The sequence below is a fragment of the Macrobrachium rosenbergii genome, chromosome 48, assembly GCF_040412425.1.
Source record: "Macrobrachium rosenbergii isolate ZJJX-2024 chromosome 48, ASM4041242v1, whole genome shotgun sequence".
Taxonomy (NCBI): Eukaryota; Metazoa; Arthropoda; class Malacostraca; order Decapoda; family Palaemonidae; genus Macrobrachium; species Macrobrachium rosenbergii.
In genome coordinates, this window is record NC_089788.1 from 71,054,088 (window position 1) to 71,122,719 (window position 68,632).

The 68,632-nt window shown below is 38.6% G+C and overlaps 1 protein-coding gene across 1 annotated transcript; it reads right to left on the minus strand.

The window, feature by feature from the left end:
* Nucleotides 1-42,413: 42,413 nt before the first annotated feature.
* On the minus strand, nt 42,414-57,385 carry LOC136831733 (arylsulfatase I-like). The gene is made up of 11 exons (XM_067092351.1): nt 57,204-57,385; nt 55,650-55,813; nt 54,068-54,171; nt 52,441-52,577; nt 49,925-49,998; nt 47,732-47,897; nt 46,985-47,082; nt 46,305-46,438; nt 45,971-46,162; nt 44,087-44,241; nt 42,414-42,783 (listed from the first exon to the last, which is right to left on the minus strand). Exons 1-11 carry the CDS (start codon nt 57,340-57,342, stop codon nt 42,605-42,607), a joined length of 1,542 nt encoding a protein of 513 aa, XP_066948452.1. The 5' UTR covers nt 57,343-57,385; the 3' UTR covers nt 42,414-42,604.
* Between the last annotated feature and the right edge of the window lie 11,247 nt (nt 57,386-68,632).

The following is a 68,632-nucleotide window of genomic DNA, read 5'->3' on the forward strand; positions in this document are numbered from 1 at the left end:
AAATCTTAGATCTCAGAATGGCAACTGGTTTTACTCTGTCCTGTCCAGACACAAGCTGTTCATCTCTTGGCATGTTCTTATTTTTCTTCTTATCTCTGTCTGTAAATCTTAGATCTGAGAAGGACAACTGGTTTTACTCTGTCCTGTCCAGACACAAGCTGTTCATCTCTTGGCATGTTCTTATTTTTCTTCTTATCTCTGTCTGTAAATCTTAGATCTGAGAAGGACAACTGGTTTTACTCTGTCCTGTCCAGACACAAGCTGTTCATCTCTTGGCATGTTCTTATTTTTCTTCTTATCTCTGTCTGTAAATCTTAGATCTGAGAAGGACAACTGGTTTTACTCTGTCCTGTCCAGACACAAGCTATTCATCTCTTCTCTAAATCTCAGATCTCAGATTGGCACTCTGTCCTGTCCAGACACAAGCTGTTCATCTCTTGGCATGTTCTTATTTTTCTTCTTATCTCTGTCTGTAAATCTTAGATCTCAGAATGGCAACTGGTTTTACTCTGTCCTGTCCAGACACAAGCTATTCATCTCTTCTCTAAATCTCAGATCTCAGATTGGCAACTGGTTTTACTCTGTCCTGTCCAGACACAAGCTATTCATCTCTTGGCATGTTCTTATTTTTCTTCTTATCCCTGTCTCTAAATCTCAGATCTGAGAAGGGCAACTGGTTTTATTCTGTCCTGTCCAGACCAGCTATTTGTCTCTTGGCACGTTCTTATTTTTCTTAGCTGTCTCTAAATCTCGGATCTCAGAATGGCAACTGGTTTTACTGTCCTGTCCAGGCAAAGGCCATTCATTTCTGAATGATCCGTATATGAATAAACGATCTTGTCCCCGTAGGGGGTTAGCGCCGTCAGTGTACGTCATGTGGCGCACTGTTGGCATTACTTCAGGGTCTTTCCAGCGTCTCTTCGGCCCCTAGCTACAACCGCTTTCGTTCCTTTTACTGTACCTCCGTTCATATTCTCTTTCTTCCATCTGACCTACCACCCTCTCCTAACAGTTGATTCATAGTGCAACTGTGAAGTTTATCTCGAGTTACACCTTTCAAACCTTATTGTCAATTTCCCTTTGAGCGCTGAATGACCTCATAGGTCCAGACGCTTGGCCTTTGGCCCAAATTCTATACATTTTCTAAATGACCTTGTGTGTATCTAACCCATACACTGTGTTGATCTTCACACGAAATACATCCCTGAAGCATCATGGATTTCATTGCGCTGACAGCTTCTTGCGGAGGCACCATTAACCTTGTCCGCCTCCTGAGTGTGTATATGTGAACGATCTCCCGAAATGCACTTGATTTATATTTGAGAGTTTTTTTCTTCTTTTTTACCCCCTTCCTTTCGGAAATGCAGCAGCAGGGACGTATGCGCCTTTATCGCATCGCTTTTTATATTGAATCCCGGTTTCCATGATGCTCAGTGTAGTGTGCGACTGATTTATGTAGCCTCCGGCGATCGCGGAGAGATGAAAATATCATAACTCTGGAAGAAGAGGCACGATTTTTCTGTGTCGCTGCCTGTATTCCCGCCAGCTGATTTATCCTCCCTGTGTGTGTGTGTGTGTGTACGTTTTCCTTCCTTCCTTTCACCCTCTCTCTCTCTCTTCTTTTTTTTTTGACGCCATGAAGACACGATCCATCCGTCTTCATTTTCTAAAAAGGGCGGAAGCTGATTGGCGTCAGTCCCTCTTGCAATTTATCCCATTTTTATGCATTATTCCGTGACAAGGCTGATCCCGCCTTTGTCATGACATATTCCCGGAGCATTTAATCAGTCTGCCTTCAGCCACGGCGCTGCTGTAATGATGACAGCATAAATTACGTCGAGTCGTATCAACTTTGACCTAGGACGACAATTCACCTTGCTGTTATCGGTAAATTTACTCACTTTAATAAAAAAAACAATCGTGATGAAATCTTCACAGAACAGTGAGCTCCTCTTACTATTTTTGTTTTCTAGTACAGTTTTGACAGCGATGAAGGGAAGATGTTCTTGTGCTACTTTGGCTTGTTATCTGTGCGTCACCTACTCTGAGGTGCTAGTACTGAACATCATGGCGGAGGCTTCTTGGGCCTCTGTGTTTAGTACTAGCCCCTCGCGGATCGAAGTATTATATGCACCCATTTCTGTATTGTGTGGTCGACATATTATATTTACCATACGGTGTAGAATCTACTGGTCGCTTTTTACCATATACATATGTAATTGTAATAGTACTAGCACCTCGGAGTTGGTGGCGAGTAGATAACAAGCCATAGTCAAGATGTTCTGTAGTGACCAGATTCTTCAGTGCATTTTGTGTAGGTATTGATATGTGTGTGTGTGTTTTTTTTTAATATAATTTTATGCAATTTTCTGTAGGATTGCCATAGTGGCCGTTTTCCTTGATCGCTCAGACGAAGTTAAAAAGTTAAGTATATCTTAGTTTTACCAGACCACTGAGCTGATTAACAGCTCTCCTAGGGCTGGCCCGAAGGATTAGACTTATTTTACGTGGCTAAGAACCAATTGGTTACCTAGCAACGGGGACCTACAGTTTATTGTGGAATCCGAACCACATTATAGCGAGAAATGAATTTCTATCACCAGAAATAAATACCTCTAATTCTTCATTAGCCGACCGGAGACTCGAACTCGGGCCTAGCGAGTGCTAGGCGACAACTCTACCGACTGGCCCAACGAGGAACTCGCTCAGACGAAAACTGACTGTCTATTCTGTCACTGGAAAAATATTACTTTCGTTTTAGCCCATAAAATACTTGAAAGTTAGTTTGGGTGCATAAAAATCTTTGATATATGCATAGATTTTAGCTTCACCAAGGAGTTAGGAGCAGATTTGGGTATTATTTTATAAGGTGGCAATACATGATATGAAATTGTAACTTACACTTTTGAATAGAGCTCTTCATTCTCGTTATTTTGAACCTAATAAACACTATGCGCAAATGACAAATAAAAAATTAATAAAAGTACGACTTACAAGGTAAGACAATAGCGTCCCCCTCCTCCATTGGTACTACGGCAAAATTATAACCAGTTAACATCCGTAGGTTACGTCAGGTTGGTATTTTCAAGTTATTTTAGTGCCCTACCATTTCCTAGCCATTTTTGCATGAAAAAAACCGAAAATGGTTTTTCATTCAAAAATAGCTGGCTGGAGTCTTATTGGCAACTTATAAAATTTTACCCAGATTTGTATAGGTACCCAATTACTTTGTCTTGAAGCTTGCTTTGTTAGCGAGATTGCAAAATGCATTTAGTTGAGTATCCCTAAGAATATGATCGTTTTCTATGACGCTTTAATGGGTACTCTATGCAGAAGCGTTTATGGCAGACTTTTTCATTTTAGCTGAGGCAAGGAGCGTTAATTAAATAGACATAAAAGTAGGAAAAGGAGAATGCTCAGGTAGAATTGCTGTAAATACTGGACAAATTAAGTTAGATAATGTTTGTTTCCGGTCCGAACATCCCTACATGATTTTTTTTATTATATCTTTCGAATCTTCATAAAAAAATGAAAAAGTATTCCATATACATAATTCTTGCAAACTAATATTTATCACAAAAATTAAAATACAGGTAAATTTTTGAGGATTTTTTCTAAGTTTCAGTTTTGCGAATTGCACTTAGGGACATCTGAACGTACATTTGATCGCCCAGGGGCTAGTACTAAACACACCGAAATAATTTTGAACCCCCAGAGGCTAGTACTAAACGGCGAAGCAGTGTAGGTGAACCACTGTTTCGCCGTGTTTAGTACTAGCCCTCATGTGGAATTGGAGTTCGGACCGGAAACGAACTTTTACCGTTAATTTTATTATTAAAAATGCAAATTTGTGGCAGGTAACTCTGATAATGATTTATTTTTTACCAATATTTTATTTTAGTCGATACAAAACTGAGATTTAAGTTTTTGGGCTCAAGTTTATTCTTAATTTTTTTCTCTCTTAACTTAGTTAAAGCTTAATTTCTTTGTTATTATAATTATGACAAATATCCTTGGTACATTCACTTTCACGAGTTGGAGTCACATCAGAATATCGTCAAAGTACTTGCCCCATCGGCGAGAGGACCCGGGTTCGATTCCCTGAGAGGCGGGTGGACTCGGGCACTTTTCGTGAAATCCCGTTATACCTTTACTGAATTAAACGCTTAACTAGCACTGTGTTATTATCAATGTGGTTGCTATTTACACATTGTCAAGACTAAATGAAAGAGGCATTGATCTTCTAAAGTAACTTCAGTGGAATACAGTGCTCATGGGTGAAGAAGATGAAAGAAGTAATTATGGGAAAAGAAATTTGGTCAATGATTATCTCTTTAATCAAATCAGACATGTAATTGAAATAAATAAATAAACACGGACTGAAACCTCCTTAAGGGGGTAGCGCCATCAGTGCACCTCATGCGGTAAACTGTAGGCATTACTTAAGGTTCTTTGCAGCGTGGCTTCGGCCCCTAGCTGCAACCCCTTTCGTTCCTTTTACTGTACCTCCTTTCATATTCTCTCCCATCTTACTTTCCACCCTCTCGTAACAGTTAATTCATAATGCAGCTGCGAGGTTTTCCTCCTGTTACACCTTTCAAACCTTTTACTCTCAATTTCCGTTTCAGCGCTGAATGACCTTACGGGTCCCAGCGCTTGGCCATTGGCCTAAATTCTGTATCCAGTTCAATTCAACTGAAACAAACGCCCCCCTGCAAAGATAAACCCGAAAAATTAAAACAGAGGAAAGGTCCTCTGAAGCAGCATTACGGCCTCTTAAACCCGGGAGCGTCACCATATATAAAACCGGGAGGCTTTTACAGTAATTTTTCCCTGGTTATAAGCAATGGGGTGAAGGTAATTTGGCAGAGAAAGTGAACGGGAGGAGAATCACATAAAAATGGACGATTTTTCGAGGCTTCAGCTTTTCTGTATCGGGTCTCCTCCTCTGGTCCTCTTCGGAAATTTTGTTCTCATCCTTCTCAGTCGTCTGAGATTAGGAATCTGAGGTGGGGAAGGTCGTCTATATTAATTTTCTTTTTCTTTGATGGTCATTTCTCCGGGTATCTGATAGGCATGGTTACAGGAATTCATTTTCCCTTTTATCGTGTGTTCCATTTCTGGATTGTATTATATTGAGGATTTCAACTTTATCTTAATTCATTCCATTTCTGTATACAATTTAATGGCTTCCCGGTTTTTAAAATATTTTCATTTTTCTGCCATGTACTTCTTTTTTGTTTATACACTTCAGGGATTGGTTTTTGGTTCACCGGGATAATTTGCAGACGTCATTATATTCTCAAGTGTTTTCAGTATAGGGTGCAGTGTGAGGCTTCTTTTCTGAACTGTCATTTTTTCGTTTTTTAGTTTTCTGTAAAAGTAAACTATTGTGCCGGCTCTGTCTGTCCGTCCGCACTTTTTCTGTCCGCCCTCAGATCTTAAAAACTACTGAGGGTAGAGGGCTGCAATTTGGTATGTTGATCGTCCACCCTCCAATCATCAACCATACCAAATTGCAGCCCTCCAGCCTCAGTAGTTTTTATTTTCTTTAAGGTTAAAGTTAGTCATGATCGTGCTTCTGGCAACGATATAGGCCAGGCCACCACCGGGCCTCGGCTCATACAGCATAACAGAAAACCCGATTGCCCCGAAAAAACTTCGGCGCATTTTTTACTTGTTTTAGTTTTAGAAACGCTGAAGACTTTTCACTCACAAATATAGCTTTGTTGCATTGTTTTAACATTACCGTCATGGTTTTTTTTTTAGATTGCATGCGGTGTTAAACTTTTTATCTTCTCGATACAGCAAGATTTAAATGCAATTTTCCGCCTGCAAGACATGGAAGCATTTGTACGTAGGTACTTGAAAAAAGTTAAAAAGAAGAAATATCTTATATTTCCGGCGACATCAATCATAGGAGTCATAACTTGAGGTGCAAACAGTTTGGTATACAGTACTGAATTCTGGTTTTCAGTACTGGACCCATCTGCAAAGCCTTCCTCTACTGGATATAGGGTGGGAGTTCCATTATCGTTCTGAGTTTTTGACAGGAGCTAAAAGTGTTTCAACTTCTGTCCAAAACTCAAAAAGTGTTTTTATTCTGGGTAGAGTTAAGTATACCTTAGTTTAACCAGACCACTGAGCTGATTAACAGCTCTCCTAGGGCTGGCCTGAGGGATTAGACTTATTTTACGTGGCTAAGAACCAACTGGTTACCCAGCAACGGGACCTACAGCTTATTGTGGAATCCGAACCACATTACACCGAGAAATGAATTTCTATCACCAGAAATAAATTCCTCTAATTCTCCATTGGCCGGCCGGGGAATCGAATGCATGCCCAGCAAAGTGCTAGCCGAGAACGATATTGACCAGTCCAACGAGGAACTTCTATTCTGGGTAGTTTGAGGTTTCTCAATGAATGATAGTTTATAGACGCTTAAAGGGTATTCATCATCATGATTAACGGTAGGTCTTCGTAAAGGGAATTCTTATCATCACTTAAACTTCGGGCAAACATAAAAGGCATTCGTCATGATAGGAGAGTTTGAATATACATGAAGGGTATTTGTTATCATGATTGATAATTTGGATTTACTTAAAGGGCATTCATCTTCATTATTACCAATTTGGTTATATTTAAATGTTTTCATGTTCAAGCTAGCAGCCTGGATATAGATAAAAAACTAATTTGCCAGTGTCATTCCTCTTTGTTGTTTATATGGTAGAAATTCAATTTAACACTGTTATCGTGCTTTCCAGTTGATAGGATGGTTTTTTTGGACGTTGCATTGTTAAAATCATAATTTCCTTTATAGTTATTATTATTATTATTATTATTATTATTATTATTATTATTATTATTATTATTATTATTTCCCCGTAGGGGGTTAGTGCCGTGAGTGCACCTCACGGGGTGCACTGTAGGTATTACTAAAGGTTCTTTGCGGCGTCCCTTCGGCCCCTAGCTGCAACCTCTTTCATTTCTATTACTGTACCTCCATTCATGTTATCTGTCTTCCATCTTGCTATCCAACCTCTCCTAACAATTGTTTCATAGTGCAACTGCGAGGTTTACCTCCTGTTAAACCTTTCAAACCTACCTACTCTCCATTTCCTTTTCAGCGCTGGATGAACTCTTAGGTCCCAGTGCTTGGCCTTTGGCCTAAACTCTATATGCCATTCCATTATTATTATTATTATTATTATTATTATTATTATTATTATTATTATTCAGAAGACAAACCCTATTCATATGGAACAAGCCCACCTAAGGGGCCACTGACTTGAAATTCAAGCTCCCAGAGAATATTACGATGTTCATTCGCAAGAAGTAGCAGAAGGCAACTGCAAATACTCTGTAAAATTCTGTTTCAGCTCGATCATATTGTTCAGAGTGTTGCAGAGTGCGTAGAACGTGCCAGATTTCACGTAACTCTCGTAGTATTCTTAGGTTTTCTTCTCATTCATTTAGGAATTTTATTTCTAGAGTCTGGAATCGAACCAAGTTTCCCCTCTGAAATATGATTTTGACTGGCTCCCGGGGAAGATTACGGAAATGAACACGGAAAACTGTTCTCTTTTTCCATTCGTCTGATCTTTCACTTCTGAATAATAATAATAATAATAATAATAATAATAATAATAATAATAATAATAATAATAATAATAATAATAATAATAACAATTTTTCTCCTTTTCCATTCGTATAATCTTTCACTTTTGTGTTTTAGCTCAGCCTCCTTTTTGCATCTTCTGAATAATAATAATAATAATAATAATAATAATAATAATAATAATAATAATAATAATAATAATAATAATAATAATAATAATAATTGATCGGCTAGGAAAGTAACAAAATATACATTAATAGATGCTCAAATGTTTTTTTTTTGTATTAGAAAGGTCGTACAAATCGGTTGGATAGAAAAGAATATTACTTATCCTTTAAAAATGCTCAAATGTTTTGTATGAGAGAGAGAGAGAGAGAGAGAGAGAGAGAGAGAGAGAGAGAGAGAGAGAGAGAGAGAGGTTGTAAAAACGGGTTAGGAATGTAAAAATTCTTCACTACACCCCTGCCCTGTAAATGCTCTAATGTTCCATATGAATTAGTAATCGTAAACACTGATAAGTAAACTGAAAATTTCTGCATTTTTTCCTATCTAAATGTTTGTGTATCCTGCATGAGAGAGAGAGAGAGAGAGAGAGAGAGAGAGAGAGAGAGAGAGAGAGAGAGAGAGAGAGAGAGAGAGAAAGTTTACCATGTAATGTGAAGATTTTGTTTCTTTATTTTCTTCCGTTTTAAATTTACTGTAAGAGAGAACTCTGTTGGGCAGGTTCTGGAGAGAGAGAGAGAGAGAGAGAGAGAGAGAGAGAGAGAGAGAGAGAGAGAGAGAGAGAGAGAGAGAGAGCTCGCAAAAAGCTGCTAGTAATGTAAAAATTCTTCGTATGTCTCTGCCCTTTAAATGCCCTTTAAACAGTAATCGTAAAAATTGATAAGTAAATAGAAAATTTCCATATTTTGTCCCTTTTAAATGCTCGCATGCCCTACAAAGAGAGAGAGAGAGAGAGAGAGAGAGAGAGAGAGAGAGAGAGAGAGAGAGAGAGAGAGAGATCCAGGAAAAATTGGAACGATAAAACAATGGAATTGATCCTTCCTTGGGTTTGTGATGAAGAATCTTTTGGGAGAAATGTCACCGCAGGAACATAAGACACGTGAATTACGACGTCGGTGGTCCGTATTATTCTGCGGCGGGCTTCTTCAATAACTGAGGGAGTGAGGATGTCGGAGACACAAGTCTACAGAGGCATAAAGTACCAGTTGATACAACTACAATTACTTATATTTTTTTTTTATGAAAGCCTGTAGCAATTATTCGCTTTTTTTAGCAACTTAATCTACAAATTTCTATCTGCTACTACAAGCGTTGTGTGAAAAACGTCAATAAAATCCACTTGTTCCAATTTCGTAGGGGGTTAGTGTCATCTGTGCACCTCAACTGGTGCACTGTAGGCATGACTTGACGTTCTTTGCAGCGTCCTTTCGGCCCCTTTCATTCCTTTTACTGTACTTCCGTTCATATCATCTTCCTTCCACCTTACGTTCCACCTAACAGTTGTTTCATAGTGCGACTACGAGGTTTTCTTCCTGGTACACCTTTAAAAGCCGTTTTACTCTGGTTCCCTTTGAGCGCTGAATGACCTCTTAGGTCCCAGCGCTTAACCTTTGGCCTAAATTTTACAGAATATTCCAATTCCAGTGAAGTAGCAGTTGATATAACTACAGCTACTTATAATTGTATATTTTCTGAAAGCCTCTTAGAGATTTGTTGCTTTTCGCATCAGATTAATTTAAAGATATCAATATTCTACGACTGTTGTCTGAAAAACCTCTAAAAAAAAAATCCACTTTTTCCATTGAATAAATTTACAAGCTAATAAAAGCTACTACTTGGTATCGTACTGCTATTGCTATGGCTGCTTTTTTTTTTGCAGCAACTTGATTTACAAATGTCAATCTGAAAAACCTCTGTAAAATCAGTGCACCTACTTTTACTTAGGTTTTTTTTAAAGCCTTTAGAAATATTTTGGGTTTTGCATCAGCTTAATTTAAAGATATCAATACTCGGCAATTGTGAAAAAAACCTCCTCAAAATTCACTTTTCCAACGAATAAATTTAGAAACTAATAAAATCTACTATTGAGTACTATTACTGCAATAGCTATCGCTGCTAGCTACAACTACTTATGCATTTTGTGAAATCCCTAGAAACTTCCCGTATTTTTTATAGCAACTTATCTGACATGTCAGTCACCTACGACAACGATTTTCTGAAAAAACTTCTTGAAAATCCACTTTTTCCAAACTAAAAATCTACACCAACATATTATTACTATAATTAATGCTGCTGCTACAATTGTTTTACCTGAAATCCCTGGAAAAAATATTCCATTTTGCGTCAAATGAAATCTCATTAAGGTCACCTCCGGCTCCGTATGAATAAATTATCCGAGTCCAATCCCTTTGCAGAAGGTCATTTTTAAGAGGTAATGAGAAACTGAGGTTTTAATGGCATATATAATATGACACGTTGCGACGTTTTATTCCGTTTAAATATTTAATAGGAATAAATAGTTTTGGTTTAGGCAGGAGCGGGGCAATGTTGACGCTTTTGGCGACGTGCATTTATCAATAGAGGAGCGTTTGTTTTTTCATAAAATCTCTCATTTTAGTGTTCTGTGAAAGAAAACTATTGTGCCGGCTTTGTCTGCCTGTCCGCACTTTTTCTGTCCGCCCTCAGATCTTAAGTACTACTGAGGCTAGAGGGCTGCAAATTGGTATGTTGATCATCCACCCACCAATCATCAAACATACCAAATTGCAGCCCTCTAGCTGCAGTAGTTTTTATTTTATTTAAGGTTAAAGTTAATCGTGCTTCTGGCAACGATATAGGACAGGCCACCACCGCGGGCCGCGGCTCATACAGCATTATACCGAGACCACCGAAAGATAGATCCATTTTCGGTGGCCTTGATTATGCGCTGTACAGAAAACTGGATTGCGCCGTAGAAACTTTCGGCGCATTTTTTACTTGTTTTATTGATAAAATCAGTAATATCACTATTGCTGTTCTTTGAGTTAATGCGTATGATCAGGGGGTTAGCGCCGTCTATGCACCTCATGCGGTGCACTGTAGGCATTGCTTAAGGGCCTTTGCAGCGTGCCATCGGCCCCTAGCTGCAACCCCTTTCGTTCCTTTTACTGTGCCTCCTTTCATATTCTCTTTCTTCCATCTCACTTTCCACCTTTTCCCAGAAATTGATTCATAGTGCAACTGCGAGGTTTTCCTCCTGTTACACCTTTCAAACCTTTTTACTGTCAATTTCCCAGTGCTTGGCCTTTTGTCTAAATTCAGTATTCAACTCAGTGTTAGTTTATAAGGTGTAGGCCACTGTTCTCTCGATTGCTTTCAGTCGAGTGAAAATAAATTACTTTTTCTATCACCTTCTGTTACTTCTTTCAGATGAACACCTTGTTCTTTGGAAGCATGAATTTCAAGTCTGGCCCCTGTGGGCTTGTTCCGTATGAATAGAGATCATCTTCTGAATAATAATAATAATAATAATAATAATAATAATAATAATAATAATAATAATAATTCTGTGACATTATTATTATTATTATTATTATTATTATTATTATTATTATTATTATTATTAGAAGGAAGTAGACCCTCTCCTAAGCATATCCTTTTAATAATAATAATAATATTAATAATAACAATAATAATTCTATGACATTATTATTATTATTATTATTATTATTATTATTATTATTATTATTAGAAGGAAGTAGACCCTCTCCTAAGCATATCCTTTTAATAATAATAATAATAATAATAATAATAATAATAATAATTCTATGACGACATTATTATTATTATTATTATTATTATTATTATTATTATTATTATTATTATTATTATTATCATTATTAGAAGGAACTAGACCCTCTCCCAAGCATGTCCTGTTAATAATAATAATAATAATAATAATAATAATAATAATAATAATTTGCATTTCGTTTATTTTGCCGAAAGTGAAGATACGGGTGAGTGACCTTTTCCAGATACCGTGGAATATTTCTCAAGGTCGTCCAGTTTCATTTTGTCAGGCATGTAAAAATTAAAAATCATGAATCGAATAAATTTTCAAAATCTCGTTCAACAGGATATGCCTGGCCTTTGATACCCGAGGTTCGGCCTCCTGGGGAAATGTATTTCGGCGCTGTATATATCCTGAAGCACTTTTTAGGGTTTTGGTAAACTGTTAGCTAATTGTGCTTTCGCGTCCTGACACAGGGTAAGTGTACGCTCGTTTTTTCACGGTAAAGGCCATTTTCTCTCTTCGTAGCCAAGATCTGCGTCATAGTTAAGAAAATGAAGTGTATTCTCTTCATTCCTCGCCAGGATTTGCAGTATTTTGCACAAATACACGACTGAATATTACGTTGAACTTCGTCACACCCTTAACAGCAAGGCCAAGAGAAAGAGAAGGTCTGCTCACTTCCCCCCAAATCCCCCACGTAGGCGGAGCTTTGCCTACCTCCTTATTGCGTCAGCAGGTGAGTTGCCGTAACGTAGTTACCCCAGGTGGGAGGCGACTCCACCCAATTGGGTAGACCTTGTCTCTCTTGGCCTTGCTTGACAGTACATTAGACAGTTGAGTACGGTACGATATGATTAATTATGGTTTTATGAATTGTCTAAATGATTGGCACATCTTTCGTTCTTATCCAGACCGGTAATCGGATACTTTTTTTTCTTGAACGATTGTCGACATGTATGGGAACAAGGTATAGATTACCGAGAAGTAAATGCATTACGCATCATGACTGCAGAATTGTATGTATACGACACACACACACACACACACACACACACACACATATATATATATATATATATATATATATATATATATATATATATATATATATATATATATATATATATATATATGTGTGTGTGTGTGTGTATTAATGTTAATTTCCAAGCGTAAGTCAAAGTTAGATCCTTTCCAACATTGTCCTTTTTATTATTACAGAGCCCAATAAACGGACATATGGCCGCACTTATACAATAAAATTAGTAGCCCCGTAACTGCGACCCATCGGGCAAAGGGGGCGCGGACCCCTCGTAGCTTGGCTGATTTTTCCCTCTCTCCGTCGACTCTTGAACGGAATGTTATGTACCAGCTGCGAGAGCAAACATTGACACATGTCGCGAGAAGTGGCCATTTTTCTGGCGTTTTCCGGCGATTCTTTCCCGCTTTGGCTAATTCACTTCGTGAATTTCGCTGCTGAAACGTTTTCGTTTGGCTAAACTCTCGGCTGAGTCAACAGGAACTAATTAGCAGGTCTTTCGGAGAGCAAACGCACCGAATAACTTTTTGCTTTCTTTTTTCCCTCCCTCGAAATTAGCTTCGTCGGATGAGATTAAAATTTGGTGTCCGATTCTCCGATTCCGAGGGAAGGAGACAACGGTGGCGGGTTGGTGTACGTGTTTAACCCCGTATGGGGGTAGGGGGGGGCCAGTGCCGTCAGTGCACCTCACGCGGTGCGCTGTAGGCGTTACTTTGAGGTTCCATTTCTTCACCGTACCTCCGTTTATATTCTCTTTCTTCCATCTTACTTTTCACCCTCTCCTAACAATTGTTTCATAGTGCAACTGCTTTGAGGTTTTCCTCCTGCTACACCTTTTAAATCTTTCCCGCTTTCCGTTTCCCTTTCAGCGCTGAATGACCTTAAAGGTCCCAGCGCTAGACCTTTGGCCTAAATTTTATATTCCATATCATTCCTATATTGTTTGATATTGGGGGGCGATTTCCATGAACCAGCCTAATGCAAATGCATTCAAGAATGCAGTGACATTAAACTTATGCTTTTGCAATATGCCTAATGCAGATGCATTCAAGAATGCAGTAACATTAAATATATGCTTTTGCAACATGCCTAATGCAGATACATTCAAGAATGCAGTAACATTAAACATATGCTTTTGCAACACGCATACTGCAAATGCATTCAAGAATGCAGTAACATTAAACATATGCTTTTGCGACATGCCTGCTGCAGATGCATTCAAGAATGCAATAACATTAAACATATGCTTTTGTTCATTAACATTAAACATATGCTTTTGCGACATGCCTATTGCAGATGCATTCAAGAATGCAGTAACATTAAACCTATGCTTTTGCAACACCTAATGCAAATGCATTCAAGAATGCAGTAACATTAAACATATGCTTTTGTGCATTAACATTAAACATATGCTTTTGCGACTTGCCTATTGCAAATGCATTTAAGAATGCATTAACATTAAACCTATGCTTTTGCAACACCTGATGCAAATGCATTCAAGAATGCAGTAACAATAAACATACCCTTTTGTGCATTAACGTTAAATATATGCTTTTGTGAAATGCCTATTGCAAATGCATTCAAGAATGCATTAACATTAAACATATGCTTTTGCAACCTGCCTAATGGAGCTGCATTCAACATTGCAGAAACATTCATACGATTTGTTGATTATTGACCCATGTTGAAGGAAAAATACGAAAGTCTGTATATTTTTCACTGCAGTCCAAAACTCATCCGTCTAATTAACTTACACGAGCCTTGATTTTAAATCTAATCCGGGAATTTTCAGCTAAGTTTATGTTGAGCATTGGAGAATGTTTCAAGTTTATCACTCTATTTTCTTCCCCCCCTTTTTTTCATCGTCATCCTTTTCTGATAAACTTCTCTCGGAGGAAAGTTGGTACCAGGTTTTTGCTTCATCAAGTTCTAAATTTTTTATGGCACCAACTTCGCCCCGTTTTTTTTTTTTTTTTTCGCCGGGGGATCTGATTTATCTTACATCATCGTGTTGCTATTTTTGGAGGCTCCTTCGAGAAAAATGTTAATTGGTGAATGTCTAGAACTGGGATTAGTAAATAAAAGCGTGATTACCGGGTTATTTCCATCGGGGAGGCTCAATTAGTTGACCAAGTTGCGGGAAAAATGGTAAGCATTACAGTGAGGATGACGCAAGGGAAGTTTTTTTGAAACTAACGAATTGGAAAAGTGACAAAAGAATTAGAAATTATAAGCTGACATTCCTCCGTAGGGGTGGGCGTTACTTAAGGTTCTTTGCAGCGTCCCTTCGGCCCCTAGCTGCAACCCCTGTCATTCCTTTTACTGTACCTCCATTCATATTCTCTTTCTTCCATCTTGTTGTCTACCCTCTCAACAATTGTTTCATAGTGCAACTGCGATGTTTTCCTCCTGTTACACCTTTTAAACCTCTCTATTTTCAATTTCCCTTTCAGCGCTGAATGACCTCTTAGGTCCCAGCACTTGGCCTTTGGCCTAAATTAATTTCTCTGTTCTGTATTATCCTTAAAGTAATACCCTTTTCCCAAAATATACTTGTGCAGATTTTCTAAACCCATGGATGAGTGTAATTATGTATGATACGTATAGTAATGAGAACCATAAATATTACTTTCGGAATATCGTATAGCATTCTGTGATAATGATAATTCAAATCACGTTCTTTTCTAATAACTGATCTCTTTTTCTTTATTTAGTACAAGTCTTCTGTAACCTCTGTCAGATGAACACAATATTCTTTGGAACCAATAAATTTCAAGTGAATGGCCCCGGTAGGCTTGTTCCATAAGAATAGAGGGTTTATCTACTTAATAGTAATGATGGTAATAATGCAGTTGTGCTTATAGGGGGAGAGAACAGTTACAGAGAAACTGAATTAGAGAGAGAGAGAGAGAGAGAGAGAGAGAGAGAGAGAATTTGGGAAAAATTCGAGTAACAGAAGACATGGATATACGAATGGAAGAAATTGATATACGTCAGAAGAAATTGAACGAGAGAGAGAGAGAGAGAGAGAGAGAGAGAGAGAGAGAGAGAGAGAGAGAGAGAGAGAGAGAGAGGGAGAGAGAGAGAATTTGGAAAAGATTCGAGTAACAGAAAACATTGATATACGAATGGAAGAAATTGATATACTACGTCAGAAGAAATTGAACGAGAGAGAGAGAGAGAGAGAGAGAGAGAGAGAGAGAGAGAGAGAGAGAGAGAGAGAGAGAGAGAGAGAGAGAGAGAGTTTGGAAAAAATTCGAGCAACAGAAGACATTGATATACGGATGGATAAATATAGGTCAAAAGAAATTGAACGAGAGAGAGAGAGAGAGAGAGAGAGAGAGAGAGAGAGAGAATAGCATTTGGGAAAAATTCAAGTAACAGAAGACATGTATAAATGTATTTCAAAAGAAACTGGACCAGAGAGAGAGAGAGAGAGAGAGAGAGAGAGAGAGAGAGAGAGAGAGCGCCAGCCCATGGGGCGTTCACCTCAAAATTGGCCGATGATTGTATACAGCCAATAAATGCGTGGGTATAAAAGGGCGATAAATTGGTTAGCAGTAGGAGGGCGCCCTAAGCCAATACTACCCCGAACAATAGTTATTGCGTCATGAAATTGAACAGATGATGATATCACATACCGCCGCTACGTCATCAACAGCAGGCCGTGATCTCTCCCATCTAAAGGATGCAACGCGAGTTTTATTTTTCGCCAAATAACGGCTGTAACCGTTAAGGGGATGCGTTCGTTTTGGAAACGGAGCATTCGAGGGAAAACAGAAGCCCAGCTTTTTGTTCTCTCTCTCTCTCTCTCTCTCTTTATTTTTTCAAGAAAACAGCTGCCTTTACTTTGTTTCTATTAACGAATTATTTGTAGAATAATTCATTAATGGAGATTCTTAGCCTGTAAGCATGACGTGGATATTTGATTTAACAGTTACATTATTCTCTCTCTCTCTCTCTCTCTGTCTCTCGCTCTCTCTCTCTCTGTGCATTTCTCCAAGAGAAAAACTGCTGGTTCTTTCGTTTTTCCAACAACCTCGTAAAATATTATTAAAGTTTAGAGATCTACGTTTGTATTGATGAACGACAGTCGTATCTTATTAATTTACAGCCAAGTTGCATCATTCCAGTTTAGAAATGCAGATTCTTAGCTTGAAATCATAAGATGTTTGGGTAACCAGGCACATTATAGACAACTGCGGGATTAGTGTACATTTAGTCAAGTCAGACCCACGACGAATGTAGGATGAACTTAACGACCTTTAAAACTTTATTTTTTTTTTATTTTTTTTTTTAGAGTAAGGTCCTCCAGATCCAGAGATGTTTACCTTCCGTAGGGGGCGTGGAGATTCCGGCAAATATTGGACCTTATATAGGAAAAGAGTTCTCAACCCTGGAGACCAGGTTTGTTTATATAAGAATTTTTTTTATTTAGTGCGGACAGTTAAGTTAGCTGCTGGTCATCTCGGTATGAAACCTGTTGCGTAGAATTGAGCTGCTCTAATATATTTTCGACTGCGTGAACTGATGCTGTGGGAAGAAACGAGTGCTGATAGTAGATAGTCTTCATATACTCGTATAAGTGTTAATCAGTAGCTAATGATTGAGTTGCTATATATTGTACTATATTCCAACCTCTAATTTTTGAGTTTTCAGGATCTTTATGAGATTAGGGAAGGCTATAATGCAGAGAGTACCTGGGTATGAATATGATTAGTGATGGATATAATGCAAAAAGTACCTGGGTATGAATATGATTAGTGATGGATATAATGCAAAGAGCATCTACTGTAGGTATGAATACGATTATCGAAGGATATAATACAATGAATACTTAGGTATGAATATGCATACTGAAGGATTTGATGCAAAGAACACCTACAGTAGGTATGACCATGATTGGTGAAGGATATAATGCAAAGACTACCTAGGTATGAATATGATTAGTGAAGGATATAATGCAAAAAATACCTAGGTATGAACATGATTGGTGAAGGATATAATACAAAGAATACCTAGGTATGAATATGATTAGTGAAGGATATAATGCAAAAAATACCTAGGTATGAATATGATTAGTGAAGGATTTGATGCAAAGAACACCTAGGTATGAATATGATAAGTGAAGGATTTGATGCAAAGAACACCTAGGTATGAATATGATTAGTGAAGGATTTGATGCAAAAAATACCTAGGTATGATTATGATAAGTGAAGGATGTAATGCAAAGAATACCTAGGTATGAATATGATTAGTGAAGGACACAATGCAAAAAATGCCTGGGTATGAACATGATTAGCATACGATATAATGCAAAGAATACTAGGTATGAATATGATTAGTGAAGGATATAATGCAAAGAATACTTAGCTATGCCTATGATGAGTGAAGGATATAATGCAAAGAATTCCTATGTATCTGCGTATGCTTAGTGAATGATATCACGCAAGGAATACCTAGGTATGAATAAGCATAATGCAAAGAATACGAAGGTATGAATATGATTAGTGAAGGACATAACGCAAATAGTACCTATGTACGAATTTTATCAGCTGTACATCATTAGATAGATGAAGGAATCCAATACACGGCTTCCTAATCACTCTGGAGTTTTGGGTTAATGAACGGACACCAAAAATATAAAGAGAAAGTGGAAGGGAGGAGTATGTTCGCATTACCTCGTTTTGAATTTCCGAGAAATTGTGTGAGTGATGCACTGGAGGCAGAAGATAAAGAATGAGGTCCTTCTCATTAAGGGAATAAGGGAATATATATATGGTCGATGAAAGTGATCGGGTCATTATCTCGGGGAGTTCAGGAGCTTGTCCTGATATTCCCTGGATATTTCGCAACAGTATAAAGTTTCAGGAGCTTGTCCTGATATTCCATGGATATTTCGCAACGGTAAAAAGTTTCAGGAGCTTGTCCTGATATTCACTGGATATTTCGCAACGGTAAAAAGTTTCAGGAGCTTGTCCTGAAATTTCGTGTGTATTCCGCGACAGTAAAAAGTTTCAGGAGCTTGTCCTGAAATTTCGTGGGTATTCCGCGACAGTAAAAAGTTTCAGGAGCTTGTCCTGAAATTTCGTAGGTATTCCGCGACAGTATAAAGTTTCAGGAGCTTGTCCTGATATTTCCTGGGTATTTCGCAACAGTAAAAAGTTTCAGGAGCTTGTCCTGACATTTCCTGGGTATTTCGCAACGGTAAAAAGTTTCAGGAGTTTGTCCTGATATTTCCTGGGTATTTTGCAACAGTAAAAAGTTTCAGGAGCTTGTCCTGATATTTCCTGGGTATTTTGCAACAGTAAAAAGTTTCAGGAGCTTGTCCTGATATTCCGTGGATATTTCGCAACGGTAGAAAGTTTCAGGAGCTTGTCCTGATATTCCGTGGATATTTCGCAACGGTAAAAAGTTTCAGGAGCTTGTCCTGATATTTCCTGGATATTTCGTAACAGTAAAAAGTTCCGACGTAAAAAGTTTCACAGCACGAAATGACCTGGTTTCAGGTCTCCTCCTCCGTTCAGCAGCGGGAATATTGATGGTGTATTTGGTGCTATGTATAGATACTGGTAATTGTTTTAGCAGTGAAAATGATACGATGATGTAAGTATGATGATGTTGATAATTAAAAGTATTTAAAAAGGGCTGCGGTTAGGTGATTTGTATGTATGTATATATATATATGTAAATATGTATATATATATATATATATATATATATATATATATATATATATATATATATATATATATATATATATATATATATATATATATATATATATATATATATATATATTTACAATGTTTTATATATTTTATATATGTATGTATGTATGTTTGTGCACACACACACACACACATATATATATATATATATATATATATATATATATATATATATATATATATATATATATTTATATGTTTTATATATTTTATATATATGTATGTAAACATATATATAATATACATATATATTATATATATATGTATGTATATACTGTATATACATACATACATAAATTGCGCATTTAAGCCTGACTGCGATTTTTATAACTACATTCCCAAACGTTCCTTGTACAATATCCGAGCGTCATAAGATATAAAACGGAATACCAGAATGCCCAGAAAACGAAACGCCCGGAATGAACGGGACAATTCCATCTCTTCAGATGAACATCGCCAAAAGACATCAAGAGGTTATCCTTCCTACGTACGAAAGGGTAATTAGGCAGGTCTTGAAAGGAGACGGCAAGGAAAAAAAAAAAAAAGGTTTTAGCCGACGTAAGCGCTGTCGATTACCAACAGCTTCCGTGGGGTTATGGGGAAGGTAACTCACTCCCCAGGATGGGTTTAATGAAGGCAGTATCTCTAAATTTATCTCCCGGGATCCCTTGTGGAGAGAATTTTTTTATTTATTTTTTTTTTAGTTTGTTTGGTCGTCTTAATCACAGCGGCTGCTTTAAGAATATTTCTGGTTACGTCGAGTCGTTTGGTAGAGGAAGTTTATACATTTTTAGCAAAATTATTATTATTATTATTATTATTATTATTATTATTATTATTATTATTATTCAAGACGTGACTCTGTTCTTCTGGAGCAAGCCAAAACCCCATGAACTAACCTAGAAGTTTTCTGCGGAGGAGAATTCCCTGTTATAAAAAGAAAATAATGAAAGAAATATGGAGCAGAAGTGGGTGAATGACAATATTTAACAAGATATATACAAATGAAAACGAATATAAACTATGAAAATATACATGTAAAGAAAACGGGAATTTAATTGAGAGTTCCCTCAGCCATATAAAACCAAACCTAAAGCCATGTCATAGGTAATATATGGTTATGATTCTAAACCAGGTGGTGTATCACTAGCAAAATAGTCACACTTTCAACATCGGGTATCCCATCCAAAATGTTGTCAGCTCGAAAAGAAACAACCCGTCAGTGATCAGTGCTAGATACTTTGTGTATAGAAGAATTGCATGAATTGAGTTCCAGAACTTCGGCACCACTTTATAGAAGTTAATAGAAATTGGCACTTGATCTAGCCTTTCTACACATAGCACATCCCAGGGTCATCCTTAGAAAGGACTTTGGTTATGATCAGCCGAATTATACAATTCCCGCTGAGTGGTGGATGTGGAAGCTGATCAAGTGCATGCTTATATCTATGGCGAAATCCATTTACATTGTAGAGGATACTTTAGACTGTTTAGGGATTTGAGTATACAGTTTAAACTGAGCTGTGTTCTGAATACCTAAATAACTGTCAACTTTCCACGTACTGACCACGAAGGGTACAGTACCGTGAATTTATTGGATGATGGCTTATACCCTTTAAATATTAAATGGAATTGACTCTTGAGCTGCCAATTTTCCATGCCTCGCGAATGTTTCAGAAGACAGTTTTCTTTCCCTTCATTCATGATTTTGTGCCTGTATAGTTTTCCAGTCTAGAGATTGACAATTTTTCTTTCTGGGGTCGTAAGGGGGTCAAAGGGGGACACGGAGCTCGTAGCTATTATGCCTAATTCCAAAAGACATGCAAGTACAGCCCCCTTAAGCTATCCCGCAAAGGGAAAGGAAAGGGGACTGTTAGCTGAAAAGAAACTGCCGTATTTGCATATCAATTTACATACGTAAACTCCCATAATTATGCGTGGGCCTGAACAATATGTAAATTCGGAAGAACACACTCAGTAGAATTATGTATTGAGATCAACAATTATATGTATACGAGCTCGAAGGCACGCACTACACTGTGCTGGAACCCGTGGCTGCCTGTCATGTCTCCCGTACCCATCCCGCCCCCACCTGGGGCGGACAAACAGGTTTGGAGGATGGTGGATGTATCATGTCTCCCCTACCCTCCTGATCCACTACCTACCCTGCCCCAATCCGGGGCAGACAAACAGGTTTGTAGGAGGAGGGTGGATGTGTCATGTCTCCCCTACCCTCCCGATCCACTACCTACCCCGATCCAAAATGGGGCGGACAAACAGTTTTTTTAGGAGGAGGGTGGATGTGTTATGTCTTCCCTACCCTCCCAATCCCATTACCCTGCTCCACCCGGGGTGGACAGACAGATTTGAAGGAGGAAGGTGGTTGTGTCATGTCTCTCCTATCCTCCCGATCCCCTACCTACCCCGCCCCCACCCTCACCCTGGGCGGACAAACAGTTTTGTAGGAGGAAGGTGACTGTGTCATGTCTCTCCTACCCTCCCGATCCCCTACCTACCCCCCCGATCCCCTACCTACCCCGCCCAACCCAGGTTGGACAAACAGGTTTGCAGGAGGAAGGTGGCTGTCATGTCTCTCTTACCTTCTTGATCCCCTACCTACCCCGCCCCCACCCTCACCCTGGGAAGACAAACAGGTTTGCAGTAGGAGGGTAGATGTGTTATGTCTCCCCTACCATCCTGATCCCATTACCCTGCCCCACCCGGGGCAGGCAAACAGATTTGCAGGAGGAGGGTGCTGTGTCATGTCTCCCCTAGCCTGCCGATCCTCTACCTACCTCGCCCCAACCCGGGGCGGACAAACAGGTTTGCAGGAGGAGGGTGGATGTGTCTTGTCTCCCCTGCCTTCTCGATCCCCTACTTACCCTGCCCTCACCCTGGGCGGACAAACAGGTTTTCAGGAGGAGGGTGGATGTGTCATGTCTCCCCTACCCTCCCGATCCCCTACTTACCCTGTCCTCACCCTGGGCGGACAAACAGGTTTTCAGGAGGAGGGTGGATGTGTCATGTCTCCCCTACCCTCCCAATCCCCTACTTACCCTGCCCTCACCCGGGACGGACAAACAAGAAAGATCTACTCAGTTTTATTGTTATAGATAGATAGATAGATAGATAGATAGATAGATAGATAGATAGTGCTTATGTATTGATATATATGCAGAGAGAATATGTAAATATATAAGGAGGGAGAAATGTGATGATAATCTGTCCCTATCAACTACTGTTTGGACGCACACGGTGTTTATGCTAATGGGGCGTGAATACTAATTTTAGGCCTATTACTTAGCGTGATGACCGCAGACACTAACACGGTTTCATCATTTTAAACGCATCATCCGTTTGAAAAGGAAAGGAAAGGAAAGGAAAAGGGGAAAAATAATATTTCTAATTAATTAACATATCACGGAAGAGTGTCTCCAAAAATTCGATGGATGGAAGGCTTCGTAAGTTTTTTTTTTTTTTTTTTTTTTTTAAGTCCTGGCAATGTCGGATAGATGCTTTCTTGGGCCCCCTGGGAAATCAGGTATGTGATGGAAAGAGAACGCATCTCTCTCTCTCTCTCTCTCTCTCTCTCTCTCTCTTCAGCTGGTTTTTTTGCGCTGTGTCTGTCCGTTACTTAAATTCTTTCCTCTTGGATTTCTTCCAGATATTCTCTCTCTCTCTCTCTCTCTCTCTCTCTCTCTCTCTCTCTCTCTCTCTCTCTCTCTCTCTCTCTCTCTCTTTTGACGTATGTTATATATCCATATATGTCTGTCTGTCTGTTACTTGTATAGCTTTCCAAATCTCTCTCTCTCTCTCTCTCTCTCTCTCTCTCTCTCTCTCTCTCCAGTTTTTACTTATATTTATCCACCTGTATATCCATGTCTATCTGTTACTTGCATTTTTTCCGTTTAGATGCTCCAAAATATCTCTCTCTCTCTCTCTCTCTCTCTCTCTCTCTCTCTCTCTCTCTCTCTCTCTTTCTCTCTCTCTTTCTCTCTCTCTCTCTCTCTCTCTCTCTCTCTCTCTCAGAACAGACACCGATGCTTCCCGGGGTCAATTCTCTAACAAGGGAAGTGCGATTCGCAGAGACGCTGCCGATATGAATACGATGTCCCCCAGAGGTTTACCAAGACTCCTGCAATGATCTCTCGAGCCCTTGCAACAAGAAGGGAGCAAGCTTTTTTTATTTGTTTATTTTTCGGGTGTAACAGTTTTTTTTCTATTGTGTTCGTGCTCTCTCTCTCTCTCTCTCTCTCTCTCTCTCTCTCTCTCTCTCTCTCTCTCTCTCTCTCTCTCTCAGTTTTTTTTAACTTATGTTTATTCATCCGTATATCTATGTTTATCAGTTCCTTGAATTATTTCCCAAGTTCTCTCTCTCTCTCTCTCTCTCTCTCTCTCTCTCTCTCTCTCTCTCTCTCTCTCTCTCTCTCTCTCTCTCATCACGTCTGTATATTACCCCATCCATAAATCCATAGCTATTCACTTATTTCCAGAGTCGTTTTACTTGAATTATAATTTCATTTTATTATAAAGCGACTCTCCATTCACCAAACTTTGTTTTCAATATTGCTAATGACTTCCTCTTCAGTAGGTCTTCGTCAGCCTCGTAGATGTGTTTTATTGCCTTCTGTGAGAGGACGTTTCTTCTAATATGTTCCATGGTTGCAAATCTTCCTAATATTACGTACCTAGCTCTTAACAATTATGCATAAGTAGTGCTTGTCTGTGCTTGATTTAGTCATAGTTTGCAAAGAGACAAAGTCCTTAGCCCCTTGAAGATAAACTTATGGGCATTGGAAAAGGTTATGTTATGTTATGTCATCCTCTCCTGAAACATGTTATGTTATGTTCTCCTGAAACCTTGTTTCTTACATTCCTTCAAGTCTCACGTGTTTCTGTCCGGTAATTATACAACTTCTTTTTTTCTGAAGATATATAGCACGCAGATTTCTAGAACGTTTTCTTTCATCTGTGACCAGATCACGGAATGATATTCCTGGAGAAACAAATCCACAATTATGCATGGGTACAAATACATTTAAAAGTAAATCCAAACAGAGTGCTTTCGGGAATCTGTTCGATTCCCCTTTTCAATCCGAAGCAGATTGAAAAGGGAGAATCTTAAAAATTCCCGAAAGCTCTCTTGTGTAGATCGATTTTTCAATATATTTGTACCCATACATAACTGTGGCTTTGTTTCTTCATTCATGCTACTATGAGTATTATTTAATGATCTTCCTATTCATGTAGTTGAGCAGCGGGGAAGATGTAATTTGAAACGAGGTGCAAATGTGTTTTTATTGGTTGTGCATTATCCCAATTTTCCTTTACCATTTCTCTTCATAATACTTCATTAATTAGTTGATTTTGCCTTAGGGGGCTACTGTTTTCACTGCGGCCATTTAGCTTGTAATATCCTACCTTTTCATCTACAGTTGTAGATTGGCTAGGAATAATAATAAGAATAATACTAATACTAATAATATCCCCTGATTTTCAGATGATTTGCGTACAACGCTCTCATTTATTTAGACATCGTTGGTGTGCTGAAGTATGAGGATTTTAACAAGGGTAGAAGTCAGTATCTTCACAAGGGATACTTTGTTACTTGAGGAATGGTTACAGGAATGATGTCCGTAAGTTCACCTTCAAGGGACTAAGGACTTTGTCTCTTAGCAAACTATGACTAAATCATGTACCTATAGCTCTTAACAATAATATATAAGCAGATCTTGTCTCTTCTTGATTTAGCCATAGTTTGCAAAGAGACAAAGTCCTTAGTCCCTTGAAGATAAACTGACGGACATCATTCCTGTAATCATTCCTGAAGGAACGAAGTGTCTCTCGTGAAGATACTGACTGACTTTCTTATTAAAATCCTCACATTTCATCGCATCACCAGTGATGTCTAAATACAATGAGACAATTGTATGCAAATCATTTGAAAATCAGGGGATTATTATTAGTATTAGTATTGTTCTTATTCTTATTCCTAGCCAAGCTGCAACTGTAGTTGAAAAGGAGAAAGGACCTACGCTCAATACTGCCGCAGCAATTGCTAACCAGTTGGATGTATCATCAGGATACCTTGTGCAAGTTTGGCTGCAATAACGCCTCAAAGAATCAGCTACCTCGCTGTTGTTTCCAGGCCAAAATATGCTGGCTAGGTGAGGAGGGGCCTTTGGGCAGACCTATTGGTCAGTCAAGGTCACCAGGCATACCATGTCTGTTTTTCAGGTGAATTAATTTACACACACACACACACAAGCCAGGCGCCTAGCTTCAGACGCCCTCTTGTTACTTGGAAAATACCTTATTTTGTTTACTTTTAGTTAGGTTTCCGGCTAAGAAGAGTGGTCATAACTGGTAACTGCTGGGAGATAAGACTGTCAGTATATATATATATATATTTTATATAATCATTATATCCATCAACTTCCGTTACGTCTACAGCAAGATGTATCGCGCTTTATCTCAATATTTCCTATCTTCAAGTTACACGAACAAACGTTCGTCTCTTCAAACTAATTATTTCCAACTACCAAGCCACATTTCAAGATATGTTCTAGCAAATCTTTTCTCCATTCTATAATTCACGCCAGGCGCTCCAGGCTGACCAATGCCCGATCACTTTCTCTGTCACTTTCCTTTCTATTGAGGCGTCCCTCTTAACGAAACTTACATTTTTACACTTTTCGAAGTTTATTCATTTTATGTACACACACACACACACACACACATATATATATATATATATATATATATACATATATACTGTATATATATAAATATATGAATATATATATAGATATATATATATATATATGTGTGTATATATATAGTTATATATATATACTATATATATGAATATATATATATATATATATATATATATATATATATATATATATATATATATATATATATATATTATATATATATATATATATATATATATCTGTATATGTATGTATGTATGCATGTATGTAAATTTTATATATACAGTTTTTATTCCATCGCCAGGCGGAGGGCGCAGCATTAATCACTCGACCTCTCCCTCAAATGATAAAGCGCCCCGCTGTAGTGAGACTGCTGTTCAAATTGCAGATTGATATCACAATATATTACCCCCGAACTGATACATAATTCGTGCGAGCACTGCGTTCCCTCGTTCGCCGGAACGCGGGGGTAGCTCGGGCGTATATTTATGCGCGAAATGTATGATTGTAAATTGGCGTAACAGAGGGAGTTGATTTTGAGGACATTTTGATTTAGATATTGTTTGTATTCGTTGAGAGAAATCGTATTTTAATGAACTGAAGTGGGTTTTGTGACGTCTAGAACCGTATTCATCAGGTTTATGCTTTGCAAGCAAAATAAAACATTGTGAATTGGACTAACGGAAAGAGTTGATTTTGAGGATATTTTGATATAATTACTGTTTATATTCGTTTAGAGAAAAAATACTTCAATGAAGGAAAGTAGGTTTCGTGAAGTCCCGAACTGTATTTATCGGAACTCTGAGAGATCATGATTTATGTTTTATACGCAAAATAAATCTTTGCAAACTGGAGTAACAGAAACATTTGATATCGAGGACATTTCTATGCATATACTGTTTATATTCGTTTAGATCATAGTTTCATGAAGGAAAGTAAGTAGCTTGTGTGACGTCAAGAATTGTATCAAACGGACCTCAGAAAGATCAATGGCATATGCTTTGTACGCAAAATAAATAATTGGAAATTGGAGTAACAGAAACAGTTGATATTGAGGAATTTGATATTGGGGACATTTCAGTGTATATACTGTATATATTCGTTTAGAGAAATCATAATTTAATGAAGGAAAGTAAGTCTTACGAGTAGCACAACCCTGAATTCAATCCATCACCTTCTATGGCTCCCTCGGGGTGCATAGGTTGCAGCCGCCACTTCGCGGATACTCCGTTGCCGGGCCATGTAGGGAATTGTGCCGTTCCTTGTGTGCTGTTGCAGTTGTTGCAATAACTCACCTCAGGATGGATGGCGTGAATGGTGGACTCGCTGCCAAGCAAGAAGTCGGTGGCTGTTTTCTTATGGGGTGTATGTGAGGATGGACCTGCATTTCTGTATTGGGAAAGGCATAATTGCATATATATATATATATATATATATATATATATATATATATATATATATATATATATATACATACATATATATTAAATATCTATATACGTATGTATATATATATATATATATATATATATATATATACGGTATATATATGTATGCATATATGTATAAATATTTATATACTAGCTGACCAACCCGGCACTGTCCGGAAAAACTCTGAATGACAACCGATAAACTCTCTCTCTCTCTCTCTCTCTCTCTCTCTCTCTCTCTTTCCTGTAAAAACAGTTGCTTTAGTTACAATGCCCAACATTTCTGACATTTTATATTTCACCCCTTCTCATCCCAAGTGGGCTGCACTTGGACTCAAAGGGCATCGGGAGTGACACTGTTCATCTCAGTGACCTCAAAAACTATGGATTAGACGCCAATATCTGTTGTTTTCAGTTATTTTTACATGTCACCCCATTCCCACTCCCACCCCCTTTGGTGCCAGTGATGTCTTACACCCGCCCCCCCACAAAATTCTTTTCCAGATAGTAAGTCATATGTATACCGAAATGAGGTATGATAAATGTGTAGAGTTTATTTAGTTACTGAGTCTGCAGGCAGAACCAGCCCTGTTTCAGGGAAGCCCTTCCCTCCTCACCCCCTTTGGTGCCCTTTGGTGCTAGTGATGTCTTACCCCCATAGTATTCGTTTCCAGATAGTAAGTCATATGTATACCAAGTTTGGTTGAAATTGCTCAATGCGTTTCAGAGTTATGCTAAAACGCATACATCCATTTTTATATATATAGATATAGATATATAATTATATATATATATATATATATATATATATATATATATATATATATATATATATATATACTGCATATAGCCACACAACTTCACTGTGTATATATTCACACTGTTCGTCTGCTAGGCTTCAATAAGACGGGAATGATTAATTCCAAATTCTTTTATGTCTGATTGAAGCCTAACACGAGAAGTGTGTATGTATATATATATATATATATATATATATATATATATATATATATATATATATATATATATATATATATACATATATATATATACACATACATGCACACACACACACACACACAAACATATATATATATATATATATATATATATATATATATATATATATATATATATATGTATATGTTTCAGTAGTTAAATGAAACTAGAGTCAGTTGTTTATATTATCATTAAAACTCTGTAAAACATTTTATGCTCAAAGAATTCTCTCTCTCTCTCTCTCTCTCTCTCTCTCTCTCTCTCTCTCTCTCTCTCTCTCCACAAACAAACAGCCACACACACACATGCCCCTTCGTCTTGCACTCACGTCAAAGAGAGGACAAACAATCCCTAATCCTCTTGTAATTAGGCCGAACTTGGGGCTTCTCCGGGGGAATTGGTCTTGTTAAAGATCACACAATATATATTGTGTAGCCTTTCTGTGCGGTTCCCTCTCTACTTCTTTGTCTTCTCCCGCTGTTGTTTTCCAGTCGATTTGTATTCTCGAGTAGCTTGAACGTAGTGAGCCTGTTTAGCGTATTTTGGTTAGGTTTTAAAATTCTCTCGTTATTGAATATACTTCGATGATGTGTTATGTATTGTGGGTGAGAGCGACAGTACTGCTTCTGTGTTTGAGGTCGTTGTAGTGTCATGTTTGTTGTGCGTGTATGCGTGCGTTTGTGTGTGTAATATATATATATATATATATATATATATATATATATATATATATATATATATATATATATATATATATATATATATATATATATATATATATATATATATATATATATATATATATATATTTGTAAGTCGAAGTATTCATAATGCATCGCGGTTCTTGTTAAATGTATGGAAGGCACTTGAAGTGCAAGTGTTTCTTCCTCTTGCAACGTGGAGTATGTATTTGTATTTGTTATCAACTGCATAATTTTTTTCCTATATTTTTATTTTTGCGTTTATATTTGCTGGTCATATTTATCTGTTTCTTTAGAGTACCCATAACGAATGCCTCCATTTTATTTTATATGCTTGTAAAGGCATTTTATTTAGCATGTAGTTGATAACTGATATCTCTGATAAATTAGTATTTTTAAGTATAAACATTAATGGAACGAGTAGAAATACCTTGATTTTTGCCTAGCAAGCGTCTTCGGAATAGAACGCCCATTGCTAAGAATAAGAGGAAAGACAAGGAATGGAACTGTATATAATAATCGATAAAAATAAGCAATAGAGATTTAAGACGATTATTAATAAGTAATAGTAGTTTGTTAAGGCTGAAATACTTAAACCGCAGCTGAGTTATGCATCCGTAAAAAGGTCCCATCTTCCCAAAATTATATTCTTACTTTTCTCTAAATCCGATCACATGTTGCCAATCAGGAGGCTCAGTTTTTTGGTAGAACTTTCATGAAAATCCACCTTTTGCGTAATCTTGTTAACACACAAAACAAAAAAATAAATAAAAACATAATTTCCTTGGCGAAATTGATACTGATAATAATAATAATAATAATAGTAAAGGTAGATATTTCATGATAGGAACATATTCAGGTATAGGATGCAAACACAATTTAAAAAGACTTGAATTGTTTGTAATATATTTTATCACGGCCTCAGAATTCTGCAGGTTCAGCTAGGATTTAAATACAGCATTAGGTATATGATAATGATAATATAATTTTCTCTCTCTCTCTCTCTCTCTCTCTCTCTCTCTCTCTCTCTCTCTCTCTCTCTCTTCTCACTTCTGACATTCAAACAAAAGCAAATGGCAGGACTTTGCCAAAAGATAAGAGAGAGAGAGAGAGAGAGAGAGAGAGAGAGAGAGAGAGAGAGAGAGAGAGAGAGAGAGAGAGAGAACAAGCCATGTCAGGCTGAACTTCAAGACTTTCCCGGCCAGTTGACAATTTGGCGAAGGCCTACTAAATTTCAGTTCCAAGGCTTCGTTGGGTTTTACCATTCACCCACCTGGCCCAGGTTAACTCCTCATTCATGTATGCATACCAGCTTTTAAAGTCGTTCTTATTTGAGTTTTAGCTGTCCCACTCCGTAAGGGGGCTAGTGCCGTCCGTGCACCTCATGCGGTGCACTGTAGGCATTACTTGAGGTTCTTTGCAGCGTCCCTTCTGCCCCTAGCTGCAATCCGTTTCATTGCTTTTACTGTACCTCCTTTCATATTCTCTTCCATCTTCCTTTCCACCCTCTCCTAACATTTGATTCATAGTGCAACTGCGAGGTTTTATTTTCGTCCTCTTACACCATTCAAACCTCCTTACTGTCAATTTCCATTTCTGCGATGAATGACCTCATAGGTCCCAGCGCTTGGCCTTTGGCCTAAATTCTATATTCTGCATTCTTCAGCTGTCCCAGGCGTCATGGAAAATTTCGAGGTTATTTCATAATAATAATAATAATAATAATAATAATAATAATAATAATAATAATAATAATAATAGGGGAATTGGCTTTTCACCTTACTCTTGAAACTACACATTGAGAGCATAAAATTCATAATTTTTAGAACTAAAGGTCTTCCAAGGACAGTCAAATCAGTTAATTATTTTTTTTTTACTTCAGCCAAGGACGAAGTAGTGCTATTGAACGAGGTAGCCTCCACAAGCCACTTAATAATTGGGATTTATGAAAGATAAGGCATTATGCTTTTGGTTTGGAGATCTAAATTGAAGAAAGTAGTACTAAATTAACTAGAAATACGTAAAAGTTAGTTATTATTGAAAATATATAATTTAGATTAATTATGCACGGAGTGAAATTGCAGATATAGCCAGGCATTTGAAATGAAAATTATGATCTGAAAATCACCGGTATTTCATGATGTTTCTTTCCATATTTTAGTTCTCTGTAAAAGAAAACTACTTTGCCGGCTATGTCCGTCCTCACTTTTTTCTGTCCGCCCTCAGATCTTAAAAACTACTGAGGCTAGGGGGCTGCAAATTGGTATGTTGACCATCCACCCTCCAATCATCAAACATACCAAATTTCAGTCCTCTAGCCTCAGTAGTTTTTATTTTATCTAAAGTTAAAGTTAGCCATAATCGTGCATCTGGCAACGATATAGGACAGGCCACCACCTGGCTGTGGTCAAGGTTTCATGGGCGTGGCTCATACAGCATTATACCGAGACCACCGAAAGATAGATATATTTCCAGTGGCCTTGATTATACGATGTACAGAAAACTCGATGTTTTACTTGTTAAATTAATGTAATAGACCTTGTATCCATTCAATCTTACTTTACAAAGGAATTAACATATCGGTAATTATCTAAACTCGTGTTTGAATTACCTTCGGAAGAACCGACTTCGGAGGAAAAAATTGTTTGCCTGACTGATCGTCTTCGACATTTCGTGATTGTGTTTACGTTCGTGTAATTCAGCGGTTTGTGGGGGAAGAGCTTCTAATTTGCTTTTAATTTCTTTAGCTTAATTCTCTTGCAGTCGTCATTCAGGGTGCGGGTTGTCTGTGCATGAAGAATGTTTGCCCTCCTGAAATGGATTCATGTTCGGATATGTTGTTGATTTTGTATCATTTTTAGTTTTCTGTAAAAGAAAACTATTGTGCCGGCTTTGTCTGTCCGTCCGCACTTTTTTCTGTCCCCACTTTTTCTTCTATCCGCCCTCAGATCTTAAAAACTACTGAGGCTAGAGGGCTGCAAATTGGTATGTTGATCATCCACCCTCCAATCATCAAACATACCAAATTGTAGCCCTCTAGCCTCAATAGTTTTCATTTTATTTGAGATTAAAGTTAGCCATAATCATGCGTCTGGCAACGATATAGGCCATGCCACCAACGGGCCGTGGTTAAAGTTTCATGGGCCGTGGCTCACACAGCATTATACCGCGACAACCGAAAGATACATCTATTTTCGGTGGCCTTGAATATACGATGTTCAGAGAACACGATTGGGCCGAAGAAACTTCGGCGCATTTTTTTACTTGTTTTATGAGCAACTTATGGCACGACCGGCAGAATAATTCTATTAAAGCAGGAAGTATGTGTGAATATACTCCTTCAAAAATGATGACAAGCAACCGGAAAATTATCAATAAAAGGAAGGGGCAATGCTTGACTTCTTTTGAGCTAATGGTGTGGATTGTTGGTCGATTTGCTTAGCTTGTCTGTGGTTGCCGATGATATTAGTAAAAGCAGCCTTGAAGGATATTGAAATTTTTCGTATGTTTAGCGAGAAAAAGACGTAGTAGTTTTAAGAGCCGTGAGAGGGTGATTGCCTCATGGTTCCCAATAAAGCTATTTGATTTCGTTGTCTGATTCAGCTGTATCAGACTGAGATTCTGACAGTGAAAGTTTACTCTTTCTTCTGAAAGCGAATAATAATAATAATAATAATAATAATAATAATAATAATAATAATAATAATAATAATAATAATAGGTCTTATTAAAAGGATGGCTGTATTATGCGAATTTATCTTATATAGTGTCTTTTTCTATCCTCCTTATGATTCGCTTTTCAGGCTCAGCGATGTTATTCAGTAACTGGCCGATATTCATGTTGAAAAGGACAGTGCGGAATATTGGAAGTCTTTTATTACAATATTCAATCAGAAATCGTTCGTCTGGGTTCAGGTTCTATTGCAGGTACCGTCGACATGTTTCGACCAGCTCGTTGGTCATCCTCTGGACGTGGTTGCAGGAGGTCTGAAGAAACGATGTGCCCTATAAATACCAACCCGAGCACATCGTTTCTTCAGACCTCCTGCAACCACGTCCAGAGGATGACCAACGAGCTGGTCGAAACATGTCGACGGTACCTACAATAGAACCTGAACCCAGACGAACGATTTCTGATTGAATATTGTAATAAAAGACTTTCAATATTCCGCACACTGTCCTTTTCCAACATGAATATCGGCCAGTTACTGACTAACATCGCTGAGCCTGAAAAGCGAATCATAAGGAGGATAGAAAAGACACTATATAAGATAAATTCGCATAATACAGCCATCCTTTTTAATAAGACCTGTTTAAAAGAGGGTCTACTCCCTTCAAATAATAATAATAATAATAATAATATAATAATAATAATAATAATAATCAGAAGATCAAACTATCCATTTGGTTGAATTAACCAAAATCGACTAGTTAGAACTCCCATTAAGCATTTTTTTTTGTAGTCGGTTAGAACTGCCCTTACATCCTCGCACAAAAAAATTAATATTTGAAGACATTCTCTCTCTCTCTCTCTCTCTCTCTCTCTCTCTCTCTCTCTCTCTCTCTCTCTCTCTCTCTCTCACACACAGTTTCTTTTGACATATGTTTGCCCTTCCGCATATGTTACTTGAATTTTTTCCAGATTCTCCTCTCTCTCTCTCTCTCTCTCTCTCTCTCTCTCTCTCTCTCTCTCTCTCTCTCTCTCTCTCTCTCTCACACACATATGTTTGTCCTTCCGCACATGTACGTCTATCTGTTACTTGAATTTTTCCAGATTCCTCTCTCTCTCTCTCTCTCTCTCTCTCTCTCTCTCTCTCTCTCTCTCTCTCTCTCTCTCTGTGAAAATGTATCGGACGGAGAAGACAATGGAGGGAGATAAAAATCAAGGAAGTGAGGGAAGAACGGGGAAGAGGAGACGCGAGACCAATAACCACCTTAGGCAGCATAAGTAAAGGAGTCAATCAATGGAGATGGGGGTGATATGGCTACGTCTCTCTCTCTCTCTCTCTCTCTCTCTCTCTCTCTCTCTCTCTCTCTCTCTCTCTCTCATATCTTAATTGGGATAGAGGGATGGAAAAGACACATATAAGAGAAATAACAGGTTCCAACAGAATGAGACATTCTATAAAGACTTTGAAATATATATAAGATAATTTTTTTTCTCTCTCTCTCTCTCTCTCTCTCTCTCTCTCTCTCTCTCTCTCTCTCTTTCTTCTACATAGGCACAAATGTGTTGGGTAAAGGGATGACTTTGGACTATTTATTAAGTCTACCAATGCCCAGTTTTCTTGCGTTCACTGAGCTCGTCTCCCTGGATCTACACACAGGAAGTTAAGTAGAAAGATCAACTGTCAGAGAGAGAGAGAGAGAGAGAGAGAGAGAGAGAGAGAGAGAGAGAGAGAGAGAGGGTGGGTGATAGGGAGAGTTTTGTCCAGGGAATTTGATTAAACTTCAGACAACACCTCGTTAGGCCAATTCGCTTTTTTCCGTCTTCCATCAAACAACCGAGAGAGAGAGAGAGAGAGAGAGAGAGAGAGAGAGAGAAACAGAACTCGTTTTACGGCCAAACTTCCTATATATACTTTTGAAAGTTTCTATGGGGGGAAAGAAATGGCCTCGACCTCAGCAACTCTGGTTTTTTTTTTTTCCTTTCCCGATGCATTCTTTTAATCCAATTTTACTTCTGCATAACTCGATTTGACTGTTGGTTTTTGATCGGGTACCAGAAGGCATGAAGAGGAGTCGCCTTTGAGCTGTGGCCGGTTTGACTTTGAAGTTTGCATATGTGTGTGTGTGTGTGTGTGTGTGTGGTGAATCAGCCGTAAATTCAACAGTACATGACACTAGGGAATAGGTCACCTCATTGGAACTTCAAAAGTTCAAGCGAAGATGCGGTGCATTACTATCCTAATACTATTTTCCTTGCATTTTGATACATTTTTATCTATTTATTGATTTATTTTTCTTTTTTGATAAGCGAAATCTCATCTTTCTGTATATCCCATTACCTCATCTTACTTCTTCGTAACGACCCCCACATTCTTTGAAAGCCTGAATTTCAAGTCAGTGGCCCCTGTGGGCTTGTTCCATATGAATAGGGTTCATCTGCTGAATAATAGCAATAAATATTGATCCGATTTCCTTTGGCATCATTCCTCTTTCGTTGTCAGAATATTGAATATAATGAGGCAGCTATGGTAGGCAGAGACACACTGAATTGTATAATGCAACGGCATCCTTTTAACGAATTAAATCGCTGCTTTGTTGATTATCCCTGATTCAGAATCGGTGTTTTGATCTGAACCAGAACGCTAAAATTAGTAATCTGTTCTCGGTAAAGCTAAATATGTCTCGCTTTACCGGAAGCTTAGAGCAAAGGAGACAACGTAAAATGACAATGTAATTGACGTCTTGGAATATAACGGGATCATATCTAAAATTTTGCTGGATGTGGTAATCATTTCAAGGTGTAATATGATGGAGCGATGTAATTGAATTTTCTCGCGATATCCGTTTTCCCTTTGTGGCCCATATCAGGCATATCAGCATAATTTGATTCGCTGATGATTTTATTAAGCCAAAAGCAGTCGCACTACTTTTTTTTTTAACCGGACATTAAAGAAATAAGCTGATTTGCATGGGAAATCTGAAATTAATCTAGCTATTCAATTAAGTTTAAACGTTGATCGCCCTGTGATTTGCTAGATTGATTTACATATGAGGTAATGAGATTCCAATTTATGTAATTAGCCTAATTTCCAACCCCCCCTTTTTTATGGCATTGACTGGGCTACAGGGCCACATTCAGCGAACGATGTCGAAGCCAGAATGTTTAGTCATTTTTTTCTTTTGTACTTTTTTATTGGCAGTTGACCGAATGGCTTGGTTTTACTATTTATTGATTCAACAAACCCTGTTATTGGTGCCGCTCCGAGTTTTCGCTAGATTTTCTCATGTATGGAAAGTTGAGTTATGAATTAATGACTATAAAATTTAGGCTGTCAGGCCAAGCACTGGGACACTTTCCAGTCATTCAGATCCAGGAAATAAAGGAGATAAAGTACAAGGATCTAAAGATGGAGCTGAAAGAAAACTCCATAGTTGCAATAAGAGGTAATAGAGAGGTTGGACTTTCAGCTCATTCAGCGCTGAAGACTGAAAAGATTGGTTGGAGCGGTTGGACAGCAAGATGAAGAGACCCAGAAAATAAAGATTAAGTACAAGGATCAAAAGGTGGAGCTGGGAGAAAACCCCACGGTTACACCTAGCAGCAATAGTTAATGTGGTTTGACAGCAAGGTTGAGGGACGGAAGCAGGAATCGAAGTAAAAGTCAAAAGGTTAATAAAAGGTGGATGCAGCTAAGGGCCGAAGGGACACCCCAGGCCCTTTGTCACTTGACAAAGAATCCCTTAGCGAATGAAAATCACTGAGCATACGCCGACACTTTCGTCACCATTTTCTGGGTTTGACGTTCCTTTGGTAAATTATATTATCTTGCGTTTTCTGGTGGACGTTTAGACATTTTGGGTCTCGATTTGATATTGAGCTTGAGACGGAAGTTAGATTTTGACTTTGAATTGGGAGCATATAAAGAAATGTCATTATTGTCATTTGTGGATAATATAGTTTGACAGATCCACGAGTGGGATTTTTTTTTTTGCCAAAATATATTAAATGGAAAAATTCGTGCACAAAAGCACACGTAAGAAAGCGTGTGTATTCAGAGAGAGAGAGAGAGAGAGAGAGAGAGAGAGAGAGAGAGAGAGAGAGAGAGAGTATAAAACAGCCTTTTTTTTTTTTTTGCCAAAGCTGTCCAGAAAGTCTCTCAATTATTCATTTCCCCCCAAAAAACGATCACTCATCTCATGATAGGTTGTTTTGACTGATCTACGAACTCATCGCTTCCCTTAAGATAAATCACGCTCCCGGAATACACTGGGAATAGGCTCCAATTCAGGATACATGCAAGAAATAGGCTCCAACTCAGGATACATACAGGAAATAGGCTCCAGTTCAGAATACGTACAGGAAATAGGCTCCAATTCAGGATACATGCAAGAAATAGTCTCCAATTCAGGATACATACAGGAAATAGGCTCCAATTCAGGATACGTACAGGAAATAGGCTCCAATTCAGGATACGTACAGGAAATAGGCTCCAATTCAGGATACGTACAGGAAATAGGCTCCAATTCAGAATACGTACAGGAAATAGGCTCCAATTCAGAATACGTACAGGAAATAGGCTCCAATTCAGGATACGTACAGGAAATAGGCTTCAATTCAGAATACGTACAGGACTACAAATGGGATGGTCGGTACATAGGATGCAGTGAACGCCCCCGACGCCCATAATCCTTCTTTAAGCTCTTTGGAAAGAAATAAGTCGAAGAGGCTTTTCGCTGGTTGTTCATTAAGTTTGGATTAACCTGCAGGCAGGGGGATATGAAGTCCGATTGGAGGTCTGTAATCTACTTACGTCGGGTTAGGTGGTGGATGGGGTACCCCCATAAATTTTAGGGTGGTGGAAAGGTGGTGGACCCTTGTATTATTAGAAAAGAGGGCTTGTGTATTGTATAAAGCTGTGAGAAGGATTTCCTGCATTAATGATTTTATTGAGGACTTCGTTAATTTCAGGTGTCAGAATTAGGCTACAATAATAAAACAAGTAAAAAATGCGCCGAAGTCTCTTCGGCGCAATCATATTTTCTGCATTCAGTGGAAAGTGACAGTAGCAAAATCATCACACATTTCTCAGTATAAGGATTCGGTAACTTCAGAAATAGTAACTACTGTAGAACATTAATACTTTTATAATTATGTCAACTTACCATTCCAATTAAACACATGAAGTTCGGTGTTATTTATGCATGGGTTTAAAAGCACGCAATCAATATCTTCATTATAAAAAAGTAGGTAAAGTTAAGTACACCTTAGTTTTACCAGACCACTGAGCTGATTAACAGCTCTCCTAGGGCTGGCCCGAAGGATCAGACTTACTTTACGTGGCTAAGAACCAATTGGTTACTTAGCAACGGGACCTGCAGCTTATTCTGGAATCAGAACCACATTATAGTGAGAAATGAATTTCTATCCCCAGAAATAAATTCCTCTAATTCTTCATTGGCCGGCCGGGGACTCGAACTCGAGCCTAGCGAGTGCTAGCCCACAACTCTACCGACTCTCCCTACGAGGAACTAAGAAAAGTTGGTAGTACAAAATGATTTACGCAAGGAAATAATTAACATTACACGTAAATGATTAAATATAAGAAGCACCTTATTTTGAAAACGTACAAGGGCCCGCCAGAGAGGGAATCATCCCTGCGGAGGGCTGTACATAAAACCAAACGAATTGAAACAAAGTGAAATGTTTAAATAGCCATGACGAACAAACAAAAGAGCATTCTGAGCACTTAAGCCTCTTACCTGACTCAAAATCATTTGAAACAGCCTTCCGCCTAAGTAGTAGTAGCAGTGATACCATAAATGCGAAGTACACATTAATGATTCACCGAAATTATATTCCTCCAACCTCCGTGATTGGAAATCCTTTTTTTTTCCCCGATATATTCTTATTTCATTAAAAATGTAAACGGCGAGGAAGGCCTTTTGATACACGTGGCCTTTGATGTTACGGAAGTAGATGGAAATTGAATTTTTTTTGGAGGGGCGTCTACTCCGGTCCAATAAATTTTTGATGAGTCGCTTTGGCCGGAAAAACCGCCGTTTTGTGCCGGTCGTAATGAATCGTCGAATTCGGTTATATTATAACCCCCCCCCCTCCCTAAATGGTCCAAGGTTTTGCGTGTGGCGAGTGCTGCGTACAACACTTTGTTTTTCTTTTTTGTTAGTTTTAAGGAGGGGTATTCACTTCTCTCGTAATTTGTCTTAGTTGTAAGGAAGAGAATTTTGCTCTCTAAATATACGTGCTTGTTTAGGAGAATTCGTATAATTTTCTATCTTAATTTCGAAGTTTCCGAAAAAAAATTTGAATACAATGCATAGGCCAAGAGACTGGTAACCCAAGGACCATTACCGGTACATTATTCTTAATTGCAAGGAGAATTCCTTCTCTTCATAAAAGTCCTCCCCGTAGGGGTGTAGTGCCGTCAGTGAACCTCATGCGGTGCATTGTAGGCATTACTTAATGTTCTTTGCAGCGTCCCTTCGGCCCCTAGCTGCAACCCCTTTCGTTCCTTTTACTGTACCTCAGTTCATATTCTCTTTCTTCCATCTTACTTTCCACCCTCTCCTAACAAATGATTCATAGTGCAACTGCGAGGTTTTCCTCCTGTTACACCTTTCTAACCTTTTACTGTCAGTTTCCATTTCAGCACTGAATGACCTCATAGGTCCCAGTGCTTGGCCTTTGGCCTAAATCCTATATTCAGCTCAACTCATAAACGTCCTTTTATAGGAGAATTTGTTCAGGTTTCTGTTTATTTCATAGTTTTTTTTTTTTTTTACAAAGTGCAGAGGCCAAAGGGACGGGCAATCCAGTACCCCTTACTAGTAGTCCAAGCGATAGGTGAAAAAATTGCTCAGATGGTGATACAAGCATGAAACTTGGCATAAATGTCCACCACACCACACTTAACATTTTCAGGGGTGGAGCCCTCGTGAACTGTATTTTGCCTAGCAACGGTTGCTAGGCAACATTTTATGCTTGACAGCCAGCAACCCCGGACGATAATATCCACTAATAGCACATGCAATATCATTTTATTAAAAACAATATCAAATATTTGAATGTCTACAACATGAGCATTGACCAGGGCCATGAACAAAACAATGGCTTGATGAAGGAAGAAGGAGGGATCATTGGCTTGACACAGGATCCAGATGCCCTTTTACGCTGGGCAGTAGCAGGGCCAGAACTCATCTGCATCATTTCTGAATTTGAGTCTTCCATGGTTGGGAAAACAGAATGTGCTGGCCAGAGAAACCACCATGAGCAAACAGATGCCACACAAAAGCACTTCGCTAGAGAGGTGAACGCACTAGCAAGTGCAATTGATGGCATGGGCAGCCCTTTTGAGGAAGAAAGCCAGGATCTTCTGCGACTGCATTCAAAGGACATCATGGACCAGCAGTCAGTTGAGTGCCTCTATAGTATACAGCTGAAAGGCCAAGAGCAGTATAAAATGTTTGTAGACGAGCGCCTTAGGACAAACACCAAGCCAATAACAGCCACCATCACCAGGAACAAGGTAGAATTGTTTAATGAACAAACACAAAGGTTTAAGAAAGGTGATGCAAAGTCCAGTCTGTTGAGAAATGAATCCTCTCTGTTCGCAAGGCTGTATGTTGCATGCCAGACAAGAGATGGTGATTTAGACAATTTCTTCAGCCATGAAAACCATCCGTTTCCACCATCTCTCTCTTCCTATGGGCAATTACGACTGGGGAAAAATCGGATCTCATGGGTTGCCTAGAACAGCATGCAGCATCTACATGTGGTACAAGGCCAGACACAGAAGTGACGATCATGGATGGTGCTGTTCTTGTCAACATTCTTAGACCTGGTGGATGCAGAACATTTGGTGACTATGCTGCAAACGTGTTTGTTCCGCATATCAAGAGGGAGCAAAACCAGACTCAACGTGTAGATATTGTCTGGGATCAGTATGTGGATAACAGTCTGAAGGCACAGACCAGAGAAACACGTGTAAGGGGGCCTAGTCAACGGAGACGTGTGCAGGTATCCAGCCCCATACCAAAGAACTGGCAGCAATTCCTTCGTGTTAACAACAACAAAATCGAGCTGTTCAAACTACTAAATGAAGAACTGTTGACACGTACTTCGGCAGAGCAGCCTCTTATTCTTACTGATGGTGCTGATGTACTTTTGTGTACCGATTCGAGACATCACTAACATTGCTCCATGTAATCATGAGGAAGCGGATTCCAGAATGATGGTCCATGTGGCTGATGCTTGTAAGCAGGGCTTCCGCAAGATTCTTGTTCGAACTGTTGATACTGATGTTGTTGTGTTAGCAGTAGCAACTGTGCAGCATGTAGGTGCTATTGAACTCTGGATTGCCTTCGGCTGTGGCAAGGAATTCCGCTACATTCCAGTTCATGAGATATCTGCTTCACTTGGGCCCCAAAAGTCATTAGCACTCCCTGTGTTCCATGCCTTCACTGGCTGTGATACAGTGTCAGTTTGCCCAAGTCGGAAAGAAGACCGCCTGGAAGGTATGGGAAACACATGATGAATTCACTGGTGCCTTCTATGAGGTGCATGATGCACCAGAACAAATAACTGAAGAGACATACACTTCACTAGAGTACTTCACCATTCTTCTATATGACAGAACAGCGACATGTACTTCGGTCAATGAAGCCAGAAAGCTTCTGTTCACACGTAAAGGGCGTGAGATGTCAGTCCTTCCTCCTTCTAAAGCTGCTCTACAACAACATATCAGGAGGGCAGTATTGCAGGGTGGACACCATTGGGGCATGCTGCAATTCCCCATCGCCAGTTGCCTTCCCCTGCTGAATGGGGTGGACCTGTCCAGAGCATTGGAGACCGCTGTGGACAAATCTACCTGAAGCAAGTGCATCGTGTCCAGAGCTAATCCAATGTAGATGTAGGAGCAGATGCACAGACTGCAAGTGTGTAAGGGCACACCTTAAGTGTACAGTTTACTGCACATGCCACACAGATTGTGACAATGTATGAAATGTGAGTAGCTAGTTGATACTGTGTTTGTGTTGCCTAGTAACATACGTGTTTGAATATATATCTCCATTCTATTCTTCGTTTAATTCTGATCACTGTATGAATCACAGTAATTTCAAGCACATACTTATTGTTTAGCTATTATAGTGTAATAAATACTTCTAATAGTCTACATAGATTATCAAGCCAATAGACTGCTAGATAGATTAATCATATTCCCTTCCTGTATAATTTTAACCTGCTGCAAGTAGGAATGTCTTTTGAATGTTGGATAAAGATGTAAGCGGACTGCTACTATGGTCGGTGAGTTGCCTAGCAAAAAATAAATGTTGTTGTTACTTACTGCTGATGCCTGTAACATTTTACTACTGATATAAATATTATAAATATGTCTAACAAAAGGTGTTGGTGGTTTATATAAAAATTTTCTTCCTGAATCGGCATATGCTGCCCATTGGTAGGTGGTTCGTGTTCCCTAGCAACCGTTGCTAAGAAACATGTGATATACAAGGGCTCCACCCCTGTAAATATTGAGTATGGACTGAAGTATCATTATGCCAAATTTCATGCTTGTATCACTAACTGAGCAATTCTAGCTCTATTTTGCACCAGTCGCCTGGACTATAGCACAGTCCTCAAGGAAACGAGAAGAGAAAGGAAACATGTAAAATGGGTAGAAGCATTTCAACCAGAACAAGGAAATCCAGAAGTACCAATAATTTTACAACTTTTATTTCTGTAAGTCTCATTTGCAGCCTCATTAGTCGCCCCAATTCTTTCCTCGGTGATTAGCAAATTTTGTAGAATATCGGTATTCACGTAAGTAAAAGCAGTGTTCAGATAACTGGAGCAGTTTTGTAGAATATCGGTTTTCACGTGAGTAAAAGCAGTGTTCTTGGGTCACCCGTTAAACTTGGCACCAACCAGGGCTCCAGGCACCCCCAAAATACTTCGGGTTGCTGCTAGGGTCGTTTGGTGGTAAGTCTGCAGGGACCAGCCGAAGAAGTTCGCTCAGAAGGTCCGCCATCATATCTTCGACGATGTCATAATGCAACTCTGCGATGTTGCTTCTCTCCTCGGGGTCATCTGTTTAAAAATGTTCATTTTAGAAAAACGAGAGCCTGGAAATGTATGGCTTTAGAAGCACGACGATTGCGAGGACAACTAATGGAAACATTCAAAATACTGAAAGTAGACAGTGACCTCTTCTCATTAGACGAAAACCAGACAAGAAATAATGGAAGGAAACTAGAACTGAAGAGATACAACACATCTCATTGTGGGATTTTCTTCACATACAAGATATATGACACATGGAAGAAACTGCCACCAGGAGTTGTAAACAACAACAGTGTGGAAGAGTTGAAGAGAAAGCTGGACCAATTCATTGGAAGAATACTGTGAATGAATAGTAAAACCTGCTCTTGGAGATAAGTGAGCACATGATGTCTCCTCGGATGAACTAACAAGTCTTTGAGACATCCTAATCATTGTAACTCTCTCTCTCTCTCTCTCTCTCTCTCTCTCTCTCTCTCTCTCTCTCTCTCTCTCTCTCTCTCTCTCTCTCTCTCTCAAGAAGAACCATTGAACATTAAAAGGAGCCAGAAAGGACATATAATGGTTCACTTGGTGAATTGCGATCTTTGAAAATAGTCAAGTACAAAGCCAGAGTCGACACAGCCTAATATTAACAAGTACATGTAGTCTGATGAACGGTGTACTAAGCTTTGTAGAAAACTGCATCAGAGCCTTGATATACTCATCATCCAAAAATATTCTGTGTATCTGGGGCATCAAATAGAACGTGCATAAGTGCTAATACGGAGTTTGTTATTATTAATATCATTATTCAAAAGATGAACCCTGTTCATAAAAAACAAGCCCACAAGGGCCATTGACTTGAAATTCAATCTTCCAAAGAAAATGGTGCTCATTTGAAAGAAGTAACGGAAGGTAATAGGAAATACAGGAAGAAGAGATCAGTTTTTGGAAAAGAAAAATAAATTGACAAATAGGTAAAAATGTAAGTGAATTATTAAAATACAAGGAGAATTGTTTTAGGGCAGTAATGCATTGCATTTTCGCTTGTTTATGTTTTGCCAAATTGCCAAGGTCGTCGATCATAAACATCTGAATCAGTTCAAAGATTCCTGTTAAACATATTTAATGTAAGTTCCAAAAACTTGGACTCATGTTTATATGCGAATATACATCTGTCAAGTATCAAAAATTTGTATATGATAACAATAAAACTATATGGTTGTTATCAGACATGCAGGTTTCGCCGGTGTTGTGATTCAAATTCAGTATGAAGTTTCTCTCTCTCTCTCTCTCTCTCTCTCTCTCTCTCTCTCTCTCTCTCTCTCTCTCTCTCTCTCTCTCTCCATACCTATAACGTTAAAGAGCCGAATTCCTGCTGTGGAAGGATTATCATTCCCTAGAGTGTTGTAACCATAAAGGATATCTTCTGTGTCCAACCCTTCTGGTGGCAGCGTCCAGGAACCATCTCCTGGATTTCCTACTATCATCTTGTAGTCTCCTTTCCTGAAAAAAAGTGATGGGTATGTTGCTTTATTATCAGTTTGCTTTCGAGATGATAAATGGAAGCTATTGGAAACGACAGGCACATCGAGATCTTGTGTACTCGGTGACAAGTTGTCCTTGAATCTGATATCAGGAGCCAGATAAAACGAAAGTACTCAAAAGGGAAAACTTCACTTTACAGTTCATGACATGAACTAGAACAGTAAGGGTGCTTTGTCAATGCAGCGGCTGAAGCGTCTGTAGCCTTGCGGCTCCCAATTTGCACTCATTTCCATCATATCAAATGAGAAGGTTTTCAAAGATACCTCTAGAAAAGGTTTCTAATGACTCGTCCACAGCAGGTTTTCAGTGGTACGTCTGCAGATGGTTTTCAGTGACACGTCTACAGAAGGTACCTTCTCATTGGTATAATGGCAATGATTGCAAATTGGAAATCGCTGCATTGGCTACCTACGCACCTTAAGGAGCTCACTCCCTCAAGAACAAGGATAGCTTGATGTAAAACGAACAAACACTCCGCCTCTGTTACTCATCTCGGAGTGAGAAAATCAGTTTATGAAATTTTGGTGCACTGTCATTTTTTGTCACTGACTATACTTAGGTGGTTGCTGTGATCATTCCTGCTGATTTAATACTCCATGAAAGTTCTTGGGCAGTGTCAGTGGCATTCTGGGTGGTTTTTCTTTAGTTATACAAGAACTACCGCAAGGATCAGAAAAAGACTTCAAAATCTGACTACATTGGTTCAATGGCTGGTAATTTTTTCTCCCCCGTATTCTGGAAAGAGTGCCACAGGATATTTGGGTGTTGTGCATGCTTTGGAAGATGAAAACAACGCTGAATACACTTTCATATTTTTCATTTTGCTGTTCATGAAATGCGTCTGGGTATGGTTTGTTTCTGCCTTGCTCTTCAGGAAAAGTGTATGGGCAAAGTCGGTTTCTGACCTGCTCTTCAGGAAATGTGTCTGGGTAAAGTCTATTTCTGACTTGCTCTTCAGGAATGTGTCTGGGTAAAGTCTGTTTCAGACTTGCTCTTCAGGAAATGTGTCTGGGGTAAAGTCTGTTTCTGACTTGCTCTTCAGGAAATGTGTCTGGGTAAAGTCTGTTTCTGACTTGCTCTTCAGGAATTTGTCTGGGTAAAGTCTGTTTCTGACTTGCTCTTCATGAAATGTGTCTGGGTAAAGTCTATTTCTGACTTGCTCTTCAGGAAATGTGTCTGGGTAAAGTCTGTTTCTGAATTGTTCTTCAGGAAATGTCTGGGTGAAGTCTGTTTCTGACTTGCTCTTCAGGAAATGTGTCTGGGTAAAGTCTGTTTCTGACTTGTTCTTCAGGAAATGTGTCTGGGTAAAGTCTGTTTCTGAATTGTTCTTCAGGAAATGTCTGGGTGAAGTCTGTTTCTGAGTTGCTCCTCAGGAAATGTGTCTGGGTAAAGTCTGTTTCTGACTTGCTCTTCAGGAAATGTGTCTGGGGTAAAGTCTGTTTCTGACTTGCTCTTCAGGAAAAATGGCAAGGACATGTACAATCTACTGTTTTCTAGGAAATAAGTATTAGAGGATCTATCTCCTTGTCTTGTATTTTTCTCCGTAGGTTATAAACCGAATGCATTTGGCTTTATTGAACGTTATGTTCAACACAATATTATTAGAGAAAAGTAGTTAACCGTGGAAAGAAAATCTATCACTCCACAAACCCTAGTCTCACTTTGCACGTTCACAAACGTCAATTACCTGAGAGCAGCCTTGATCTGAGTCGTATTATCTGGACCGAGCGAATTATCAATGTTATAAACGAACGATGTCCGTGGAGCTGTTGTTCCTGATGTGAGAGCCTCCCACTGGTCAAAGCCATCCGTATTTTCAGGGACCCTACCTCCTGCCAGACCAGCCAGAGTTGCGTACCAGTCGGTGACATGCACAACCCTACCAAGAAGATTAACATTAGCATTCTCTGAGGTTAATTCTGATGTGGAAAAAAGATATGTTCTTACAAATCCTTCGGATTAACTGATCATGTTATTAAGTATGTTGTAGTATGTCCCTGTTGTAATTGTTGTAGACTTACGTATCTGAGACGAAACCGGCCTTTGGCAGGAGAGGAGAGTGGATGAAGCCAGCAGCTCTGGTGCCTCCTTCCCAGAGGCTGCCCTTTGCTCCTCGAAGAGGCCAGTTGTTGGCACCTGCTTGGTGACCTCCATTCTTTGAAAGTAATTAAATTATTTGATATCACAGTATCGTGATCGTAAATGGAAAAATAAAGTCCGCGGTAGTATGTATGTATATTGCTATATACAGGAAGTTTTTGCCAACTTGATCAGTTGGCCACATCAGCCTGGATAAACAGAAATAATATTACATATATGACAACATCTTTGAAAAATGGAAATTATACAAAACAGCTTGAAGTTACCTGAAAGGATAACAAGCTGTTTTATAACTTCCATTTTTCAAAGATGTTGTCATATATTTAATATTATTTCTATGTTTATTCAGGCTGAAGAGGCCGAATGATCAAGTTGGGAAAAGCTTCCTGTGTATAGCAGTATGCATACATACTACTGCGGACTTTATTTTTCCAATTAAATTATTATTTACGATTTCAACAATCACTTTATTATGAAAAGGAATGAGGCAGTGTTTTCCATTAGCTTAGTGGATGAGGAAGATTAAAGACTGAAAACTGAACATTTTTGAAAACACATCCAAGTTTAGGTGATGCGGGCATTACCTGTTTTTGAAACTTACGTCGGAACTGAAGATGATGATGGAGTTGTCGTAGTGACCAGTTGCCTTAAGTGCATCTACTACTCTACCTACGGCATCGTCCATTGCCCACGACATAGCTGGAATGAGTGTTTCTTTTGAAAAAGTCTTCAATTCAAAAAAGTTTGTACAGCCAATGTTTAGCATTTTACACCCAGAGAATCAGGACGATTTACTGTAATGTTGGAGGAATCTAAATTATTATGATGTTAGAAGAGCCGCCTTTTTTTTTTTTTTTATCTTGACTAATAATCCAGCAGCCTGCTAAGTCCCATGGTGTGTTTTGAGTGAAAGCAAGCCATACTGTTAGGTGGCTCAAGAAGACCATAATGCTCAATCCGTCAGAACCCCGACCAAATCCCCATTAAAGAATTCAGATTGTTAATCATTAATTTGGAAATCTGTGGATGTATGCCAGATATTTCACCATATATCAATAGGTATGGATCAACACTGTTAATTAAAAAGGATGATTATCCGATTGTTATTAGAGAAGAGTGCTAAGATATGTACCCGGAAAACACCCTTACCTTACAATCACAAAATGCTTTGATGAAATATGCCTGAACTGTTTGACAGAGTACCATTATTACACTGTTTCTTAGAGTTCACCTAAGCCACGTAATATAGTAGTTTGCTTAATGACAAAAAAAACATTGCACGGGACTATTCTGTGGTTTTTGCCAGATCAAGCCTACTGCTGAGCACAAGAAAGTAATAATTTATTACCCAGAACAATTTCCCTTTCCTCATCTCCTATGTACTTGAAAGGCTCCCTGTAATCTTCTGGAACTTGCAAAGGAGTGTGAATACTCTGAAGGGCGAAGTACAGGAACATTGGATCGTCGGGGTTCCTTGTGGACAAGAGGTCCTCGATGTGCGAAGAATATGCATCCTGCAAGATTAAAACCATGTTTCAGTGGGGAATGGAAAGCCACATTATTTTTATTACTAATTCTGCAATCTAAACTATTATTATTATTTCTTTAGATGAAGCCTATTCACATGGAATAAGCACACCAAAGGGACCATTGACTTGAAATTCAAGCTTCCAAAGAACTTTGGTTTCAACATGCCGCCGTAGCCCCACACTGCAGCAGTAACTGATCATGATACAGAGCCAACGACTTTTTCATCGGCCCGGGGGAGGCGCGAACTCACGACATCTGAGCGGCATGCCACGACGCTAGCCACCATACCAGCGGACCAATACAAATGAGCAAAACAAAATGCCATTAACTTGTCTGGTTAGCTGCCTGATAATAAAATGTTTAAATGCGAAAAAGTGAAGATCAGAAATGCAGAAGTGCTTCTGTTCGCGAGTACAAAACCTTTGAGGCCTCATTTGTCATGGCTAAGGGCAGAGTTGATGACAGAGTTACTTGTTAACAGGCTCCTTGGAGGAAAATTTTTGGGCATGGCACTCTGGAATTAGTGTTTTATGTCGTTTTGCCTGACCTTAGGCTCTTTACCTGAACTGTTGTGTTTGTAAAAGTGTTTAAAATTCAGCAGAAATTTGAGAAGTCATTGTCAATTTTATTCCAACAGGAGAGAATGAGGGAAAGTTTATTTTGTTTATACTTGTATTGCATTATATTCTATCATATCAGTTTTTAGGTAAAATGCCATGATATAATCATTAAAAGCCATCATATTTATAGCCTTCGCTGTAACGATAATACTAGTTAACTTTCTGCACATGCCTGTGTCTTCTAAATCGGCCATAATATTACTTTGAATTTTTAATATTACTTTGAAATTTAACTTCTGGTAAGACAATCTCGACACATTTTTGATGCCAAATAATTTTTTATGCTTCTTAAATGTCAAAATTTGCGTGGTTTTCTCCCTTGGTCAGATTCATAAAATCAAACGCACTCACAAGGTTTAAGTACGTACTGAATGAAATCGCACTCGCATTTAATATAGATTTCGGACAGCTTGAACTAATCTTTTATTCTGTATTTTCAAGGATGACAGATTCTTTAAGCAGTGCACTGTTTAAACTTCTTACTGTCCAAGCAACTTGAAGCGTTTGCTTTAGAAGTGATGTACTTCCCTTAGTCAACGACGAAGCAATAACATCTTTAGGACCTTCTCTGTAATAAGGTATATTGTGCATCCTTCCCCCTCACCTCTTTTAGTTTTCCTTAAAAGAAAACTATTGTGCTGGCATTGTCTGTCCGTCCGCAATTTTTCTGTCCGCCCTCAGATCTTAAAAACAACTGTGGCCAGAGGGGTGCAAACTGGTATGTTGATCAACTACCCTCCAATCATCAGACATACCAAATTGCAGCCCCCTAGCCTCAGTAGTTTTTATTTCATTTAAGGTTAAAGTTGGCCATGATCGTGCGTCTGGCGACGATATAGGGCAGGCCACCAACGGGCCGTGGCTGAAAGTTTCATGGGCCCCGCCTCATGCAGAATTATACGCTGTGCAGAAAACTCGATTTCACCGAAGAAACTTCGCCGCATTTTTTTACTTGTTTATTTCCAGTCTCAAGCTCTGGCATTTGGTTGTCCTATATACGAGTATATATATATATATATATATATATATATATATATATATATATATATATATATATATATATATATATATTATCCCCGATGGGGAATTATCACCGAAGGGGAATATATAAGTGATAAATGGACGGGCACTGCCGAGTCTCGATCCCACGACACAGACGCGCCATCCAGCAACTCCAGTCGATGTTACCACTGAGCCATCAAGAGATGGACGGGCACTGCCGAGTCTCGATCCGGATCGAGACTCGGCAGTGCCCGTCCATTTATCACTAATAAATTCCCCTTCGGTGATAATTCCCCATCGGGGATATTCCCGAGGTAGCGTGGATTTGATATTTAGCGACATTTGTAAACGAAGCTACTAAACCGTAAGAGTAAGATAAAACTACTTACCGTATCGTACGTTCCATTAACGCTTAAGTCCACGTCCATGTTATTCCGGAAATCGTAGCCGAAGGCTGGCTCGTCTGAAACAATGAAGAAGTGTAGTATAGGTGTTAATAAGTTGCCCTTGCTATCCGACCGGACCGACTTTATGGCAATGCTGTAACCTCTGAAAATGTAAGTTTAAGTTAAAAAAGTCACTTTATTGAAGGAAGTGATTCTTAAACTTGCTCACTTTTACCTTTGTTGAGAATCTTGACAACATAAAATTTTACTCCCATTTTAATTCAGTGAAGTTTTATTAGTTAAAACAGAAGCCTACAAATCTCCTGTCATGCTCTTCCCTTACACAAAAATCAGCCATAACGCTGCAGTTGCAATGCTGTTGTTATATACTTGGTCTTTAGTGTAATGCATGAATTTTGATACACAATCTTTTGATAAAGTCAGCCACAGATCTGAACTTGGAACGATTGTTTTAGTTTTCTGTGAAAGAAACTTTGTCTGTCCGTCCGCACTTTATTCTGTCCACACTTTTTTCTATCCGCACTTTTTCTGTCCGCCCTCAGATCTTAAAAACTACTGAGACTAGAGGGCTGCAAATTGGTACGTAGACCATCCACCCTCAAATCATTAAACATACCAAATTGCAGCCCTCTAACCTCAGTAATTTTTATTTTATTTGAGGTCAAATTTAGCCACAATCGTGCTTCTGGCAACGACATAAGATATGCCACCACCGGGCCGTGGTTAAAATTTCATGGACAGCGGCTCGTACAGCATTATATCAAGACCACCGAAAGATAGATGTATTTTCGGTGGCCTTGATTATACGCTGTACAGAAAACTAGATTTCGCTGAAGAAACTTCGGCTCATTTTGTACTTGTTAAGTCTTGGACCTGACGTGTTACACAGCCAAGAACACAAGTTCACACAAACGGTTCCTGGGGTGAGGGATGAAGTTCGTTTATAGCCCCAGCCCCAGTCTTTAGAACTGATGCCACACTGCTCCTTGCATAAGCCAGTATATTTATTGGTAATCGCGATAATGCTTTTAATTTTTCACTTTCTTTCGCTGAGGCCAATTCAACTATCAGCTTTCTTCGACCATCAGAAGATATTTTAGGCTGTCGGCCACAATACTTCACAGTGTCCCTGTACACATTAAAAATATTGCACCTACAGGTATAATCTATAACCTTTTCAGTCAGACAACTTAACTTCTAAAGTTGTTTCCACTTTCGTAAGATGACTGAAACATTTGAATCTATTTTTTTGTCAACACACTTTATCTTTTTTTTTTTCCTCGTGAAATGATTAGTATGGATGTAAGTGTTGCATGAGGCTTGACCATACGAGAAAGAGGATGCGAGCTTTCAGGAAGTTCCGTATTCTAAAATGGTAGGCAAGAGTCTGATGAAACTCGTTGAATCTCTGTTTGCGATTTCTGCGCAAAAATGCGAAGCGCTCCTTGTATTGCACGGCTCTGCAAGTCCTTGGGGATAGCAGTTGAAAAGCTTTTTAGTGCAGTGCCCAATGTAATATCTGTAAAACAACTTGACAGTGACTGTCTTGGGATGGAGGCAAAATGATTCCAGTTGAGGTAAGATTTAAATTGATCAAGGCTAAAAGGAACAATATTCTGGAGAAGCATGGATATGTCCATATAAATTTGTACCTGCTCTTTTAAGTACGTTTGATTTGTAAAGGATGTACCCAGCATCTTAGACACAGACTTTGGCGAGCTGTGATATGTTTCTTCCAAGATTTACTAACTCTACTGAGGATACCAGTCTCCAAATTGTAAGATACTGAGAATGCCGAAGGGATGTAGTTATCGCCTTTTATAACATTAGTTAAAACCAACAGTCATTTAAAGGAATTGTGAATGAGATATTTTGAACATCATCTGTAATAATAAAATCCGAGTGGATCTTGTTTGTCCGCCCAGGTGGGGGCTGGGTAGGGAGGGGTTCGGGAGGGTACGGGAGACATGAGACATCCACCCTCCTCCTGCAAACCTGTTTGTCCGTCCAGGGTGCGGGCGGGGTAGGTAGGGGATCGGGCGAGTAGGGGAAACATGACACATCCACCCTCCTCCTGCAAGCCTGTTTGTCCGTCTCGGGTGGGGGCGGGTAGGTAGGGGATCGGGAGGGTAGGGGAGACATGACACATCCACCCTCTTCCTGCAAGCTTGTTTGTCCGTCCCGTGTGGGGGCGGGGTAGGTAGGGGATTGGGAGGATAGGGGAGACATGACACATCCACCCTCCTCCTGCAAGCCTGTTTGTCCGGCCAGGGTGGGTGCGAGGTCGGTGGGGGATCGGGAGGGCAGGGGAAACATGACGGGCAGCGCCAGGCTCCAACACAGCATATCAAGCTCGTCGATAAAATAAAATTCTGTCGGACTATAACAAGGACTATTGTCAAATCTTACGTGAATGACAAGAACTAATGTCAATTCTAATATTAAAATAATGTGTTATACTGTTATAACCTATATTGTTCCTCAAAAGAGAGACGAACCTTCGTTAATCGTGCCGTTCCATTTCGTTCCAGACGAGTGAAAGTAGTGGTCCTGGCCTCCGTTATAATAACCGAAAAATGTGTCGAATCCTCTGTAGGTAGGCGTGTAGTCCCAGTGGCAGAATCCCAGATGCCACCTGGAAATAGATGTCCAAGCACAGTCCATTAATGTTCCTCAGGGACATTAGTGTATTAATGTTCCTCAGGGACATTAATGAACTCAAGAACATTAGTGGGGCTTGTACGTTTATCATGAGTTTTTGCATCCTGTAGAAGAATGCATTGTTATACTGAATAGGGTTTTTTTTTAATTTATCCAGTTGGAAGCTGCAATATGTAGTCTATTTGTCAGACTATTCTGCACAACTGATATAGACACAGTTTTACCAGTTGACAAACGAGGTATAACTTTTACAGTTGACACTGGGGAGCCGTTTGTTAAGAGTAGGTTGACAACACATCGGATCTTGTATCAGGGACGCTGGCTTAGAAACGCATGCGGATTTTGCTGCGGTAATGGTGTGCGTACCGCTGTAGCTTTATTCACAAAATGATAAATACTTCTAAACCTCATTTCTGTGGCTCCTCCGCAAGATTGATCTTGATTGATACCAAAGGCTGGGAATTAAATTATATCCTAGTTTTCCAGTATGGATCTAGAGAGAAATGTGTCGTGTCGGATATAACTGGCTAGGTGTGAGTAACATCAGGAAGCTTTCATCTCTTGTGGACATAATTAGTGTGAATTCCTATTCTTTTAGTGATATTTTATGGGGCTGAATTCATAATTAGGTTGACTGCATGCGTCCATACGAAAGTAGGTACAGTATTTCGAACTAATAGGATTTGTGTTAAGTGTTCACATTCTTTTGGGTGGCTTCTTGATACCAGTCATGGTACCACATCCCACGGTTACTCAGAATGTTACGATTCAGTTACTGCTGCTTGTTGTCTGCTGCAAAGGCGTGGAATTCTTCACGTGTTTCTCTTACCTAATAAAATTACAGTCTTCCATTCCTCGAAGGGCTGGTCTGTTCGTTTCATATATCACTTTGATAAAAAGCTTCTTTCAATTTAACAGGAGTGTGTTTGGTCGGTAACTTGAAGAAATATTTTGAGGTACATATCCGTTGTTTATATCTCGGTATGTACTTGCACGTTTCATACGTATATCTTATATTCGCTTCTATCTAAGCGGGATTGCACTTACTGTTAATTTGATTGAACAATGCAAAAAGTTGCTGACAATGCTTAAAACCTGTGAATTTGATTGTAGGACATCAGCTCTCTGGGAAAAATCTGTCGGTTTTATGAATTCATCCTGAAATCCACGATCTCACTGTCTCTGATTTTTTTTTTACTTTTAACCATTCTTTCCAGTTGATATTCTGTCACACCTTACATGGCTAGACCCCACCTATTCTGCCTTGAACTCCTAAATCATAATTCTTCCTCGTGATTTTCACTCAACCTAGGCTTGAAAACCTTTGTAAGTCGCTCAGCCCACCAGTCTCTGCCTATATGCTATAAAAAGACTTAGATTTATGTCTGACTCAGCACACTGAACTCACCGACATGCACACAGAAAACTTCTAGATTTATGTCTGAGTCAGCACACCGAACTCACTTTCCAACGGCATGCGTCGAGTATCCAGCTTCCTTCAGTGCTTGTGGCAGAAGAGTAGCATTCAAAATGAGTCCTGTTGGCTGCCTTGGGGTCAGGACTCCATGCTGGAGAGAAAAAAAGTATACCTTAGTTTTACCAGACCACTGAGCTGATTAACAGCTCTCCTAGGGCTGGCCCGAAGGATTAGACTTATTTTACGTGGCTAAGAACCAGTTGGTTACTTAACAACGGGACCTACAGTTTATTGTGGAATCCGAACCACATTATAGCGAGAAATGAATTTCTATCACCAGAAATAAATTCCTCTAACTCTTCATCAGCCGGCCGCTGGAATTGAACTCCGGCCCATCGAATGACAGTCTGAAGCTCAACCGACTCGGCTAACAAAGGGCTTGCTGGAGAGAAAAGGAAGCCGAGTTTAATAGTGCTGTTACAGCTTGCGCGCATTGATTGGGTTTATTGAATGAGCGTAATTTTGATAACGTTTACTATTCCACTTTTGCAGTATTTAGTTTTGTATATGCTCACTTAATGCAGTCACTTAATGCAGGCAGTTTTGTTGATTTTTTCCGCTATGTTTTGTGGGGTGGGCCGATTGTCCAATACACGTTTACAAGATTATGTTTTCTGGTATTTTTTCATTTTACTGGTTATTATTCTGATGATTACTATTTCGTTTTATTGAAGATTACACATTTTTGCTATCATGTGAAATTTGGTAGATACTTGACTAAATGTTATAGTTGATAACAGAAAATGAATTAGTAACAAGTTTCAAGTTATTTGGGTTCCTTCGTAGTTTTCGTAAGTTAATTACTTAAAGATAAGATAAACATATTTAGAAAAATTCCAGACAATTGTTACTATAATTAAGGCACTGCTAGTGCAGAATAAAGCGATAATATTCTGATTTTACACAGTGCTACACAATCACGCCGGAATTAGAAGAAAAGCATTGTATCTGATTGGTGGCCCTCTGAAAATTCGTGGAATCCATTGCAAGATACTCCAGGAACCTTTTAGGTAGGGATGGTGGCTGTGATGTTTTGTGTTGAAGGATTCCTCAAGTCACCACTCACTTTCAGTTAAAATATGTTTTGATGCGAATAAACAAGACTGCGGAAGTCATAGATTTGTTGTGTGAGAAGTAGGCTTTGATTAATTTGGACCAGAGGCCAAGCACTAGGACCTATGAGGTCATTCAGCAGTAAAACGGAAATTGACAGTAAAAGGTTTGAAAGGTTTAACAGGAGGAAAACCTCGCAGTTGCACTATGGAACGATTGTTATTAGAGGGTGGAAAGTAAGATGGAAGAAAGAGAATATGAAAGAAGGCACAGTAAAAGGAGTAAAAGCGGTTGCAACTAGGGGCCGAAGGACGCTGCAAAGACCCTCAAGTAATGCCTACAGTGCACGGCATGAGGTGCACTGACTGCACTATCCCCCCTACGGGGGAACGCATTCTCGTGGAACAAGCCAGTTTGATAATTGATATTCTGAGAGAGCTTCCAGATATTGTCACGACCGAGTAAAGAGTATAGTAAAGTACAAAGCAGTTCTCTTAATCACTAGTGTATCCTCACCTGTCTCCCAATAGTGAACGGATATCTCCCAGTAAGAAGGGCCGAGCGTGTAGGTGTGCACAAGGGCTGGACGTAGGACCGATCCAGGATGATGCCCTCCTTGGCTAGCGTTTCCAGATTGGGCGTCAAAGCCTTCGGGTTATGCCACGACACATCATACCAGCCTTTTGAAAAAAGATTGAACTTTGAAAGTTTATGAATGTTGGCAGATAGTTCTGTTTATAATGGAGATTCGCTGAGCAGCAACACCAATATGCAATAACTGTGCCTCGCTGTCTAACTTCTCAGTTCCAGAGGTGCTTTATTCCTCACACCGTTGGACTGGAATAGCCTCCCAAAGGATGTCGTGCGACTGGAACCTCAAGCGGAGATACAATGCATTAATATTTTTAGTTACATTTTTATTTATTTGTTAATTTATATGTTTTTTCTAATAGCTGATCTCCCCTTTCTGCATTTCCCATTACCTTCTGTTACTTCTTTCGAATAAACACCATATTCTTTGGAAGCTTGAATTTCAAGTCAGTGGCTCCTTTAATGGGCTTGTTCCATAGGAATAGGATTCATCCTCTTGAATAATAATAATAATAATAATAATAATAATAATAATAATAATAATAATAATAATAATAATAATAATAATAATATTCTTTGGAGGCATGAATTTCAAGTCAATGGCCCTTTAATGGGCTTGTTCCACAGGAATAGGATTCATCCTCTGAATAATAATAATAATAATAATAATAATAATAATAATAATAATAATAATAATAATAATAATAATAATAATAATAATAATAATAATAATATGCAATGGTCTTTCCTGTCTAATTTGGTCCAGCTGTTTGCCTGCAAGTTTTAAGGACGTATACACTTCCCGGAGGCATAAATTTGGACCAGCCATTTATAGATTTCGAGAAAAACGACAGGATTTCTTACACTTTTTAATTTCTCCCTTTGTTGCAGGGTCGCACTAATCAGAGACCTGTGTCATTGCTAAGCTCACGATTAGCTGTTATGTAATCGAATGCTATTTAATGAATAATTTTGTATTCATTAAATTAGTCATTAAGTATTTTAAATATTATTCACTAAATATTCTTATTACTCATCCCAAGTTAAATATTAACAGTAACTTTTGTTTGATTTTGTGATTTAATGAGTAGTCTTATCTATAATTCCTGACTCGCTAGATAACGGTACATCCACCGTCCTAAACTGACCGGTAAGTTTAACAATTAAGAAGCGCCGTAGCGGGCTAGTGCCGTAGCATTACTTAAGGTTCTTTGTAGCCTTCCATCGGCCCCTAACCCTTTCATTCCTTTTTACTGTACCTCAGCTCATATTCTCTTTCTTACCTCTTCCTTTCCACCCTTTCCTAACAATTGTTTCATAGTGCAACTACAAGGTTTTCCTCCTGTTATATCTTTCAAACCTTTTCACTGTCAATTTCCCTTTCAGCGCTGAATAGCCTCTTAAGTCCCAGAGCTAGGCCTTTGGCCTAAATTCTATATCCTATTCTCTTTTAACAGTCAAGAAGTGGATATCATTTACCTAAATCATCGGCAAGAATAAAGATGATATGTGGCTTAGATGACGACGCGGGCGACTCGGAAGTGACACCAACCGTGATACAAATCTGCAAAGCCAAGAACCTCAGGACCACCAAATACTTTCCTTCCCTACGAGACATGATGCTTCAGAGATCGTCTGAGTAGGAATCGAGTTTTCGCCTTAACTCCTTTTTTTTAATAGCTTTCTGAGGCTCACTGTGTTGTTAAGCAACCTCTGTTATCTCTTGATGGTTTATCTAATCATTTATCACTCGTACATCCGAGTGTGATATTTTTCTCATGTGCAGTTGCCGTTGAAAATTGGTGCTGATTCAGCACTAATGATTTTTTAGCGTATGATTATTTCGTCGTATTGCTGTCAGCTGTGAGTTTATCGAAAGCTATTTTTATATCGCAGGTTCTTTTTTAGTCGTTATTCTTTTTTACTTGTCATTTCTTTTTTTTAGTATTTTTAGTCCTCGAAACACTGCCGGTTTTTTGTTATCTGGTGTTATTTTCGGACATCGTCATTCTTTTTTGATTTACTGTTATTCCTTATCTGCTGTCACTTGAAAAACCAGAAATATTTGTAATACCTAAGTGCTAAGTAGGCATTAATTAAGGATCTTTGCAGCGTCCGTTCGGCCCCTAGCTGCAACCTCTTTCATTCCTTTTACTGTATCTCCGTTTATATTCTCTTTCTCTCTTCTTACTTTCCTCAATCCTCTCCTAACAATTGACTCATAGTTCAACTGCGGGTTTACCTCCTGTTACACCTTTCGAACCTTCTTACTGTCAATTTCAGTTTTAGTGCTGAATGACCTCATAGGTCTCTTGCTTGGCCCCTGGCCTAAATTCTATATTCAATTCTGTTTTATTCGTAACCTTTCGTAGAATGCAGTGTCCTGACCTAACTAGACCTTACCCTCCTAACCTCACTTAGGGTGCCGTTACCTGAAATGACCGGGGGCTACGACCCTGCACGCCCCCACAAGTAACACTAAACATTGGAAGGCAGTGTTTGAGATACTGTCATTCTGCAAACTACCCGGAGATTGTAACTGATCACTTATCATTCTGCAGAGACCAAAATAATGGTATTTGTCCCTTCGAGTTTATTAGATAAAAATGCATTGAATGTCTAATAAATTTCATGTCATTGAGAAGGAATTTGTTATAGTTTCTCATGACATGTTAGGGGAATTTATTTAAACTTTTCTTTACGTAAATGTCTAAATTTTTTTTTTTTTGTTCACGGCAAACTTCTGTGTGTGTGTATTTAATGTATATATATACTTATATCCATATATATATATGTATATATATATATATATATATATATATATATATATATATATATATATATATATATATATATATAATTGTGCTGATTGTGGGTGAAATTAACCCACAATTAACCTGTTGCCCATTGACAACATGAAACATTGGAGGCTAAAGTGTAGATGGTCTGTATATATATATATATATATATATATATATATATATATATATATATATATATATATATATATATATATATATATATATATATATATATATGTATATATATATATAAATATATATATATACTGTATATATATATATATATATATATATATATATATATATATATATATATATATATATATATATATATATATATATATATATATATATATATATATTACTAACTTGACAATGAGGACAGTTAGTCCTGTAAAAGCTTGTAACTTTTTTAATAAATATCTCAGCAAGAAAAAAATGAGGTCGTGTCAGTCATTGTATTAATGCACAGAACCATTGTGTAAGTGATAAAGTTAATATATATATACATATATATATATAATATATATATGTATTTATATATATGGATATATATATATACATATATTTATATATATACATACATATATTTATATATATATATATATATGCATATATGATATGTATAGACCATCTATCACCTGAACCTCCAATGTTTCGATGTCAAGAATTGAGATGGCTGGCTAATGATTAATCAGTCGACCCAGCAACTGCCAGCCACAGGGAAGAAATAATAAGTTACTTTAACACTGTAAGGTATCAGCGATAGGTTCATGAGAAAAGGAAGAAAAGGTTACCGAACATGACTGTCGTCGCTTTACCAAGAAAATCTTTACTGGAATCATTGGTTTAATAAAATCATGAAGGCCACGTTAGTTTGCTAAATCATAAATTCTGTTCAGTGAACGTGTTCAAGTGTGACCGCTGTATGAGAGAAAGGAGCCCAATTTAATTCTTAATCACTGAAATGTTTAAATTCTGATAAAACATGAATGGATATTGCAAACATTTCAGACATCAAATTTTTGTTACTAGTCGGGGAAGAGGAATCAGTCGTAGGTGCAAAGTTGTTGGGTAAGAAAAGCCTCATAAATAGAATGTGAAATGGTTGATGTTGGCATGTGATATGCTACCGATTAGGGAATAGGAAATGAAACGTCAGAAACCACTGAAAAAGTTCGAAGGCTTTTGCAAGAGGAGGAAACTGAGTAAAACTGGAGACCCGGAAGATCGAGATGTGGATTGTAGGGGATTAGAAGTGGTCGTTTCAAATAGTTTTTGTCAGTATATACTCGTATAACTGCTGATGATAGAATGAGCGAGAGAGAGATGTATATATATATATATATATATATATATATATATATATATATATATATATATATATATATACTGTATATATACATGCATATATAATACATCGTAGCATTACGCCAAGCGAATATTAAATGTTTAAATTATAATAGCTGACTTAGCATTAGAGACCTTTGAAGGTTCTCTAATACTTACCATCAACTCGACGGTATTTTAAATAATATACTCTAGAAAGCAAGAGTCAGATATGCGCATTTACTTGTACAGGGAAAACGGAAAAGTCTTCTTCAGTTCTTGAATAATTTGTAAGCTGTAAAAGGAAATCAAGACCAATCATGTGATGGAAAAATGATATTTGGGTCTACAACTCCAAAAGCATCAAGGTTGAGTAAAATATGTTTAATTTCACAGGAGCAAAAAACTAGCCTACTATCCATTACAAGTATTTTTTAAAATAATTATTTGATCGAAATGGTACTTTGACACAGTGTACAAGACACCTCTCGCTGATTTTTGGAAATATAATGCAGTGTCAAATGGTGTTAGTTAAGGCGTTTGCTCTTGACTTTTAAAGGCAAAGTCGCGTGAGTCAGCAGGATTAATCCACGCAATCGAACGTCCGCTATTCCCCATAGACAGGAAAGGGGGGCGGAGATAGGGAGCCCAGGAATGTGGGTTGAGGGAGGGAGAAGATGGGGATAAAGGACGTTCGAATGCATAGTTTGGCGATGCTTGGCAACACCATGTAAGCCAAGAGTAAACGCCTTGACTAAAACGATTAAACAATGCACTATATGACCAAAAATTAGCGGGAGGTGTCTTGTACACTGTGTCAAAGTAACACTTCGATCAAATAATTAGTTTGAAAGATATTTGAGAAAAACGATGACTCGCGGTCCCTGAAATGGATAGTAGTCAACTTACCTTCAAGAAAACAGGTATGAATCTTACTGAGAACTGAGTTTCTCATCGCTCTGCTTACTATTAAACACAGTAGTCAGAAGTGTTGTCTTTTCCTTTGGACAATCACGGTGAGGTTATCAAATTGTTTTCCTTTACAGTGCAATATGGTCGTCAACATAATGCAACAGAGGCATATAAATCAGCACGTTTCAAATAAGTTTAAGTGGGGGATTTAGCAGGAAAAAGATCTTATCGGTGACACTCATCGTTTAGTAAAATGCTGACAGCTTTCAAGGTCAGTGGAAACGGGAAAAAAGGGGTTGGTAATTAATCACAATTGCTCTCTCTCTCTCTCTCTCTCTCTCTCTCTCTCTCTCTCTCTCTCTCTCTCTCTCTCTCTCTCTCTTTTGGTGACTGTGCGAACACGACTTTCTGCAAGCCTCTCTCTCTCTCTCTCTCTCTCTCTCTCTCTCTCTCTCTCTCTCTCTCTCTCTCTCTCTCTCTCTCTCTTGGTGACCGTACATGGAAGATTTTAGTGCCTTGCAGTCTCAACGAACACGACTTTTTGCAAGCCTCTCTCTCTCTCTCTCTCTCTCTCTCTCTCTCTCTCTCTCTCTCTCACTAAATAATTTTAATGCCGTCAGTATTGGTTCTCGGAAGGCGATAACTGCCTGCCATGTCTGCCTCGGGCAGAGATCCCCCTCGAGAGTTCATTCCAGAAAACTAATCCGAATATATCCGAGATTCGAGCAACGGGGATGTCGGCTGCTGGAATCCCCCTATTGTTTGGATGTATGCTGAAAATCCTGATTATTTAAAAAAATCTTTTTTTTTATCCCTAATTGTCCCTAACGGACTGGATCTGTTTTACCTTTTTTAAATGTTTTTTTACTTTTTTTTGTTTTTGTACAGTATTTAGGACTTCGCGTTAACGCGGATCGATACTTCTTGGAAACCAGCGAGGACTCCCCGTAAGGGGGTAGTGCCGCCAGTGCACCTCGCGCGGTGCGCTGTAGGCATTACTTAAAGTTCTTTTGCAGCGTCCCTTCCATGGCTCCTAGCTGCAGGCCCTTTCGTTCCTTTTACTGTACCTCCTTTCATATTCTCTTTCTTCCATATTACTCTCCACCTCTCCTAACAATTGTTTCATAGTGCAACTGCGAGGTTTTCCTCCTGTTACACCTTTCAAACCTTTTACTCTCAACTTTCCTTTCAGCGCTGAATGACCTTACTGGTCCCAGCGCTTGGGCTTCGTCCCAAATTGTACATTCTATTCTGTATATTCCAATGAAGGCAGAATATCTAGGACAAACAGAAGCATTTAATGTTGGCAAGAGGTACTAGATGTTAAAGAAGTATAGAATAATTAAAAAAGGTAGTAATTCAGATGTTTGGCAGTGTGGCAAGCCAGCGGAATTTTTTTTTAATCAAAATAGAACTGTAGATCAAAGGGTTATTATTATTATTATTATTATTATTATTATTATTATTATTATTATTATTATTATTATTATTATTACTATTGAGAAAATTAATCCTGTTCACATGGAACAGGCCCACCAAGGGAGCCACTGACTTGAAGTTCAAGCTTTCATAGGAAGTGGTGTTCTTAGAAAGAATTAACAGAAGGTAATGAGAAATGCAGAAAGAAGAGTTCACTTATTAAAAAAATTTAACAAACTAATAAATAAATAGATAAAAATACAAGTCAAGTATTAAAACACAAGAAGTGTATTAAGGTAACTATTAGTTGTAGCAGTTCAGGACATATTCAGTCTAGATCTGTTAAAACTACAGAAGCTCCTACCTTTGACGATGATAACTTTTGGTCTAATGTCACGACAAGTCACAGATGCTGAAAAACTAAAATGCAAAACAGAGCAACGTAACAGCCGCATAATTATGTATTCAGAAGCTAAACCCATATTCTCTTTCTTCCATCTTACTTTCCACGCACTCCTAACAATTGATTCATAGTGCAACTGCGAGTTTTTTCTCCTGTTACAACTTTCAAACCTTTTTCTACTGTCAATTTCCGTTTCAGCGCTGAGTGACCTCATTCTATCCTGAACTCTTTTTTCCATTATAACAGAAAAGCACCGTATGATTACGAAAGGTAAAATACAAGACCATTGGGTCGCTTTGAATCCCTGTGGACGAGAGAGCCCTGATGCGAGATAGAAATAAAGGAAATCTGTTTGGGAGAAGGAGACATGTCAGCTGTTGTGACGTCTGGTTCGTAAGGAAATGGTCTTAGAGCAGAAAGTTGCTTCATCGCTTGTTATATTGCGCTTTGCTTATTTATTTCTAGCATGCGTGGGTCATCTCAGGTGTAACTTTATGTAGTCTTGCGTAAGACCTCGGTCATGTAACCAATGTTCTTAAAAACTGTTCTTTGATACAACCTCTGTACCATGGGTCTGCATAGGCCAGCCCTGTGAGAGCTGATAATTAATCAGCTCAGTGGTCTGGTGAAACTATTTTAATATAATAACAATAATAATAATATTAATAATAATAATAACAATGGGTCTGTATAATCTTTTGTTTGAATTTCTTTGTTTGAAGGTACACTCAGTCACACTTTCCTTTCCTTATTTATTTATTTATGTATTTATTTATTTATTTTTAATTTCTTATATATTTATTTATCATCTTTTGTACACAGGATTAAATTATTCAGCTCAGTAGTCAGTGTGGTGGTCTGGATAAGAAATTCTTTATTTGAGCACGTGAATTTTTTCTAGACAGCTTCCTGATAAACAGTTCGACATAAGTTGAGTAAAAAGTTACTGACAGAAAGAAAAAGATGAGAGAGAGAGAGAGAGAGAGAGAGAGAGAGAGAGAGAGAGAGAGAGAGAGAGAGAGAACCAATACCTTGACAAGGAAAAAATGTTTACTTCAGCGAAAGGTTTGGCGCGAAAGAAAACTCGTACTTTCACGCTGACATCGGCTTCTGGGGAAAGGGGAATAAACGATGAAAACACTATTTCCTAATGTAAACACACTAGAGAGAGAGAGAGAGAGAGAGAGAGAGAGAGAGAGAGAGAGAGAGACGGAATACCTGTTGCCCCGTTTCACATTTAAATGTTGCACTTGGATTTCCCTTCGAAATGGCAGTCTTGTTTAAATAGAATCTATGTGGACCTAATACTCTTTTTACATTTTCATTATGTTATTTAAGATTGTTTTCCCCCTTTTTTTAGGATCAAATGCATGACATCTAGAGTAATGGCTGTCATGGGAAGGCTTGGAAGCTTAAGAATCGGATTCTTTGTTGAAATTACGTCCCTTTTATTTTGTATCTCTCACGGTCGTCTTATCCAAAACACCACCAGTTTAAGGTAATTATGTTTGGTAGACGTTTTATTTTGATATATAATATCTTCGCCAGTAACTGTTCCCTAAAAAAATTCCTTTTGAAGATTCTATTGTCTGTTTGTATCACTGTTCCTTTCCAGAGTAGTTCTGAACAAGAATTTTTTTTTATATTGGTGGAACACGATTTCAAGACTCTACGTATCTTTGCTCCTTGTTAGTCGAGCAAGAACTTGTTTGGTTCCGAACTGTGTTCACAAAAACTCTTTTAGAAAGAATTATTCCTAATGCCTTCGCTAAAGAAGAGGATTTGGGATTCATAGTAAAGAAGAATATTTGGAATTACTAGATCGTGCTGGAGGAAGTAGAACCCAATTTTGGGCCTATTTTAGTGTTGTTTAAATGATAAGATAAATTCGCGAGAGAAGAGTGAAAACGGAATGTTAGTTAACTTATTGAATACGTAGAGATAACGTGAAAATGAAGTACTGATATTTTGTGATGATTATTTACTTTATTTTTTTATTTAAGTATATTCTGTCAAGGAATAGGAAGGGCAAAAAATACACCATTTGCCTGCGGTTGTGGAATGAAGAATTTAGCATAGGATGGAATATGCTGTCACTTGGTATTCTTATTTAGGGGGGAATATTGTGAACAATCAATACATGTATTAAGAAGAGAGGCGGTGGAACCAGTCAAGAGAGCTAAGAACATGCCAGTGATGGGGAGGAGGTGTTTAGGGGCATCAGCAGATCAGATGGATGGATGTGGTTAAGTATACCTTAGTTTAACCAGATCACTGAGCTGATTAACGGCTCTCCTAGGGCTGGCCGAAGGATTGGGCTTATTTTACGTGGCTGAGAACCAATTGGTTACCTAGCAACGGGACCTACAACTTGTTGTGGAATCCGAACCACATTATACTGAGAAATGAATTTCTATCACCAGAAATAAATTCCTCTAATTCTTCATTGGCCGGCTGGAGAATCGAACGCTGGCCGGCAGAGTACTAGTCGAAAAAGTATACCTTAGTTTTACCAGACCACTGAGCTGATTAGCAGCTCTCCTAGGGCTGGCCCGAAGGATTAGACTTATTTTACGTGGCTAAGAACCAACTGGTTACTTAGCAACGGGACCTACAGCTTATTGTGGAATCTGAACCACATTATAGTGAGAAGTGAATTTCTATCACCAGAAATAAATTCCTCTAACTCTTCATCAGCCGGCCGGGGAATCGAACTCCGGCCCAGCGAGTGCCAGTCCAATGAAGAACTCCAAGGATGGATGTGGTGAGGAGGGATATGGGTGAGGTGGGACTGGGGGAGGGAGATGCAAGGAACAGAAACAGATGGAGAAAGTTGACTCGAGCGGCCGACCCTGCTATACAGAGGGACTGATGAGGTCGAAAGAAGATGAAGAATATTATGAACAGTCAATAGGCTGACGTTAGTTAAACCTGATTATGATCAATAATATTTTCTTAGAAGCCTTTTTTATTCTATTTTTGACTGGGAAAAGTGTTCTGCTTTTTTATTCATTTTCACCCTGATTACATATCGAATTCTATAGATGAAACAGATTGAATGATAAGCGTAACGTCGATCTGATGCCTAATTAGGAGGTATGGCGTGAGCAGGAAATCAGGTTACAGTAGAGAAACTGTTTGCTAATTAAGTAGAAGCGATGCTTAGCAGACACGGGGCGGTCTTGTTGCTTCGAACAATAAAAATGTGATTCCACATCAGATATTAAAATTGGGATACATGATGAACCTTATGAGGGTAATTGTCATTATAACTAATGGGGGGGGGGATAGTGTCGTTACTGCATCTCAAGCGGTGCATTGTAGGCATTACTTAAGGTTCATTGCAGCGTCCTTTCGGCCCCTAGCTGCAACCCCTTTCATTCCTTTTACTGTAACTCCGTTCATATTCTCTTTTTCCAACTTCCTTTCCACGCTCTCCTAACAATTGATTCATAGTGCGACAGCGAGGTTTTCCTCCTGTTACACCTTTGAACCTTTTTCACAGTCGGTTTCCGTTTCAACACTTGAATGACCTCATAGATCCAAGCGCATGTCCTTTGGCTTAAATTCAATATTGTATTATGCTTAAATTCAGTATTGTATTATGCTTAAATTCAATATTGTATTCAATATTGTATTATGCTTTGGTATAATATCTGTGTACAGAGAGTATTAAGGTCCACTCTTGTCCTCTCCCTGAATACAGGAGTAGAGAAATAGGACTTTCCAATACGTGGACATAATTATGGAGCAATACAATTCAGGTCATTACATGAGTTACAAATAGTAATGGACCAATATTGCAAGTAGCGGTACCGGTGGGAAAACGGCAGTTGCGGTTAATAGTACAGCAGGTCCCTGTATTTGCGGTAAAATGAGTCTACCAGTTAATGTTCAATAACGCTACACCATTTGGGAGTGCATTCCTGATTTTCTTAATTTCTCCTGGGAGGGTCTCTCTCTCTCTCTCTCTCTCTCTCTCTCTCTCTCTCTCTCTCTCTCTCTCTTTAGAGAATTCTAGATGTAGGCGTTTGCCTTGTAGTCTTAATGAACATGACCTTCTGCAAGCTCTCTCTCTCTCTCTCTCTCTCTCTCTCTCTCTCTCTCTCTCTCTCTCTCTCTCTCTCTCTTTTGGGGATTCTAGATAGATTTGAGTGCCTTTAGTCTCAATGAACATGACTTTCTGCAAGCTCTCTCTCTCTCTCTCTCTCTCTCTCTCTCTCTCTCTCTCTCTCTCTCTCTCTCTCTCTGGGGAATTCTAGATGGAAGCTTTTAGTGTCTTGTAGTCTGAACGAACATTACCTTCTGCAAGTCTCTCTCTCTCTCTCTCTCTCTCTCTCTCTCTCTCTCTCTCTCTCTCTCTCTCTCTCGGGAGGACTATTATTCCTCACACCGCCAGACTATGGAACAGTCTCCTTGAAGATGCTGTGCAATTAAAATCTCAAAAGTTCAAGCGAAGATGCAATGCATTTCTTCTCTAAAGCAATTCTCCTTGTACTTTTATGAATTTATATTTATATCTATCTCTGTATTAATTCATTATCTTTTTTTTTCTTTTTTTTTAATAACTGATCTCTTCTATCTGTGTTTTCTATAATCTTCTGTAACTTCTTTCAAATGAACACCATATTCTTTGGAAGCCTGAATTTCGAGACAAGTTGTTCCATATGAATTGGGGTTTAACTTCTGAATAATAATAATAATAATAATAATAATAATAATAATAATAATAATAATAATAATAATAATAATCTCACGACTGTATGCAGTTTTCCATTGAATCATCAGTTGCAGAAAGGGTATATTACCAGGAGAATCCAACAGGTCTATGCGTAGCTCTTTATCAGTGGAAGCGCTCGGACCGAAACATTACTATTTCATTTTCTCTCGCAATTGCTTCATCAAACAAGTAAAAAACAATCGAGTTTTCTGCACAGCGTATAATCAAGGCCACCGAAAATAGATCTAGCTTTCGGTGGGCTCGGTATAATGGTCACGGCCCGTGAAACTTTAACCACGGCCCGGTGGTGGCCTGGCTTATATCGTTGCCAGACGCACGATTACGGCTAACTTTAACCTTAAATAAAATAAAAACTATTGAAGCTAGAGGGCTGCAGGTTGGTATGTCTGATGACTGGAGGGTGGATGATCAACATATCAATTTGCAGCCCTCTAGCCTCAGTAGTTTTTAAGATCTAAGGACAGACGGACAGGCACAGCCGGCACAATAGTTTTCTTTTACGGAAAACTAAAAAGGGGAGAGTTACGGCATCGCAATTGGATATTTGCTTAATTTACAACTGAGAACTCCCATAATGAACTTTTCCCTGCGATGATTAATAGCACGAGTGCTGTTAATCAAATATGTTCCAGAATTAATTGCTTTTTCTGAAACTGTCCAAACACTATATTATGTTACCTCTAAATCCGCCTTTTTTTTTATTTCCCATTTTAATCCAGGCGTGTAGTATTTTCCGATTAACTATGCTGTAAAGGCCCTTTGCTTGGTTAGAAATAGCTTTTGTCCCTGAACAAAAAATAAATTGAGGAAATGGAAATGTTTTGCAGCTGAAGGTCATTTTTGTGTTTTTGCAATTCCCTAATAGGTTTCGCAAACGCAAACATTTTACTCTCGGCTTCATCTAGCATTAGACGACTCACTTGTTTCTCGCTGTAGGCATTACTTAAGGTTCTTCGCGGCGTGCCTTCGGCCCATAGCTGCAACCCTTTTCGTTCCTTTTACTGGACCTCCGTTCATATTCTTTTTCTTCGATGTTACTTTCCACCCTCTCATAACAATTGATTCATAGTGCAACTGCGAGGTTTTCCTCCTGTTACACCTTTCAGTCCTTTTTACTGTCAGTTTCCGTTTCAGAGCTGAATGACTTCATGGGTCCCAGTGCTTGGCCTTTGGCCTAAATTCTATATATTCTATTTCTATATAATATACTGAGAGTTTTTTCTTCAGTTAATTTTTTACGTAAGTAAAATTATACAGATTTTTGTGTGGCGATTTTGCACAACTCATAATCCCACAATGCAAA

What these genes read in the sequence shown, in the direction of transcription:
- LOC136831733 (XM_067092351.1), bottom strand. Translation starts at nt 57,342, where the DNA reads ATGTCTCGTAGGGAAGGAAAGTATTTGGTGGTCCTGAGGTTCTTGGCT. An exon ending in GAACGGCACGATTAACGAAG is followed by an intron (nt 49,999 to 52,440) that starts GTTCGTCTCTCT and finishes TCATTGTTTCAG; the next exon opens with ACGAGCCAGCCTTCGGCTAC. An exon ending in TTAATGGAACGTACGATACG is followed by an intron (nt 47,898 to 49,924) that starts GTAAGTAGTTTT and finishes TTAATCTTGCAG; the next exon opens with GATGCATATTCTTCGCACAT.